This window comes from Cannabis sativa, chromosome 3 (assembly GCF_029168945.1).
Source record: "Cannabis sativa cultivar Pink pepper isolate KNU-18-1 chromosome 3, ASM2916894v1, whole genome shotgun sequence".
In the NCBI taxonomy this organism is placed as follows: Eukaryota; Viridiplantae; Streptophyta; class Magnoliopsida; order Rosales; family Cannabaceae; genus Cannabis; species Cannabis sativa.
In genome coordinates this window covers 934701-998661 of record NC_083603.1, presented here as the reverse complement: position 1 = coordinate 998661, position 63961 = coordinate 934701, and the positions used below count along the sequence as shown (strand labels likewise).

General features: G+C 32.2%; 8 protein-coding genes across 11 annotated transcripts; 5 read left to right on the top strand and 3 right to left on the bottom strand.

Annotated features, from left to right (window-relative positions):
* The first annotated feature begins 3751 nt into the window (after window positions 1-3751).
* Window positions 3752-5822, top strand: LOC115709478 (acyl-CoA--sterol O-acyltransferase 1-like). Its single transcript, XM_030637594.2, has one exon. The coding sequence runs from the start codon at window positions 4108-4110 to the stop codon at window positions 5296-5298; it is 1191 nt and encodes a 396-aa protein (XP_030493454.2). The 5' UTR covers window positions 3752-4107; the 3' UTR covers window positions 5299-5822.
* Window positions 5823-6877: 1055 nt separating this feature from the next.
* Window positions 6878-8000, top strand: LOC133035560 (acyl-CoA--sterol O-acyltransferase 1-like). Its single transcript, XM_061111416.1, has one exon. The coding sequence runs from the start codon at window positions 6979-6981 to the stop codon at window positions 7981-7983; it is 1005 nt and encodes a 334-aa protein (XP_060967399.1). The 5' UTR covers window positions 6878-6978; the 3' UTR covers window positions 7984-8000.
* A 250-nt stretch (window positions 8001-8250) lies between these two features.
* On the top strand, window positions 8251-15580 carry LOC115711263 (probable long-chain-alcohol O-fatty-acyltransferase 5). 3 transcript variants are annotated; one of them, XR_009686707.1, is made up of 3 exons: window positions 8251-10595; window positions 10703-10755; window positions 14390-15580. XR_009686707.1 is itself a non-coding variant. In XM_030639600.2 (2 exons), the coding sequence occupies exon 2, from the start codon at window positions 10726-10728 to the stop codon at window positions 11776-11778; it is 1053 nt and encodes a 350-aa protein (XP_030495460.2). In that variant the 5' UTR covers window positions 10116-10595; window positions 10703-10725; the 3' UTR covers window positions 11779-11896. The 3 variants fall into 3 exon arrangements, 1 of the variants encoding a protein (XP_030495460.2); XR_009686708.1 differs by lacking the exon at window positions 14390-15580 and adding an exon at window positions 11414-11896; XM_030639600.2 differs by lacking the exon at window positions 14390-15580 and having other exon boundaries at window positions 10116-10595; window positions 10703-11896.
* Window positions 15581-18978: 3398 nt separating this feature from the next.
* LOC115710765 (acyl-CoA--sterol O-acyltransferase 1) lies at window positions 18979-20493 on the top strand. Its single transcript, XM_030639117.2, has one exon. The coding sequence runs from the start codon at window positions 19192-19194 to the stop codon at window positions 20278-20280; it is 1089 nt and encodes a 362-aa protein (XP_030494977.2). The 5' UTR covers window positions 18979-19191; the 3' UTR covers window positions 20281-20493.
* Window positions 20494-24345: 3852 nt separating this feature from the next.
* LOC115709499 (receptor-like serine/threonine-protein kinase At4g25390) lies at window positions 24346-26653 on the bottom strand. Its single transcript, XM_030637615.2, has one exon. It carries the CDS (start codon window positions 26459-26461, stop codon window positions 24518-24520), a length of 1944 nt encoding a protein of 647 aa, XP_030493475.2. The 5' UTR covers window positions 26462-26653; the 3' UTR covers window positions 24346-24517.
* Window positions 26654-32830: 6177 nt separating this feature from the next.
* LOC115711251 (structure-specific endonuclease subunit slx1) lies at window positions 32831-37578 on the bottom strand. Its single transcript, XM_061111420.1, has 5 exons — window positions 37284-37578; window positions 36983-37089; window positions 35763-35883; window positions 35065-35098; window positions 32831-34944 (listed from the first exon to the last, which is right to left on the bottom strand). Exons 1-4 carry the CDS (start codon window positions 37469-37471, stop codon window positions 35086-35088), a joined length of 429 nt encoding a protein of 142 aa, XP_060967403.1. The 5' UTR covers window positions 37472-37578; the 3' UTR covers window positions 32831-34944; window positions 35065-35085.
* Window positions 32867-34196, top strand: LOC115711250 (acyl-CoA--sterol O-acyltransferase 1-like). The gene has a single exon (XM_030639586.2). It carries the CDS (start codon window positions 32867-32869, stop codon window positions 33989-33991), a length of 1125 nt encoding a protein of 374 aa, XP_030495446.2. The 3' UTR covers window positions 33992-34196.
* A 1955-nt stretch (window positions 37579-39533) lies between the features above and the next one.
* Window positions 39534-42665, bottom strand: LOC115709778 (pheophytinase, chloroplastic). Of its 2 annotated transcripts, none has more exons than XM_030637985.2 (6): window positions 42461-42665; window positions 41487-42246; window positions 40650-40876; window positions 40355-40546; window positions 40107-40263; window positions 39534-39902 (listed from the first exon to the last, which is right to left on the bottom strand). In XM_030637985.2, the coding sequence occupies exons 2-6, from the start codon at window positions 42228-42230 to the stop codon at window positions 39663-39665; spliced, it is 1560 nt and encodes a 519-aa protein (XP_030493845.2). In that variant the 5' UTR covers window positions 42231-42246; window positions 42461-42665; the 3' UTR covers window positions 39534-39662. The 2 variants fall into 2 exon arrangements, with proteins under 2 accessions (XP_030493845.2, XP_030493846.2); XM_030637986.2 differs by having other exon boundaries at window positions 41487-42280; window positions 42461-42615.
* Window positions 42666-63961: the final 21296 nt, after the last annotated feature.

Here is a 63961-nt window from a genome sequence, read left to right as displayed (position 1 = left end):
AGCAAAGAAAATCTCACCACACAAATCTCTAAACATTAAATTGCAAACCAAATTGAAACAAAGTGGTTATGGTGGGCACACAATAGACTTACCTTACTTTTTTTCTTGATTGAAAAATAGTGCTTTTTATACCATCTTTGAAAGCTTCATTTTAACAAGAGAGAGAGAGAGAGAGAGAGAGAGAGAGAGAGAGAGAGAGAGAGAGAGAGAGAGAGAGTAGCACGTGTGAATTTATGTAATTGTGTCATTGTGACTTATTATTATATTGAGATGATATTATATAATAATGAGTAATAAGGGGCCACATGCATAAGTAAAAATAGTGTAGTGAGATTTAGATACAAGACATTATTATATTGATGTTTGTATATAATAATATATTAGTTATAATTTTAGTTCAGTTGAATGACACCTTACCATGACATCTTGCCTAATTAATAATTGGATTTTAAATTATTCAATAATTAATCTATACTTTTGTTGTTAATTAAAAGATAATTATAATATATCTAATTGCTTTTGTTAACAATATAAATATATATCATATAGCTCATACCTTTTCTTTTTTGCTTTTTTTTTTTTAATATAATAACCAATTTTATTAGGCTAATTAGGATTTTCGCCTCCTGAACTTTGACATGTATCAAATTATACCCCTGAACTTTTAAGGTCGTTAAAAATACTCTGAACTATTGAGATTGTTGGATTTAAGGATTTTTTTCCAATTTTAGTAAGAAAGTCTAAATGGATGAAAATTCAAGTGACATAATTTAGTACATGTCAAAGTTCGAGGGACATGATTTAGTACATAAACAATCAATGCAATAGTAAAATTGAATGAAATTAGAAAAAATCCTTAAATTCAACAATCTCAATAGTTCATGGGGCATTTTTCATGACCTTAAAAGTTCAGGGAGCATGATTTGGTACATGTCAAAGTTTAGGGGGCAAAAATCCTAATTAGCCATTTTATTATTGAGAGTTAACTAATATCAGGCGCATACCCACATGTAGGCGAGGTGGGACAGTCGCATCCCTAAAAAAATCGAAAAAAAAAATATTTATGCAATTTAGTTAGTTAGGACACATATTTATAATAAATAATATTTATAGACATAATATTAACTTTAGTGTAATGGTTAACTAGTTTCAAACAAGGAGAAATTTCTCCTAATACCAAGAAACCTCATTTTTCATCTGTAGTGCATACCATACTCACCATGTGTTACGGTATTACTATTTTGCATTACATGTTGAAGGCATACACCTGAAAAAACAAATAACAAGAACTTAAAAGATCTAACAACAACTCTACTTGGAGACACTCTCAGAAAAATAATAGATAGAAATCACAACAACTTCAAAATCACTCTCTATAAAAGAAACAAAAACCTAACAACGAACAACTTTGGGTAGAAAAAGATCCTCAAAGCAGTATGAAGTTGAGGAGTTTGTGCTCATCAAAAATGAGTGACTCCCTTGAAAAGAAAAGAAAAAAAAAACTGTAAATAAACAAAATATACATTAGTAATCAATGTAATTTGAAAAGTGGAAAGTTTCTCAAAAATAAACAAAATTTCTTTTTGCTTCTTTATATATGGAATTTGGAAAGTTTTTCAAAAATAAATTTAACAAAATGATATTTTCTCTTGAAATTGGATGGTTATATAAATAATTAAGATTATAATATATATTGTAATTAATAAATTAATTACTAATTAAAAGCCAGCCATGCATGTCTAAATTTATATCTTTAATTATTTATAAAGTTTTATTGCTTTAGTTTCCAGGTTTGATGATCAGCATGACTTTTCCAAAGTTTTATATAATAATAATAATAATAATAATAATAATAATAATAATAATAAATTAAGAACTTAAACAAAAAAAAAAATGAGTGATGTACATTTTTTTATGAGTATGGCTAGACTTAGAGAATTGCTAAAAGGTATTATACTATACCTAGTATATTTTTGGTACTATAGTGCTATTGGTGTAATTAAATAACATGTCTCGTATAATTTAAGAAAATAACTTTTAAAAAATATCGCTAACCAATAACTTGGTACCACCTATAAAAGGTGTTGACATCACATGTCCAATAGCAATGCTCCTAGACTTAGATATACACTTAAATTGTAAATATTTATTAGGTACACACAGTGATGTGTAAAGTAAAAGTGTAATAAATATCTTTTTTTTTTATTTATTTAAGCGTTTATATATTACAACATGTTTTATCTGGAACTCGAACCCAGAACCTCCAACACTCACACACCCATCTATGGCCATTTGAGCTAGCCTCAAGTGGTTAAGTGTAATAAATATCTACTCCTTATATTTTTAAGTTGAATCATATCACTTTTAATTATATGATTGAAATTAATTACATATTTTATATGTAAGAAGTACTTATAATTTGAGTGTCTCCCAACTACTTTTCTATTTTTATTTTGCAAATTTATGTTATGAATTACATATATACATAAATATATTTTTTTTAAAATAGTACAATATAATGTTTACATATATGGTCAAATAAAATTGATTATGGTTTTTTAAGAAAAAATGGTTAAACGAATGAATATCAATTAATATTGTTGAAAAATGATAAGATCTAAGATCTTGAATAATAATCTCATGTGTGTGACAACAAACAAAATTATGTCAATTTGAAATAATAAATTAATAAATTTCTTTTGAACACAACAAAGTCCATAATGCAAGCAAAGGTACTTGAATATTTAAGTGCAAAAAAATAAAGTAAAATAATATTTGAATGATCACTATTAAGTTGTCACATGTCATTACAACATTTAATAAAGTCATTCTATTTTTTTTTTAATTTAATTATATATACAAGCAAGACAATCAAACTTGCATTTATATATTAAATAGGTTAATTAACATTTTGACATGTACTAAATTATGCCCCCTGAACTTTTAAGGTCGTTAAAAATACTCCCTGAACTATTGAGATTGTTAAATTTAAGGACTTTTGTCCAATTTTAGTAAAAAAATTCTAACATGGCCAATAAAAGTTCAGGAGACACGATGATTTAGTACATGTCAAAGTTCGAGGGACATGATTTAGTAGATATCAAAGTTTGGGAGCATGATTATTAGTACATAAATAATCACTGAAATAGTAAAATTAAATGAAATTAGACAAAAGTCCTTAAATCAAACAATCTCAATATATTATTTATGAGAAATATTTTAACGGCTAAAAAAATTCAAGGGGCATGATTTAATCGCACCGCAAAGAACTTCAAACTATATATATATTTTTTTTGCGGTGTGGTGCGGTACGGGCGGTTTGAACGGTTTGGGCGATTTGATGAACACTCCTATATATATATATGTGGTACACCAAAACTATTTTTTTGTTTTTTTTAATAAAAAAACAGTTTAGCAACTAATAATTTACAACAACCTTAATTATGTACATACATTAATTATATAAAGGCTTTTCAAAAGTAAATGATGTATAGTATACAATTAACTCATTATATATGTTTAATGTTTAGATATTTTTTTAAAAAATAATATAGAGATTATTCTCCAAGACTATTTCTACAATAATACAAAATTAATTTATGCATATATAAAAAAAGATATCTCATTTCTCCATAAATATAAAAAAATCCTTGCTTAAAACAAGTAAAATAAAATACTCTATTATTCATTTTATTATTTATTATACCATGTTCTAGGCTCATTGATGATGATGATAATAATAATAATAATAATAATAATAATATATGAATAAATATGTTTCTTTCATTCAATTCATATCCCACTTCTCATCACACTCTCCTTTGTAATTTTAAATACATATTTAGGGATATGATTTTGTCCCGTGATGTACTTTCACGGAATGCATTCCGTGGTACATTAGATGGGTCTCAGGGTACATTAAATGAGTGTCAGGGTACGTTTCTACTTTTTAACCCTAATTACCCCTAGATCAATCTCAGCCGTCAGATCAAATAACTCCCTCATCTGACGGCTGCTGTACATCACGGATTACAATCCGTGAAAGTACAATAACGGGACAAAATCATATCCCATATTTATACTTTGTCCACATTTGATTTGGTCAACATGTTGGAGTCTTCTTCTTCTTCTTCATTGAAAAAATATCTAAACAAGATGTTAAGATTAGAGGATTACACTAACCTAATGGAGGGTCATGAAATGAACAAGTTCGTAAAGGTATGCCTTATAATAATTTTATCATTATGTTATTGCTATTTTATTGGTAAAATAGTCTCAAAGGGTACCAAAAGACTCATATTCATTTTCCCAATTATACCCCTTTTTCTCATCTTACCTCTAAATCTCACCTCAATCAATTGTGGGGGTAATACCGCCTTTTTCATTTCATGGCTTGCAAATTTTAAGCTTTTGCTCTTTGCTTTTGGAAAAGGCCCTTTGGTTCAAAACCCGCCAAAGAGTAATTCCCTCGGTCGTTTTATTGCCTATGCTTGTTTTCCTATTGAGATTCAAAATGACCAAAATACCCTTAATTCCGATGACAAAAATAATAAACACAACAACAACAATCCATCTCTCAAAAAACCCAAACAAGGCCAAAAAAATTGGGTTTTTGTGATATATGCAATTAAAGGCTTGATTTTGGCTATTTTGGTATCTAGTGTTTTTGAGTACAAGAAATATATGCACCCAAAGGTCATTTTATTTCTTTACACCCTATACATATACCTCATTCTTGACCTAATCTTAGCCACAACAACGGCTCTTGCTCGAGCCGCGAATGGAGTAGAGCTCGAGCCACATTTCGACGAGCCATACCTCTCTAGCTCACTACAAGATTTTTGGGGTAGAAGGTGGAACCTCATGGTAAGCCGTGTGCTACGTCCTACTATATACAAACCCACATTGGGGTTTTGGGCCCGTATAATTGGGCCTAAATGGGCTTCTATACCAGCAATTATGGCCACGTTCATTGTCTCTGGGCTCATGCATGAACTCATATTCTTCTATTGGTGTCGTGTGAGGCCCACGTGGGAGCCCATGTTGTTTTTTGTCTTACACGGAACTTGTTTGGCGGTTGAGATTGTTTTGAAGAAGCTCGTGGGGACCACAACTAATGACACGTGGCGATTGCCCAGGTGGATATCTGGACCGTTGACCGTTGGGTTCGTTATGGAAAGTTGTTTTAGGCTAATGTTTCCTCATGTTCTTCGTTGTAAAACCGATTTAAGATTGTTTGGAGAATATGATGCTATTCGTGATTTTTTTAAGAGTAAAATAACTTTGTTTAGTCATTAAAGGAAGAAAGAAATATGATGATTTGTTTATATTTTATCCTATTTATGTTCGTGCTCAGAAATTCTGTATATAAATAATATAGGATGATAACTTGTATAACGTTTAGGAAATTTATATAGTACACCACTTAAAAATTTTGGTAGATTTTTTTATTTATTTAGATATTTTGAAAAAAAATATAATCAAATTTATTTTGATGATTGTGTATGTTGTAACTATTTAAGATTATTTGTAAATTTTTAGAAAATTTCGAATAGTTTTCAATGTCAAAAATTATGTATAAATAGTTATTTATCATACGTATAAGGGAAAATAGTCACTTGTGCAACAAAATATGTAAATCTTATTTTCGGTATTGTAAATTACTCAAAAAATTTTAAAAATTCACAAGTGGTTCTAAACAGGACCGGCCCAACTAAGCTAAGGCAGGCTAGATCCGCGCCTAAGACTCACTCATCTTAGGGCCCAAATAAAAAAAAAAAAAACTTTTGATATATATACATATTTTTTTAATAATTTTCAAAACACCATTATTCTTATAAATGGCCAAAAAAATTTCGTTTTGTTAGGACCCAAATTTACTCAGGGCTAGTCCTTGTTCTAAATAACTATAACATACGTGATCATGAAAAAAATTCGACTAAAAAGCTCTTTCGTATACCGAATTAGATAAGGGTCTACCGAAACACTCCTTTAAAAAGGTGCTCTGTAAACTTACCCTAAAGTTAAAATATGTTGTATGTGCCGACTGTTTTTAATACGTGTGATAACTACTAATTAATAAAAAAAAACTACTTAATAAGCTTATACCTCATCTATTTTAATTGAGTCATCCGTATAAAACCTGAGGGTTTCTATTCCATTAAGAATGACATCGCTACAACAAGCTAACCTCCCATAAGTCGAAGCATATATTCCTCCCATGAGGGGCTGTAGTAAAATTGGAACCTTTAACCTAAACAAAAGAGAATCCCAATAAAAATATCTCTACCAATACACCACACAACACCTTAAATATGATCTTATTTTTCTAAGAGTAATTTGCGACATAAACACATAAATTTAACTCCCGATTGTAAATAAATAATTAAGTATAATTTTTGGCAATAATAATGCCTAAGTTATAATTCTAAAACTTCTATAGGTAACTGTTAAGTACATTAAGTAAATTGAATCCTTAATTGGTCCAGGTCATTAAATTTTTATTTAAAAAAAAAAACATTAATTTAAATATATCAATAAGAAAATGACATGTGAACAATGACTTGATATTTAATAGTCAAGTACCTACAGAGTTTTAAAAATATAACTTAATTATTATTACCGCAAAAAATTAAACATTCATATTTACAATTAAAAATTAAACTTATATATTTATCCCATAAATTATTAAAACACTATTATCACACGTGACTAATATCATACTATTATTATCTTCAATCCCAATAGTCAACAATCAAGACACCCCCCTCTACAATTAATGTATATGGTTGAAAAACCTATATGTATTAATGAAATCTTAATTTGTACCTGTATAAAGGTCCACAACAAGGGTCCCACATTCAATGTATCACCATTTCATATCCCCATCTCAAATAATTCTCTTTTTCTTCTTCTTTCATATCCTTTCACCATTTCATTTCTTGTTTCAAACCTTTTCATAATACAAAATACAAAACTATGGAGAATAATGAAATTAACAACTTCATCAAGGTATGGCTTATAATCTTACTCTCTTTATCTTATTGCTACATTATAACTAAACTAATCTCAAAAGGCATAAAAAGACTCTTTCTTTTTCTCCCAATTGTCTCATTATTTCTCTTTCTTCCACTAAATCTCTACTCAATAAATTTATGTGGTGGCACTGCCTTTTTCATTTCTTGGTTAGCTAATTTCAAGCTTTTACTCTTAGCTTTTCAAAAAGGCCCTTTAGCTTTAAAAAACCAATCTTTTGGTCTTTTCATTGCTATTGCTTGTCTACCAATAGAGATCAAAACGACAAAAGAAACCCCAAAACGACAACTAATCAATTTCCCAATAAAAGCACTTCTTTTGGCTATTCTAATTCAATTCCTTGATCATTACAAACAACAAATTCATCAAAATCTCGTTTTGGTTCTTTATTGTTTTTTGATTTATTTACTTCTCGAGATTATTTTAGCCATTACTGCTGGCTTGGCTCGAGCCGTGGTGGGACTCGAGGTCGAGCCACAGTTCAATGAGCCGTACCTTTCTACATCCCTTCAAGATTTTTGGGGACGTAGGTGGAACCTTATGGTAACGCGAATACTGCGTCACACTGTATACCAACCCACTATTGGGCTTATCTCAACTTTAATGGGCCGAAAGTGGGCCTCAATTCCAGCCATTATTGCCACCTTCTTTGTCTCTGGGCTAGTTCACGAACTTATGTACTTTTACCTGTCGCGCGTGCCACCCACATGGGAGGTGACGTGTTTCTTTGTTCTTCATGGAATTTGTTTAACGGTTGAGATCATTCTGAAGAAGGCTTTAGGTGACACGTGGCGGGTTCCTAAAGTGATGTCGAGAATGTTGACTATTGGGTTTGTAATGTTGACTGGTTTTTGGCTTTTTTTCCCTCAATTTCTTCGATGCAAGGCTGATGTTAAACTCGTTCAAGAGTATGCTAATTTTGGTAGTTTTTTGAGAAATTTATTATAATTTAATTTTTTTTATTAATTTTTAAATTTTCATTCTAGGAAGTAATTGTAATTTTTTTGACATAATATTTGTAGTTTGGACAAACTTTTAACTTACTATGACAAAATTTGTGCCATTAATAATGAAATAATTGAATAAATTATTAAATGGGTTCATTTTAAAATAAATAAATTTACTTTACTATAATTCAGGCATGTTAATATTTTTCACATCACTATGATCTTCTAATTATTTAGATAGGATAATCTAATTTTATTATTTTTTTCAAAATTATATTATAAAATGTTTAAAAATACTATATTTAATTTATAGCATATCAAAAATGCAAAAATAATAATAATAACAATGTGGGACACACACAACTTCAAAACTAATGAAACAAGAAGCGGTTGTTGTCTCTGGTGAGACTTTTAATTATGGATTATGCAATCTTCTCTTTTGTTTTCTATTTCAATTAATTTTGTTGAACAGACTGAGAATCAGGTGGCTAACTTTTTAACTCGTTCTTTTAGTTCTATTCCTCGTTATGTTTTCCTCAAGGGTTATGTCTCTGCTAGTTTGAAAGCTATCTTCATAGCTGATTTTATTTAATAAAAGTTAATTTTTTGATTAAAAAAAATTAAGTTGACATTTTTGTTCAATATGATCCAGAGTATACCAAACTACAATAAGTTATATTGAAAAATGACAAAATTTTATTAGGATCAGAATTAATATGTAGGAACAAACATATATGAGTTATTATATCCCTAAATTAAAATGGATGAGTGTTCTTTGTAGACACTTTTGTGACAAGTGAAGTCAGTATCATTATTTTATCACAACCCATTGCCCATTCTTATTAAATATAGTAGATAATTCTATTAAATGTCATATTGTCCCTTTATGATGCAAATTGCAAACTATAAAGTTTTGTCTACTCTATACAGTTACACAACATAATTAAATTCCAAGTTCTTCCCATTATTTGGCTTGGACCACTTTTCTCAAAAATACTCTTTTTTTTTTCTTTCTTTTACTTATTTCATGCTTATTTAACAATTCATGTCATAGTTCTAGTTGTAGAAACAATTCCCTAATAAAAATAAAAAATGGAGGATGAAATGAATAACTTCATCAAGGTATGGCTTTCAATCTTTGTTTCTTTATCTTATTGTTATGTTATTAGTAAAATAGTTTCAAAAGGTATGAAAAGACTCATTTGTTTTCTCCCAATTATGCTCTTATTTCTATTGCTTCCTCTTAAACTCAATTCCATAAACTTAGTAGGCGCCACTGCCTTTTTCATCTCTTGGCTTGCGAACTTCAAACTTTTACTCTTTGCTTTCGAAAAAGGCCCTTTAGCTTCAAACTCAAATTCTCTAGGGTTTTTTGTGGTCATTGCTTGCCTCCCCATTGCCATAAAAGAAAACCCATCTAACAACAAAATGATAAAACAAGCTTCAAAACTACATCTAATCAACTTTCCCACAAAGATTATTTTTTTGGTTGTTTTGTTACGAGTTCTTGACTACAAAAAACAGATGCACCATAATTTCGTTGTGCTTATTTATTGTCCTTTGATATATCTTCTTCTCGAGACCATTTTAGCCTTAGCGGCTACCTTGGCTCGAGCCCTAGTAAGACTTGAGCTCGAGCCACAATTCCACGAGCCATATCTCTCAACCTCACTACATGACTTTTGGGGATGTAGGTGGAATCTCATGATAAGACGTATATTGCGTCCTACAATATACGAGCCCACCTTGAACCTCGTGTCACCACTTGTAGGTCGAAAATGGGCTCCAATCCCTGCTATTTTGGGAACTTTTGTAGTCTCTGGCCTTGTTCACGAGCTCATTTATTACTACATAGCACGTGTGACTCCCACGTGGGAAGTGACATCATTCTTCATACTACATGGATTGTGCTACACAATCGAGATTTGTTTGAAAAAGACTTTGATTGACAAGTGGCAAATTCCTAAGGTGATATCAAGAATGTTGACTGTTGGGTTTGTAACATTGACCGGAATTTGGTTGTTCTTTCCACAATTTTTTAGGTGCAAGGCCGATGTTAAGTTGGTCCAAGAGTATGCATATTTTGGTACCCTTTTGAAAAATATGATAGTGCCATACATATCAAAATGAATAACTCTAAAACAAGATATAAGTTAGAACATTAATATCAAAGATTTGAAAGAAAATCTTTTGTCATGTAACCTAAAAAAAAATTGCATTTTGGTGCTAATCTGGCCAAATTGTAAGATATTGAAATTTATTAATTTTATGCATGTAGACAAATCCCTTTGATTGCTTTGGTGTCATCTTCTATAATTAATTTGAATTTTCCAAAGCACTATGCAAGATCAACCACTTTAACATAATAGAATATTAATATTTCAAAAGAGAGGAATAAAAAAATATATAAGAAGCAAATTAATATATATATTATCATGATCCAAACATAAGATGCCAAAGCACTTAACTTCATATAATTATTCAAACCATATATTTTGTTTAAATACAAAAGTCTGTCTAAAGTGCTGGATCTCATATTAATTATAATTATTCCAAAGTCTTGATCCCTAAAAGCTTTGGTTCTTCCCCACTTTGCAAAAGAGGTGGATCAAGGTAAAATCTCTTCTTTCTTCATCAAATGCTTCATATATATGATTTTGACTCTTTATTATGATCTTTTTAATGATATCAATCTTTGTTTGAACATCAAATAAAATTAGAAAGAAAGAAGGGGAAAGAAAAAATGGAGGGTGAAATGAACAACTTCATAGAGGTATGGTTTTTAGCTTTGGTTTCTTTATCTTATTGCTATGTTATGAGTAAATTAATCTCAAAAGGTATTAAAAGACTCATCTTTTTTCTCCCAATTATATGTCTCTTTCTCTATCTCCCTCTCAAACTAAATTCAGTTAATTTAGTTGGTACAACTAGCTTCTTCCTTTCATGGCTAGCAAATTTCAAACTCTTACTCTTAGCTTTTAACAAAGGCCCTTTAGCTACTTCAAACCTATCACCAATCTCTTTTGGTCGTTTTATTGTTATAGCTTCTTTCCCTATTGAGATCCAAGAAAACAACACAAACCCATCTAAAGAAAAGTCTAACAATAAAATACCAATAATTAGTTTCACAATAAAGACTCTTCTTTTGGCCATTTTAATTCGAGTTTGTGATTACAAAGACCAAATTAACCCCAATGTAGTTTTGGTTCTTTATTGTTTTTTAGTTTATCTTTTACTTGAAACCATTTTGGTCTTTGTGGCCATTATGGTTCGAGTCGTGGCTGGAGTTGGACTCCAGCCACAATTCAACGAGCCATATCTCACGACCTCATTACAAGACTTTTGGGGTAAAAGGTGGAACCTCATGGTAACGCGTATATTGCGTCCTACTGTATTTGAACCCACACTCAAATTCTCATCAACCTTTATAGGGCGCAAGTGGGCCCAACTCCCTGCTATCGTGGCAACTTTTGTAGTGTCCGGTCTGGTTCACGAGCTCATATACTTTTACATGATTCGCACGCCTCCCACGTGGGAGGTGACGTTATTCTTCGTCTTGCACGGATTGTGTTTGACGGTTGAGATTGTTTTGAAGAAGTGTTTGGGTGACACGTGGCGGTTGCCCGGTTTGGTGTCCGGAGCGTTGACTATTGGGTTTGTGATGTTGACCAGTTTTTGGTTGTTTTTTCCTCAACTCCTTCGGTGCAAAGCTGATGTTAGAACACTTGAAGAGTATGCAAATTTGGGGAAGTTTTTGAGAAAGATGGTTACTCAAAGTTACCATTTGTTTTTTTGACCAAGTATGAGTCTCAATTATAGGTATAATGCCTAATTTAATGATTCTTCTATGTAATACTTATTTAATTTTTGTAAACAATGATTGATGTTTAGTCAAAAAAAAATTGGCTCATAAATAATTTTATTATGAATATATTTGTATAATTTGGAAAATGCTTACATATGTTTTCTGACTTTTTCCATCCCTATTTAGAAATTTCATTATAAATATAGCAATTAATTAATTACATTTTTACACAAATTAACCTTATTTTTTAAAACTAACAAAATTGTTGAATTTTAACCATTTTTTTTGTTTCTTGCTTCTAGAAGTAACTGATACTTTTACTTTTGGCTTTCGCATAGTTTGTTGAGTTTTAATTGCATTTTTTAGGTAAAATATGGTGTTATTCCGTAAAAATAATAATTGAATTTTAATATAGTTTGTTGAGTTTTAATTGTATTTTTATACAAAATAATATGCTAGTTTGAAAATATAACTGGTTGTTGAATATTAAACCTTCTTTTTGCTTCTAAAAGCAAAGAAAAAGAAAGTGAATAAAAGGAGAGAATGAAAGCATTTTTTATTAAATCTCAGCTGGAGAAAATTCAGGTCTATTCCATTAAGCAAACTAGTGGAATAATATTCTCAAGTTCTAAAGAGAACTCTTGGTATGCCAATATCATTTGTAAAAGGTATCTCGAAACACATCATTCCTAGCAGCCCAAATTTTCCAACCAACCATGGCCGCTTCACACACCAACGTCTGACTTTGAGTCTCGGCAACCTTGAAAAATCAACTGCTGAAATTGGCTCCCAAACTAGCAACCATATTGACACCCGAAACTCTCCAACATGATTGAGCAAAGCCACACTCTAATAGAACATGATGAATGGATTCACTAGCTAAATTGCAGAATGGACACATCAAATCCACATACACATGTTTAGTGTTAAGTTGTTCTTAGTTGGGAGGCATCCCGATATCGCTCGCCAAAGAAAATGGTGGATTTTTGGAGGAACATCCACCTGCCACAACAGCTTCCACTCCGCCTGGTTTTCAACATTCGCACCAGCAACAGAGTTTTCTTGCAAGAGTTTATAAGTGCTTTTCACAGTGTAAAAACCATAAGGGCTCACGGCTCCAATACCATTCATCTCTAATAGTTGTAGCACTAAGTTGAATAGAAGCAATAAGATTTCTATTTCTAACTTCAAACATATCTTCCACCAATTCCAAGTCCCAAGCCGAAGAATCCAAAAGAAATAGGGTAGAGACCATTTGATTGACTAAACCAGGATTAACCGACGTAACATATGGGTTCTCCAAGTCTAGCAACCATGGGTCATTAAGAATGCTAACATCATGACCACAGCCAATCAGTCTCCTAACCCCAGCCCGAATGAAAGACTGAGCCTCAAAGATATTACGCCAAATAAAGCTCGGATTTTGACCAAGAGTAGCGTTAAGAAAGCTACCCGAGGGATAATATCTAGCTTTATAAATTTTATTGACCAAGGAATCTTCGTTCGTCAAAAGGCGCCACCCTTGTTTTCCAAGAAAAGCAAGGTTATAATCACGGAGATCTCCTTTTCAAAGGTTTTTCCACATCAATGGTAGCACGCACCTGAAGATAATCCTGCCAAATACCATTAAAGTTTTTCAGGTTCGACTTGACATACGATTCTACATAACTTCCAGCACTTTTCACCACTCTATCCATCATAAATTCGATTCTCAAGTCATGTATTTGAATCCACATATCAAGCTTATGCAACTGAACCAATTTTGGATTCTCCCTAGTTTTCAATTGATGAAACACCAATGAAAATTTATTGAAGGTCCAAAGGACTACCATCAATAATACTCTGGATATCGATTTCATGATAGAACTGGAATAGATACAAGTTTGTATCTAACTCTTTAATGAAAACTCCCTTACCTGGCTGCCACAGAGAAGCCAACAAGTGCCTCATTACATTGAAATCAATCGCTCTTCCTTTGAGAAACTTCTCCACCAAGCACCAACGATCATCAAAAACAAGTTCATCCCCCTCCGATTCATCCGCAATCAGGATCCATTCTTCCTCCTCCTCCAAATGTATTTGTGCATGACTCTTTTCTAGTGTACGTGTACTGTGACTACTAGACGCCATGAACAGTCACCTTAGCAACAAACCAACTTCACATACATATACATGTTAAAATACAATACTTTTTTGTACATTATTTTTTTTTATTTAATTAATTATTTAAATTTAAGGTTTCTATTTTTCGATTTTTAATCTTTATTTTTCAAAAAAAAAAGTTAGGATGCAGTGAAGTACTTTATGCAATGAAAGTTTCATGAAAATCAAAAGGTGATGGTGTAGTTATGGGTAAAAATAAACTCATAACCTCTAAAAGTTTTAACAGAACATATTTTATTTATAACAAATCATAAATCCAAAATAATAATAATACAACAATGTGGGATAATAATCCAGCACTACTACACCTTATTTCTTGCGCTATAAGAGGTTGTCAAGTCTTGGACCTATAATTAAATTGGTAGACTCTTACGTCTAAACAAATGGCTCGGATTAATCTTCTCTTTTTTCTTTGTGAACATGAATTTATTCTCAAAAGAGGAGAAATGGAGAGACTCCTAGTTTTTCTTTGCCGAAATTAGTATCGTCAAAATCATTGAATATATGAACATAAACTACTCGATGTCGAAGGGGTGTTGGGTTGGACTTTTTTGTTTGTATGCTCGGAAATATCAAGAAGCCCAAGGGAGATTGGACGGTGTGACCATGTTGGAAGCCAATTGTCAAGCTGGAGGAGCAACCCCCTGAGCATCCATGGTACCTACCGATTGACTGGTGGTACAAGCTCAACGTTGATGCTGGGTTACATCCCTCTGATGGGTGTATGGGGTTTGGAGTGGTGATTCGTAGGGCCATACTGGACGGTGAGTGGCGTCTGCCGTTATTCTCGTCGTCGGTCTCCTTGCTCAATCTGTAGCTGAAGCTATGACTATATTGGTGGGATCACAATTATGCTATCATCTTGGTTATTATAATATCAAGGTGGAGATAAAACACCATTTGTCTATAGATGAGTTTGAAGAGGTAATTAAAATTAGTTGGGCTATTTGGGAGAATAGAAACCGGTTGTGGAACCACTTACCTACTATGAATGGTGAGAGACTAATTGAATGGGTGCTTAATAGCTACCCCAAGCCTACAACCATCACCATTGATCGCTGCAGCGACATCTCACACCAGAAGGACAGGTTGCACGGCTGGCAGGCCCCCCCGAAGGTGTTTACTGTGTATATTGCGATGCAGCGTTGATTCCAGGGGCAGTAGGCGTTGGTTTGGGGTTCATGTGGACAGATTGGAAGGCCAACATTCAGGCAGCAGGTATGTGTTTTCTCCCTCACTGCAGCTCGGTGACCATTGCCGAAGCTGAAGCAATATTGGCTGCCTTGAAGAGCTGCCCGATTGACACCAACAGCCAGTTTGAAGTGCGCACGGACTGTAAGCAGTTAGTGGATGAGTTCAATGGTGGGAGCAACTCCCTCACTATGGACAGATCGGTTATAAATAAGATCAAGCGCCACCAAAGGTTTCCCCGTTGTACAAAGCTCAATTTTGTGTATAGGAAAGATAATGAGATTGCACATAGATTAGCCAAGAGAAGCCTTGAGTACCATTTAACTCAATCTTTTCTCAATTCTTTTCCTGAGTGGTTAGCTAAGCATTGTATAGCTAACCTCTCTCATTCTTTGTAGTTTTGAGCTTTGATTAATAAAGACTACTTTCAAAAAAAAAATAATAATAATAATAATATCAAGGTGGAGAGAGACTGCCAAGTTGTTACAAAAATTTGTGAACAAAAAAGAAGTTTATTTAGCGACTTATAATTTAATTTTACAAGATATTTATTTAGTTTGTGATACGCTTATTGCTCATAATTTTATCAAACTGGCTATTTCTCTTGGTGAGGCAAGAGTTTAGTGGTCGGGATTATCCAAGTTTTTATAAGACTTTGGTTTTATTTTAGCTTTGGACTAATGATAATTCTCTATCATGATTAATTTATCTCAAATCTAATATACCTTTACCAATTTTAATTTCAACTCTTCCATCACTTGGACAAGTACTTCTTTCAACATAATTAAGACTCATTTTTTTTTACTTGTTTCATGTTCTAATTATAGAAACAATACCAAAAATAAAGTAATAAAGATAAAAGAGTACTTATGGCTTCAATTCAATATATATAAGTAAAATAAAGGTATCAAAATTAAAGTCTCCATATTGTTAAATTTTGTCCCAATTTTGCTCATAATATGTAAAAACTTATATAGGAGTTGACATTGCCTTTTTCATTTCTTGGCTGGCCACAAAATCAACTTATTACCTTCAAAATCATATTCACTAGGGTTAATAAGTAGTTAACGGCGAAACAAACTAATAAACGTTCGATATCTAATCAACTTCCCCGCAAAGGCTCTTCTTTAGCTATTCTACTTCGAGTGTTCGCCCTTGCCTTACAAAGAACAAATCCAAGACAACAAAAAAGCGATGAAACAAGTCAATAAGCAACATTTCCACAAGCTCAAAGACTACTCTTGTTTTGGTTATTTTTGTTTGCAAAGAACGAATGTACTATATTATTATTTTATTTGATAGATTTAATTTAATAATATTTATTTAATTATTAAAACTCTATCGTTAAGGTTATACCATATTATTATTATTTACAAGGTAGAATTTGTGGACCTAAAAATTTTTCAATATTTTTTTTTTAAAAAAAAACATATAGATCTTTACTTTCTCTACATCTTCTTCTTCGTATTCTGTTCATGCATGTTGCACGTGCCTCCCACGTGTCATCATTGTGCATAAATTGTGCTAATTACACGGTCCAGATCATTTTCAAGTAGGTCTTGGACCGACACGTGGTGGTTAATAAGGTTTGATATCAAGAGTATACGTTGACTATTGGTTTAGTGACGTTGACCTATTTTTTCACAACACTTTCGGTGTAAAGCTGATAATATAAAAACTAAAAAGTTGGTTTAAAAATATGCAAATTTTGGTGCTGTTTTAAGAAATATGATATATAGTACATGTCTTAAATATTAAAATGAAATTAATAAATACAAACAAAAGATTTATAAATACACCATTAATTGTTATTATAAGAATCAAAATAAAGTATCTTTTTCAATATATAATATGTGTCAATGATATATGAATATGGAACTTGTGCGTTATATATATAAAAAACAATTAATATTAATTATCTTGATGACCTAACTCTTAAATATATGGCTATTTTACTCATAAATATTAAATCTAAAAACTCTTAAATAAGATTTATACAATTATGAAAAAAAAATAGATTAAATATTTTTTTTGAATATTAAAATAAATAAAACATCTACCAAAACATTTTTTTAAGAGATGTATTATAAAATTATCCTAAAATTTTAATATATAATATGTGTCAATGATATGAATATGATGAAACTTATAAGTTATATATGAAAGAAAACAACACTAATATTAATTATATTGATGATTAAATATTAAATTTTAATATATTGTAATCTATTAGTTATATTGGTAGACAAATCCATTATTTGGCTGTTTATCAATAAAACTAATAATATATAACTAATCTATCGAAAGAAAAGAAAAAACTAATACAATTTTATTTTTAAATCTAAATTAATTATATACTCAAATAAATTATTTTTTTAATAAAAATTTTTCAAAAATTTATGTGTATATATTTTTTTATTTTTAAAAAATAAATCAAGCTATTCAAAAAAAATAAAAAATAAATCAAACTAGATTAGTATTAAATTACGGTTAATTTATTAATTATTTTTAGTAAATTTTTAAATTAATCACAACTATCTAATAATAATCCAACAATTAAAAATAAATATAACCATCATAATCATTTAAATCTCTTCTATATATATATAAAATATTTTTGCATAATATATAATATTTAATTTGTTGTAACGTATGAGTGCTTTTTCTTTGTAACGTTTTTCTCTTTTTCTTTTTCTTTTTTGTAAATATTTTCTTAGCTAACGTACGTATATATTAAAGAGGTTAATAATTAGCCTAATTGCAAACAAAAATAATAAATTAACTATCATTATATAGTCAAAGAACGCATGTTTAAAATTATTGTTTAATTATATTTCTACTCTCTTCTATTAAATATTATATGTCAAATATATACCTACATACACTATATACTAATTAAAATAAAATAGACAAGCAAGCAACAATAAATGTTTTAGTTCATTCTCTTACTATAAATTGGCATTAGTGGTAAATCAACCCAAAATTTGGTGACCGAGGCTACTTATAAGGATCTAGTTTTTGATTTTAGGCTATTTATATTTATTTTCTTTCTATAAAGATCATAAAGTTATTTTAAATTCAAACTTCCCCTCCTAATAATAACCAAAAAGGGAAATGTATTATAATCAAATTAACATCTTGATCACATTCTAAATTAGTTGTAAGAGTTAACAATGTTGAGAATTGTAGAGTTATATTTTAAAACTAATATTTAATAATATATAAATGAAGTAACACATGTTCACAATATTCTATTATTTATTTCATGTAGGACAATATAACCACAATAAATAAACTATTACATTTTGTTTGATTACAAAAGAGATAATAAATCAGGGCTAATTAAGATTCTTCTAATTTTTTAGATGGTTAAAAATTTATCTAAATTATTGATAAATTTTTGTTTATTTTTTTTTTAATTTTACTAACGTAACAAATGTTCATGTACTAAATCGTGCTTCCAAATTTTGATATTTATCAAATGTCTTTCGAACTTTAATATGTACCAAATTGAATCCTTTAGATTTTTATCTATGTCAGACTTTTGTTGATAAAATTATACAAAAATCTTTAAATTTAACAATTTTAATAATTTTTTAAAAAAATTAACGAGTTTAAAAAATATGATTTAATAAATGAATGCAAATTTTAGAACAAAAGTTCTAATTAGACACAAATCAAAAGTATTTATGATGAAGCAAAATAAAGCATATATATCCCAACATATGTCAAAAACTCAAAGCCACTAACTTCGTATATACAAATAAATATATATATCTAACAAGCCATGTGAATGAATTTATGTTATAAAATATATATATTTCCTTACAAGTAATAAATGAAATAAAAGTGCTCTCTATATACACTGCCTCTCTCATTACTTCAACCACACTTTCCCTAAAAAAGAAGAAAGAACTTTGGTTCTATCGACTCCTCCACTTTCTCCAATATATATATACCATTTCTACACAACTATTAGGATCCATATCAAGGTAAAAAAATCTCTTCTCTTCATCAAATACATATATATATATCATCAACTCAGAAAATATGGAGGGTGAAATGAACAACTTCATCAAGGTATGGATTTCAGTGTTGGTTTCTTTAACATATTGTTATGTTATAAGTAAACTAATCTCAAAGGGTACTAAAAGACTCATCTTTTACCTACCAATAATATCACTCTTTCTCTTTCTCCCACTCAAACTAAATTCAGTTAATTTAGTTGGTGCAACTAGCTTTTGCTACTCATGGTTAGCTAACTTCAAACTCTTACTCTTAGCTTACAACAAAGGCCCTTTATCATCTTCAAATAATCTCTCATTTGGTCAATTTTTAGTGATTGCTTCTTTCCCAATCGAAATTAAGGAAAAGACCAAAAACCCATCTCAAAAAAACCCTAATAATAATAAACAACCAACAATTAGTTTCACTTTAAAAACTCTTCTTTTGGCCATTCTTATTCAAATATGTAACAATATTAATAATAATAATAAAAATAGCCAAAATTATTACCATAATATTGTGGTTTTGATTCTTTACTTCATTATAACATATCTTGTACTAGAGACCACTTTGGTCATTGTGGCTACCTTGGCTCGAGCCATGGTGGGTCTTGAGCTCGAGCCACATTTCAACGAGCCATACCTTTCAACCTCACTACAAGATTTTTGGGGTAAAAGGTGGAACCTCATAGTAACGCGTATACTGCGTCCCACTGTATTTTTACCCACTTATAGATTCTCATCAACTTTCTTAGGGTACAAGTGGGCCCCACTACCTGCTATAGTGGCAACTTTTGTAGTGTCCGGTTTGGTTCATGAGCTAATGTACTTCTACGTGTCACGTGCGACTCCCACGTGGGAAGTGACGTCATTCTTTGTGTTGCATGGGTTATGTTTAACGGTTGAGATTGTTTTGAAGAAAGGTTTGTGTGACACGTGGAGGTTGCCTGGTGTGGTGTCTGGAGCGTTGACTATGGGGTTTGTTATGTTGACCAGTTTTTGGCTTTATTTTCCTCAACTTATTAGGTGCAAGGCTGATGTTAAGGTTCTTGAAGAGTATGGTGATTTGGGTAAGTTTTTGGGGAAAATTGTTGGCCAAAGTTACCATGTTTTTATTAGGTTTCAATCTCAATAATAATAGTTTTGTAAAATAGTAATAATAATAAAATGAAAGTAAATTAAAGTTTTGTTTGGGGAAGAACAAGTGTCATCTTGATGTGATCACATTATATATTGAAGACATTTGTTGATGTGAGTTGTGTTCACATTGTATATTGAGGACATTTGGTATTTGCATGTAACATTATTAATCATGAGATAATTTAATAATATATATATTTCTGTGTAACTTTATAAATAGGAATAAGGGGAATTTTGAAAAGTAATTTTATTTATATATATATATATATATTTTTTATTTAGGGAGTTCTATTACAAAATAATAAATATAAACTATGGATAATTTTTTTTTTAATAAACTTTTATATAATTTATTTTTTTTTATAATATTTAAAATATAATTTTTTTATTCTTGAAAAATATATTTTTAAGAATATGAATTAAAAGGCGAAAGTTTTAAAAATACAATTAAATAAATATTTTTTATATAAAAAATCATTAAAATAAGGTACATTTATAATTTTTTGGATTTTTTCATTTTTACACTTTAAAATAGTTTTTTTTTTTTGTATTTTTATGGAATTCTACATAGAAACTTCTCTTGCAACTAGTGCTGCAACCTAAATTGTAACAAAAAATCATACAGAAATCCTTATTGCAACTAGCGCTGCAACTACTTTAGAAATCAAAACTATAAATTTGAAAAAAAAAATAAAAAAATAGTATTTAAGGTAATTACCCTAATTTTTTTTTAGGTGCAAGTGCTGCCAATAAAAACATCTTAATGAATTATTTTAGATCAATTTTAAAGTTTCTTTTGGTAGTTCTAACCGTGTTTAAAATTCAGAAAATTGCGGTAAAAGTTTCCAAATTTCATTTGATGTAGAAAAATCTCAAACTAACGAACTTACAAAAATCTTGAATTTAAGGACTATGAAAGTTATTTTTTTGAAGTTAAGAACTTACTTGCATGAACTTTTTTTTTAAAAAAAAAAAAATCCTTTTTTTTGCAATTTTCTCATTAAAATATAAATATATATACATAATTATGGACCATAATTGTTGTTTGTTGCTTAAAAAAACCAAACAGTTAATTAAGGTACTGTTTTGGTGTCCTGTCTTTTTATTCTCTTTATAGGAAATTGTCACCATACAAATTGGTGATAAGATTCCAATGATGATGCCAAAGGACAGTAATCAGAGTCCCAATATGGCAATATTTTAATTATTCATAAACCAAAAGTTAATATTACAATTAGAGTTAAACCATAATGAAATAATTATACAATCAATGACCAAAACCAGTGTTAAAGAGCACAAGAACCCAAAATATCAAAACAATTTCCTTACCTACATAGTATACATTCAATTTGAAAAGTATTAGACCATAAAATTAGAAAGGTCAAAATAAGATCAAACATACGAAATTATTATAGAGTAATTTGCGGCATAAATATTTAAATTTAATTTCTAAGTACAAGTAAATACATAAATTTTAGAACTCTGTAGATACCTAACCGTTAAATTTTAAGACATTATCCACGTATTATTTTCTTATTGGTATATTTAAATTAATTTTTTTAAAAAAAATAAAAATTTAATGACTTGGACCAATTAAAAATTGTCACATAGCAATTTACATAATAGTTAACAGTCAAATACTTACAAAAATTCCAAAATTATATTTAGATATTATTATCGCCAAAAATTGAACTTAGGTATTCATTTGCAACTAAGAGTTAAACTTAAATATTTATGCCGCAAATTACTCAATCACTATAACTAACTCAACCCCATAAAAGTATCGTATTAGGCTCGTTTGGTACACTGTATAAGGATCGTATTATATTAAATAATAAATAATATTATGTTTGAATAAAACAATGTATTGTATTAATTATTACAACTAAATTTTTTAATACAATGTTAGTTGTATTATTTAATACATAACAAACAGTCCATATTAGCTTGTATTATAATACTTATAAAGGATCCGAGTCAACCCCAATCTCTGACCGAGACCCAAACTTAGACCCACCTAGACCAAACCCAGGACCTCGACCTAGACTCGGACCCAGGACTTGGATCCCAACCCAGATCCGAACCCAAGACCCAAACCCAAGACTGGACCTAAGACCCGAATCCAAGACTCGGACTTATACCCTGGACCCAGACCCATAGTCGGTATTGGATCGAATTTATTAAAAATATATTATAACTTTACACGATGTATTAATACAAATCAATACCAAACATAGTATTGTATCAAATAATACTAATATAATACAACCTAACACAATACAATATAATACAATACGATATAATACAATACGACATACCAAACGAGCACTGTATATTAAATCATTACTAAAATTTAATGGCAAAAGTCTTGGAATATAATGACAACCATTAGATTTAGGGAAAGAGAACAGAAGAGATCAACCATGAACTTGAAATGCCTTATATTTGCCCAAGCAAAGCAACAACATGAACAAAGTTGGAGACTAAGAGTTTATGACCTAAGAGTCGTATTGTTTTAAATAAGAAATAATATAATGTTTGGATAAAATATTGTATTGTGTTAATTATTACGATTATAAATTTTAATACAATGTAAATCATAATATTTAATACAAAACAAATAATTTGTATTAATTTGTATTATAATATTTACAAAGGGTCCGGAATTGGCGACCTAGATCCAAATTCGCTCTCGAACCCGAGTCTCGACCTATCCCAGTTCCGATCCCAAATCCCAAACATATTAATACAAAATATAATATTGTATTAAATAATACTAATACAATACAACATAATACAGACAAAAAGTCCTAAACAGTATTGATATGGACAAGTATCAATGTCAATTATTGTCTCATGTAAAAGTTTTGGACAGAACCATAATTACACATCATTACAGGGCACTTGAGCTGTTTGTTGGTGTAAACATAATATATGTTGTGTTGTGTTTTAATATGAATAACTCTTTCTAGTGACCAAGTACAAAAATAAAAATAGCATACAAAAAAAGCTTAGTCAAACCTAAAAAAGTGCACATAACAACAAGACAACCATAATTGGGCATAAAATTCTCTAAAGATAAAAAAGCAAAGTTGCTTCTTTTCTTGGTTTTTCTTTACCTTTATTTCACAAGTCTTGCCAGCCAAAACCACTTGTTCAAGTTTCTAGAAGACTAAAATCACTAAAGCATGGTTCATGTTCAAAAAGCAAAAACACTCATGATTATGCTTCTGAAATCTATGCAAGATAAAGAAATATTGGGTCAAAATCAAATGTTTTAAATTTTGCATTGGATGCAAAAACAGCACAAGTGGAAAGAACTTAAAAGTAAATAAATCAACTAAGCAAAAAAAAGTAAAAACACTCATTACTACGCTCCTGAATTCTATGCAAGATAAAGAAAAGTTAAGTGCAAGCAAACGTAGGATTAAATTTGTGGTGGACTACAATCTTGGCAACTTTATTATGGGGCTGCTTTTGGTTGGAAAGAAATAACAGACTGAAAGTTCAGCAGAAGATTTAGCCATTTGGATTTTTAAGACCAATCATTTTGAGAAATTTTCATTCTTAGACTTGTGTAGACAATAAAAAACTATGATCTAATTTTATATGGAATTTTTTCTCAACTTTTGTTTCTCTTTTGTTACCATGGTTTTCCTCTGCCACGAGTGAGGATGTGGGGGTCAGTACAGGACTAGCTCTGAGAATATTTGGGACTCTCACTCTCAAAAATATATAAAAGTGTTATGAGACTCGAACCCGTACCATTGTATAACGTGTCATACACCCTAATCAATCAAATTGTGAATATTTATTGTTTATCCTACACTTAATTTTACTTAAATAAAAGTTCAATAAAACCTTTCAATTTTTATTTTGGGCACTATGCCTATGCCTAGAGCCGACCCCTGAGTTAGTCTAACACAAGTGATCGGTCCCTTTCTCTTTTTTCGAAAAAGAAAAGTTGGGTTAAAATCAAATGTTTTGAGTTTTGCATTAGATGTTCATAGATGGTATTGCCAATCCCAAAAACACCAAAAATGGAAAGAACTTAAAAGTTAATAAATCAACTCCATTGATATCAATGTAAAATGTAATAAACTATATATATCATATCATAGTTTCTTTTCCTTTGTACACAAACAAATCATCATCATCAGAGTATTGCATTCTACAGTTAACATTAATTATAAAACAAAACATCAAAAAACAAGACATTAGATATAGAAAGCTCACCATACCTTTTTATGAGACTTGTAAGGGAATCTAGACTGAGGAGGAGGTGAAGGTGATAAATCATCAGGTAACTGAGGCAATTCCAATTCACCAGTTAACATTCCCACAACCTCCTTCATCGAAGGCCTGCGAGCCGGTATCTTTTGTAAACATAGTAATGCAACATTAATACAAAGTAGAGCTTGTTCTTTATCCAAACATTGAATAGACTTATCAACAAGATCAATAAGTTTTCCAGCTCGAGCAAGATGTCGAGCCCATGACAATAGATTCGCCCGTTGGTACTCAGACATAGGCGAATCTGTAACCTGAAGAGGACGCCTCCCCGCTATAAGGACTAACAATGTGACCCCGAAACTATAAACATCACACTTCTCAGATGGATTTCCCCCAAAACCTGTTTCGGGGGCAACATAACACACAGTTCCCCTCATACTAGGAGTAGTAGTACTACTATAGCCCCCACTTTTCGGGATTTCACTACTACCCGAATCATGACTACCACTCCTCCAACCGCGCCTGAGTTCACCACTAAGCCCATCTAACCACCAATCTAAACTACCCTTGTTTCTTTTTCTTCTACTTTTGTACAATTCCTCATCATCTAACCACCAATCGTCGCCATTATCGCCATTATCAGTCTTCTCTTTCTGTTGTTGCTTCATTCTTTTCTTCTTTTTCTTAGCTAACTCTTCACAATACTCTTCCTTCCACCATTCCCTCCCAGGCCTTAATCTCTTCTCCTTTTTCTTCTTCAACATTTTCGCACTCTTCTCTTCATCCATAGAAATCCACCAATCCAATTGCTTCCTACTACTCCTCTTCTTCTTCTTCTTCATCTCCTCAGTTGTTTTTTCCACAGGATCAAAGCTAGAAGATCCCGCCATTGTTCCAATCTTAGGCCTCTCATTATTAATCTCACTACCAATCCACTCCATCACATACTCTTTCACATTTAAAGGGCTTAACTTCTGAACCAGCTCAGGCGAAGACTCAGCCTCCACCGCCACCACCGGAGACTCCATCTCCATTACTACAACTGGCTCAGGAGAAAAAGATTCAACCTTTACACAAACATCTGGTGAAAAATCAAAAGGGGTCACATTAGAATCTTCAAATCCAGTAGTTACACTCTCAATTTCACCATAATCATCACTACAATTGGTCTTCTTAACTCCATTAAACCCATCAACAACAACTAACTCAGTTTGGGAATCCAATTTCTTCAACCTAGCTAAACCAAAATCCCCAATCTTAGCATTAAAACCTTTATCTAAAAGTATATTACTAGGCTTAATATCACCATGAATAATCGGTTGATCCAATCCATGGTGAAGAAATTCCAAACCTTTAGCTATATCAATCGAAACCCTAAATCTGTTACTCCACTTCATCAATTCAGGGCATTTCTTATGCAACAGAGCCTCCTGTAAATTCCCATTCTCCATAAAATCATAAACCAATAACATCCTTCTACGTTTCCTATCAGATGAAAACCCTAATACCGAAACGACATGTCGTTTTGAGTCATCGAGCTTCATCATCATCGAAGCAGCGAAAAAGAGCTCGTTTTGAAATTCTCTCTCTCCCTGAAGAGACCCAGAGTCCATAACCTTCACGGCAATCTCTTGATTCGTCTTTGGAAGCTTACCGTGGAAAACTGGGCCAAAGCCACCTTGGCCGAGCCGGCGTGAGGCGGCGAATGAGTCGGTGGCGCGGCGGAGGACGGAATAAGGGAGGCTGTGAGGTGGTGGTTTTGGGGATTCGATTCTCTTCTTACGAAAACAGCATATTATGAGGAAGAAGAAGAGGAAAGAGAAAGCTGTTAGGGGAGGAAGTAGAGGGATATTATGGTTGTGGGGTTTGGCTGAGGTTGACGGTGTCGGCGCCGGCACCGGCGCCGGTGACGGAACTGTTGGGATTATGAATCGAGAGGGCATGTTTTAGTTTAGAATTTTCAGTTTCAGAAAAAAGGGAGAGTCTTTCATTGGTGGTGTCTCTCTTTCTCTGCTCTGTTCTGTAGATGAAGTAGATGAAGTAGAAGAAGATGATGAAGAAGAAAGGTTTGCTTTTTCTATTTTTTCCAAGGAGAGAGAAAGAGTGAGAAAGAGACTCCATTTAATAATTTTTATTAGGCTAATTATGAGTTTTGTTATTGAATTTTAAGAAAAATGCTAAATCGTACTAGTGCGTGTAGCATTTTACTATGTGTTAATATTGCTATTAGTTTAACTAAGTATAGAGTCCAATATAATTTAATATAATAACTTTTAGAAAGTATCGCTAGTTAATCGCAACGCGACATGTCGTAAAAGTGATAGGCACCACTGGTGCCTATATATGTTTGTTTATTTGGTCCTATTAGACCGTATTGACTGTATTGTATAATATTATATTATATTGTATTTTATATAAAATTATATGTGATATTAATTTTTATAAAAACTTAAATATATAATATTTTAGTATAAATTAAAATTTAATATAATATTATATAAAAATATAATATATAATTATCTTCAATAAAATACAAAACGAGTATTTCAAACGAGCCCCTAATAAATTATTCGAAAATTATTGAGATTGTTGAATTAAAGAATATTTATTTACTTTTTAAACTTTAACATGCATTGAAGTGTACATATGAATTTTATATGAAATTTCGAGAACTAAAATTATAATTAACATTTTTATTAATATAAAAAAATTATATCTTTAACTATGCTATTAAAAAATATTAACTTTTAATTTTTTTTCCAAGGAGAGAGAAAGTGAGAAAAAGACTCCATTTAGTAATTTGTTTAATATAAAAAATTATAATTTTAATTGTAAAATAAACTATATTTTAAATAATAATTTAATTTTTTTTTTCCAAAGAGAGATAGAGAGAAAGAGACTCCATTTAATAAAAATATATAGATTTATGAGTGTATTTAGTAGGTTCTTTATGTGTTTTAACATCTATTAGAGTTTTTGAGGTTAACTTTTTTTTATAATTGTATACGTTACAGTTAAATAAATTATGTATAAATTTTTAAAAAAATTCGAGTAATTTACAATGTCAAAAATAAAATTTAAATATTTCATTACACGCACGGTTGTTTTTTCTTAAAAGCGTAGTTACTAAGTAACTGTTTGAACTTTATTTTTGACACTGTAAATTATTTTAAATTTTCTAAAAATTTATGTGTAGTCTTAAGTAGCTATAACATACGCGATTTTAAAAGATTAGACTAAAATTTTTTTAGATGCCAAAATAGACGGTGGTCTACCATAATATTTCCTTTAGGGGTGTATTACAGAAATTTCCAAAATTATATTCTTAAATTTTTGCTATTGTTTAAATTTTTTCTTCTTAAAAATACACATATACAATAAGAGTAATATATATTTTAAATATTAAGACATTTTTTTTAAATAAAGCATTAAATGAAATTTATTAAAAGAAATTATATGAAAAAATTTAAAGTAATTACTAAAATTAACATAAAATAATGTAAAAAAATTAAAAAATATAATGAATTATTTTTTAAAAATAATTTAAGTTTATTAGGTGTATTTATAATTTTGTAGGGTGTAAATAAAATAATATTACAATAAGATAATAAAAAGGGTCCTCCCTATTTTAGCTAAATTCAATTTGAATTATGTGTAAAAATATAAAAAGGATCATTTTTTAATATTTTAATTATTAGAGGGTTCTTTTATGATATTGGGGAAATTTAAATTTCTATGCATGCATTAGGGGATAATTTTTTCCCTAAACTAATACTTTTCTACATTGAAAATATATGATCACTTTTCCAAAACCCCAAAAGTACCCCTCTCAAAAACTCAAACCCTTTCTTTCTCCTTCCCTCAACTCTCTTTGCCTCTTTGCCTCTTCGCTCAAAACCCCATCGCAGGAAACCGCCCCTAACCCTCAACCATCATCACTCACCCACCCACCGACCGCCCCAACCCTCCACGCAACCCCGACCGACTTACCGACCGACCGCCCCAACCATCTCCTCCTCGTCCAACCACCCACGCCGAAAGCCAACCCACGCCCATCCATACCCATCTCAACCGAACCACCATCGGCGATCCACCACGCACGCATGCCGGTCGAACACCACCGGAGATCAAAGGCAAACCCAGTCCGATGGATCTAGGTTGAAGGCGGTGGTGAATCTGTGATTTTTGGGTTGAAAATTACATTTTCTGGGCAGGCCCGATGCATCATGATGAAAAAATTGAATCTGGGTTGAAGACAAAGGCCCGATATAGGGCCCGATGGCCAGCCCGATGGTCAACCCGATGGCCAGCCCGATGGTCAACCCGATGGCCAGCCCGATGGCCAGCCCGATGGTCAGTCAATTTTTTTTGGAAAAAGAGGAAGAGAGAGGGACGGTTGGGAAAAATGGGAGGGGTTTTTTGGGGTTTAGGAAAAAGTTATTCCATTTTACAAATTATACATAGTATTAATTTAAAAAACCAATTTATAAGTTTATTAAGCATGAAAATTCAAATTTCCCTTTTTTAATATAGATGGCCCAAGTCAGAATTTAGCTAATCATTAATTAGCATTTGATAAGCTATTATTATAGAAAAAAAAATAAATAAGGCAAAAATATTATCTTATTTTTTCGTAAATAAATCTAAATTCAATTTTGATCAAAATAGTTTTAAATATTTATATGTTTATGAGTAAAAGTTTTTGTAAATTTATATTTGTGGCGACTATAAATAAAGAGAAGATTTTAATGAGTTAAGAATAATGTTTAGTAACATTGTAATTTTATTGTTTAAATTTTTTAAAAAAAAATACTTACCCCGATTACTATTATCTATATCATAAATTCTTATCACTTTGGTGAAAAAAGATTTAAAAAAGTTGATAAGCAAGAAAATATTTTGATTTAACTTTAATAAAATAGGGAGTTTGTAATATAGTTGAGCTAATCAAAATGATATCTTTTCATAAACAAATAAAGAATCAAAAATTGACAAGTAGAGATTTGGTGAAGTTTGATCCCATTGGTTGGTTTGAGTTGAACCCAAGTTGCCTATGTATAAGTTTATTTAATAAAGGTTTTATTAGAATTTTTCTAATATATATTGGCAATGACATGATTTTCTTTCTTATATTTTTTGTTTAGTTAATTAAAGGAGGTCACTAGTGATTTGTAGAGGATTTGCTTATTACATATATTTCATTTTATTTTTTCATCAAAATAAAGATCACATTTTTTGCATTGTATAAAAGTTTCATACTAGTGAATCCAATTTGAGTCACCCTTAGATTTGATAAGTTCTAGCTTTTTAAATTAATATTATTTAAGAATATTTTGTTTACTAATATACAAATCTTTATATTTATTTAATATTTGATCCTCAAAACTAGCATATTACTTACATTTATTTTATTTTCAGATTTAAAAATCAAGTGGGACGAAATTTGGTTCAATTTAGTTTGGAGAGTTCTTTTAAGTTTTGTTCTTTAGTTTTTTGAGAGATCTATTTTTTATGTTAGTCTTAAACAAAAATTTCTTCATCTTATGATTGTTTTTTTGTAATTTAAATCAATTAGTGTGATCCTAACAAAAAAAGAAAAAAAAATTGAGTCACCAAGATCATTTTTTTTGAACAAGTATCAACATGTGTCATGGAGTCATAAACTAGAGAAGAGTAGATTCATAATATTTTTGTAAATCGCTTAATTTGAATAACTGACGAAAAATACAGCTCGTATAACCCCAACGGAAAACCAAACCGCTCAATCAATATATTGGGCAAGTTAAAAATATTCAAACCTCACCAATACGATTGGAATAAAATGAACAAACTGATTTGCAATTTTTTTTTTTTGAAAAAAATTACATAATATATTACATAAAATATATCAAATGAATAAACATTTTAACTTTATAAAGTTTTATTTGATATTTAGATTTTACAATTATTGATGTTAATTGTATTTGGATATTAAAATTGAACTTTAAAAGTTAGACTATAAGATTAATATTTTTATTTTTTAAAGATGAATGTTGTTTAATATTTTAATATTGATTCAATTTAATATTCTCATTTTTAAGTTTTTGACCATAATTTAGGCTATAATATTTTTAAGCTTGAAGTATAAATATTTTACTCATTAATATTAAATCTAATTATTTTAAACACTAAAAACTAATAATGATAATAAAAAGAAAAAGGTTTTTCTTTGTTGTAAAAGTGCTTCTTGTCTTGATAGTGTGAAAATGTAGTTACAATGGAGAATTTCAGCACAAACAGTAATGGATTAAATGAACCAAAGTCAGCAAGATTAAAAAACAAATGCTTTTATTGACGATGGCTGCTCTAGTATATCATATCTGATTTGGTGTAGTCGAAATGAAACGACTATTATTTGAATAACTCAAAACATTATGTAGAATCAATTGTTCAAGTATAATGTCAAAAATAGACTTACATGGATTACTTCTAAAAGAAAGACTTATATAGATAAAGAATGTATAGATCAATTGTACTTGTTTTTCTATTTTCGCTTAAGGCCAAATTGGTGCTGTTGTTTGTAAAATTTATAATTTTGAGGAATATATAATATCTCAACTGATTCATAAAAAAAAGTTATGACAATGAGTAGATTAACGTGAATAAATTGTTAAAATTATTAGGTGAGTTAAATTTTTTAAATTTTAATTGGGTAGGTTAAAGTTAAATTTTTATAATCCAATATTTATATTGAGTTATTTAAAATATATTATAACCCGACTGAATCAACTGATATCCACTGTTAGTGAATAATATGACAAATCTACCAGAAGGCCTAAAATTCTTTTTCTTCAACTTTATTTTCTAAAACAAATGCTAAGAGAAAAAATAATAAGATTTTTTTATTACTGCATCAAATGTTTGGTTTATTTATGAGCTTTTAAAGTTGGAGACCAGCATATAGTGATCATTGAAACCTAATCTTTCATGGCTTTGTGGTTGTAATGACATCTAATTGGTTGTACTTGTAATTCAACATAAATAAATGAAAAATGCTTTGGGCACCTTAAGGTGCCAAGTATTATAAGAAATGACATACTGTTATTGGTGCAAAAAATAATATAAGAAACTGATAATCATTCACAATGTGTTACATCAATATAGTGTTGGACAATAAATACTCAGGGGTGTACATTTACACTCAAAACTCGAAACCCACCCGACCCGAAATCCAAAAAAATTGGATTACAATTTTAGCAAACTGAGTTCAAGTTATACCCAGTTCATCACCGGTCGGGTTTGAGTTTCACTAATCCAAATTCCGAAAAAACGAGATTACACCCAAATCCACCCGAAACCCAAATAAATTTTTTATTAATTTTTTTGATACATTTTTTGAAAATATAAACATAAACAAAAGAAAAACTAATTCTAAATAATGATATATCATTTTTATTTTCTTCTTCTGATATGACTTTTTCTTTCATTATTCTATTTTGAAATAATTACATAAGACACTATTTTTCTTAAAGTAATTATATTTTTACGTTTAAAGATTTTTTTTTTTTTTACATTTTTACGGTTTTCTAAAAAATAACACGAAAACAACATAAAATCAACAAGAAAACTACATAAAAGTAGCATGAAAATAACATCAAAATAACAACAACAAATAACATACAGATAACAAAAAATCAACAACAAATTAACAAGATTACAACATAAAAAGACCGTATTTTCTGTAAATAAAATCAAAAAATCGTAAAAAAATTTTAAAATTCCGCGAAACCGTATTTTTGTTGTTTTTATGTTTTTGTGAAATAATCCATTCTATTTTTTTTATAAGAAAATGTATAAAAATGATATTTTTCAAAAAAAAAAAGTCAGCCCAACCCGAACCCGGTCAAAACCCACCAGACTCAATTCAAACCGAACCCGACCCACCCGCACCCAAGAACCCGGTCACACAAATGGGTGGGTTCGGGTTACTAATTCTATATACCCGAACTCAAAAACCCGAAACTCGATAAAATCCACCCTATGTGCACCCTTAATACACACCAACCGTTGCTGACTTGGTATTTGGAAAACAAGGGGGGAAAATTCAAATAAAGGGAGACTTTATTAGAGTAATCACAACAGAAATACCGAATAAATATAATTGATTTTATTTTATTTTTTTGCTGAAAAAAAATAGAACCACATCTTGTGTTAGAAAAAGTTAATATACAATTCAAAACATGCTTTCATCTTTTTTGAAAAAAATATCATCTTGGATAGCTGTCAAAAAGAATAAAATTTGATATAAAGGCAAAAGTCAAATCTTGGAAATTAGATCTAAAAATCAAGAAAGAAGAAAGAGAGAGCAAATGGAAGAAGAGCTTAGCAACTTAATCAAAGTATGGCTAACAGTTTTCATATCCTTGTGTTATTGCTACACAACAAGTAAAATTGTATCAAAAGGTCTTCAAAGACTGGTTTTGTTACTCCCAATAGTATGTCTCTTTCTCTATCTTCCTCTCAATCTTTCTTCTGTGACTTTTACTGGTTTGACTGCATTTTTCATTGCTTGGCTTGCCAATTTCAAGCTCTTACTTTTCGCTTTCGATAAGGGCCCTTTGGCATCATCTGATCATCACCATTCTCTTGGGATTTTTGTGGCCCTTGCTTGTCTTCCGATCAAGATTCAACAGAACAAACCTCCATTGAAAAAACCAGAAGAATCCGAATACAGAGAATGCCAAACACCATCGAAATCTTATGTAAATGGCCATAACAAGGAAAACCCTTCTGTCAAAACGCCTGATAAAGGCCGAGTTTCTCTTCTAAATTATGCCATAAAAGCAGTTTTATTGGCTTTGGTTATAAAGGTCTATGACTACATTGACTACATCCATCCAAAGGTCATGTGGATTCTTTACTGCTTTCACATATACTTCTTCCTTGAGCTGGTCTTAGCTGTAATGGCTGCCTTGGCTCGAGTTCTTTTGGGACTTGAGCTCGAGCCACAGTTCAACGAGCCGCTTCTCTCTTCCTCGCTCCAAGACTTTTGGGGTAAAAGATGGAACCTTATGGTCACCAACATCCTACGACCGAGTGTATATGAACCAACCCTTAACTTGTTCAAGAATTTCCTTGGTCGTGAGTGGGCATCAATCCCAGCTGTTATGGCTACCTTCATGGTGTCTGCTCTAATGCACGAGCTAGTGTTTTACTACTTAGGGCGGCTGATGCCCAATTGGAAGATCACCGCCTTCTTTGTTCTCCACGGACTGTGTTTGACAGTTGAGATTGTTTTGAAGAAGGCTGTGGCAGGGAGGTTTCAGCTACCGAGACTGATCTCAAGAGCATTAACAGTTGTATTCGTTTTCAGTACCTGTTTTTGGCTGTTTCTTCCTCAGCTCCTTCGGTTTCATGCTAATGTTAAAATGTTCGAGGAGTGTGCAGCAGTGAGTGCCTTCTTGAGGAATATCATTCAATCATTTACTCACTGAATCTTTCCAATCATTAGTCTTCAGGTAATAAATTAGTAATCAAAAAACAAGAGAGTTTGAGAGGTTATTTATATCTCTACTACTGAGTTTGTTTTTCTGTTATCATCTTTTTCATAATTGGAAGGAGATGTTCTTGAGAAAGCTCTAACTAAATGTAGATCACATTGACCGAACTACTATAACTCGTTGCGTGTTCTTCGTGCAAGCATTTGTGTTTTACTTTCTGTTTTGGATCTTAGCTTACATTGTTTGATCTTGATTTAGCTAAAGCAAATAGGATTAGAGTAAAAGAGACCAGAATTAACAACAACATAAGCAGAACTGCATTAGAAAAATTCATAAAATGACAAAATGGAATAGTAAATATAATCCAATCAGTAGATAAAATTAGCATTCAATTATAGAAATCAATATTAAATGAACACAATCTTTCTTGTGGTCACTGTCAGAGTATAAATAATTCTACAATAAATATCAAACTAACATTGTGGACACTTGAACATACAACAAATTATAATCTTTCTATCCTATTTATATTTTGGAAAACTTTTACAAAAATACTGATACAGATTTTTTTTTAAAAATACTGTGTTTTTATAAAACACCAGTGGAACACAAAGCAGAACAACTAAAAACAACAGTGGAACAACTAAAAAACAACCATAGAACAACAGTAAAAACTTAACACAGTACATAGTATAAAACTTACACAGTATTTTTGAAAAAAAATTCAACCCCACAGTTAAAAGGTAAAAAAATTAGACATTTCAATATGTGGTGCAAATAATTCTATATTTTTCTATCCTATAAAAATAAATTTTTTTGCTACCCCTAACATTTACCGCTGGCTCCGAGTTCATATTATATATTTCCCATTTTCGGTCTGTGAGCATTAACAGTTGTATTTGTTTTCAGTACCTGTTTTTTGCTCTTTCTGCCTCAGCTCCTTCCGTTTCGTGCTGATGTTAGAATTTTCAGAGTGTGCAGCAGTGAGTACCTTCTTGAGGAAAATCATTCAATCTGTTATCAGTTTCTGGTCCTAATTTTTATGATAGAGGCCTAATTTTATCGAGGTTCTTCGTAGAGTTTCTAATTCATTTGCAGTATCTACAAATTATTGTTACATATCACACCATCAATATAAACACCAGGGTGTTCAATCAGCAGTGCTATAATGGAAATACAAGAGAGTTTGAGAGGTTCTCTATAATCATCTTCTTCATAGTAGATCACATTGACCGAACTGTTATAAATCGTTGTGTGTTCTTCGTGCAAGCATTTGTGTTTTACTTTCTGTTTTGGATCTTAGCTACATTGTTCGATCTTGATCTTGCTAAGGTTGGTGTTTAAAGTGTGAGTAGGATTATTGAGTTCTTCATTTATATTTATCATGAAAGATAAGCAGAAAAATTCATAATGACAAAATAAAATAATAAAGATAATCCAAATAATTGCTAATTTATATGTTGAAGCCTAAATAATGCCTTGAAAACATTATTAACTGAAAAGATTCAATTATGAAAATCAATATTAAATGAACACAACCATTCTTGTGGTCACTAACAGAGGAGAAATAATGGCACAATAAATAGCCTTTATTCATTTTAGATTTGAGTATTGTCATATCAAATTGACATTGCTCTTAATAACACAATGTGGACACTTGAACATACAACAATTTATGACAACATATCAGACAAGGTTCAAATGCCAGTTAATTTCTAAGTTACTGCAATCGAAAAAAGTTTCAACTTTATTCAAAGCTGCTTGCCTGTGTTGTAACAAACGAAGTGAACTATCTTCCATTGTTTGCTTTTCCTCTCCTCCATTGTTTTCCTTTTTGCGAGGCAACTTTCGAGAGAAAATTTTCCATTTTGATTCGAACTCCGAAGCTGCAAATCGATAAAAGACATGAGTATCATCAAATCACACACTACAATCCATTGTGAACCTCAACTATTCACACTGCTGATGAATCAAATTACTTGTTTGCTTGCTTAGAATGTTATACAACTTATCTTATTAATCAAGACTGGTTTTTTTACCTCTATTTCCACAGACATGTTCTTGACCCAAGTGGGTTTTAGCTCACATGATCATCAATGTGATTTGTCATAGTTTTCATGTCCCCAAATAATGGGACTGGATTGGTTCAGATTTTCAATTTTTTCAAACCAAATCATTATTACGGTATTTAAAAATTTTAAAATCAAACTAGACTAATTAAATGCTCAAATTGAACCTCACCAATCCACTTAAGAACGAATTGGTTTAGTTTGAAACTACGGTTTGTATTTCGTAATTGTTCTAATCTTTATTTTTAAGTAATTGTTTTTTTTTTACTTTTCAAAGTTTATATACATAGATAACAATATAAGGAAATTCCGGAACAATATTAAATCAATATAAATATTTTGCCTAAGATTGTTCTCAAATATCAAAATATTTAATAAAATAAAAAACATATTAAGTATATAAAAGATTTAGGTGTTTGATTTAATTTGAATGGTTGGCTAGAATTATAAAACCGTGACCGAATCAAAAAATTATAAACGTTGTTAACTATTGACAACAGATTTATTTAGTTTGGTCTAAAATGATTCGGTCCGCATAAGTTAGGATTTTGAACCATAAATTGCGCATTGTATTAATAGCCCTATGTACTAGAGAATTGATAAAAGGTACTATTGGTGCTTAGTACCTTTCTTGATGTCATACCACTATTAGTGTAATTAAGTAGCACGTCTCATATAACTTAATAAAATAACTTTTAGAGAATATAGCTAACTAATCATAACATGATACCTATAGAAGGTGTTGTGCGTGAATGCTCTATGTAGTATTAGACATGTTTTTTTTTCTAGAAATTTGAGCTTGATGTAACTATTATCATGGGTTATGACCAAGAAGATAATAAGACAAAATTAAATTCAATTACCTTTAGAAATTTAACATAAGAAAAAGCTATGGTTGTCTAAATCAATGAATCACCTTCACTTTGGTCTTTGAAACCTTCAATTAAGCAAGCAGAAATCCATGGCCTTCCAGATCTGGTTGCTTTTGCTCCTCCTTTAAGCTCACCATTATGTTGTTTCAATCTATTTCAAAAAAGAGTTTCAATTAAACTAACAATTTTCAGAAAAAAATAGAAACTTTATCAACAAAGATAAGAACTTTCAGCTCAAACCCATCAAATTAAACAAACCCACAAAAAAGAAGAAGAAATTGATAACAATTAATGGTTTAGTAACTAAATCAAAAGAACCCCAATTGAGTATTTGAATGAAATTACCGGCGAGAGAAGCAGGTGGTGACGCCGACGTAGGTCTTGATAGGGGTATTTGTGGAAATGATGAGATAGACAGACCATGGTTTTGGTTCTGATTTGATCGATGATGAAGATGATGGGTTTGTGGAGATGGGTTTGGGTTTTGAAGAAGGCTTGATTGAAGGGAATAAGGTTGAAAGCCTTGTCGTCATGATTGGAGATCGGATTATTGATTTAGATCCATTTTTGGTATCAAAGTACAAAGCTTCATAGTTTTGAATTTCTGGGTTTATATATGACCTTATAAATAAATTATCAAAAAATAATTTATCATAAGAAATTTGTAAATACCATTTGAAAAAAAAGCTAATTTGAAAATTCTTCCATTTAAAATTTTTTATCTAATTTTATTTATTTTTACTAATACAAACAATTGTTTACGTACTAAATAGTGTTTCTTAAACTTTAATATCTATTTTTTTTTAATAAAACTTTAATATCTATTAAAATCTCTCATCTTCATTTTTTATTTAAGTTAGACTTTCATTAATAAAACTAAACGAAAATACTTCAATTCAATAATTTCAATAATTTAAAATTTTTTTGAAAAACTAAAAATTTCAAAACACATAATTTAATACTTGTTAATATTAGGTTAAAAATCCTAATTAACTTTCAAAGTAATTATTTTAAATTTAGTAAATTATTAAAAATATAATAAAATTAATAAATATTTCTTATAATTACAGTATCTACTATCTAATAATAAAAATGAAGGGAAATACCTTATATACGATTTTTTAATTAATTTTTTTTCAAAAAAAAAATTACTGTTTGAAATGCTCTGGTAGTTTCTATGTAGGTTGTTATACAAATTTTAGTTACAATTTAGATTGTTCTATTAGTTACAATAAATATTTTTATGTAAAATTATGTGAAAATAAAAAAAAAATATTTTGAAGTATAAAATTAAAAAAAACTCCTAAAAATTATATATAATTTTTCCACATGAAATTCTCTATAAGGTAGGGGTGAGCATAAAATCCAGATTATTGAAAAAACCGTTCAAACCGACCTACTGAACACTGTTGGAATCGAAATTGACGAACCCGAAAACCAAAAAAACAGCTAACGGTTAAAACCGCCATTGAACGGTTGGTTTTTTTTAAGTAATAAACCGACCGAAAAAACTGAAACTGACCGTTATACATATATATATTAATTTATTAAGTTTTTTTTTTCATGTATTATAGTTACTAATAATATATAAAAATAATATATTACTTTTTATTAATATTTAAGTTAAAAAAAATAAGATAATTAGTTTTTGAACAATTAAATTATTTGTTTGTAGTTGTAAAATGTAAAATAATGTATTTATAGAAAAAAATTGGATCATATTTTTTTTTTTAAAAAAAGTTCGATTTGGGCGGTTTAAACCGACCAAACCGAGGTTCAAAACGGTCGGTTTTAAGATAGGTTTGGATTGGTCGGTTGGTTTTCGGATTGCACAAATCCAAACCGAAAATCGAATTTTGAATTTTTATATAGAAAAAATTGACCAGACCGACCGATACTCAGCCCTACTATAAGTTCAAAATCAAATACTTTTATAGTTCATAAATATAATTGAAGTACAAATTTAAGTTATTCAATTCATTATTAAACTTTTATTTATGTATTTATTTTTTTGTTTACTCTTACACTATATTAGATTAATATTATATTAGTGTTATATTAATAAATTATTTTTAAAAAATAGCAAACTAAAAATGAATATTTACAGCAATTTTTATATTTTAAAAAGAACTTTCAAAACAGAAAAAATTCAAACAAAACTCCAAAAAATCATAATTTAAAATATATTTATGTTCATTTTATCAAACATTCAACAAATTCAATAACTCATGCATTTGCTATTTTGTTTGGTAGCAAAAATTGAGAATTAATAAAGTTGATTACCTATATAATAATAATAATAATAATAATAATAATAATTTTTTCAGCTGTTCAACTACTTCTAGTTTTGGTTTATCCAAAATAAAATAATAATAAAAATCTACATCTAGAAATATTGACCCTTTCTAGTTTTGAAATATTGATAGAACGTTTTTAGTAATCAATTAAATTTTAGCATTTTTTCCAAACAAAGGATTAAAATTAACTTTTTTTGCTTCTGAATGAATTTGCTTTACATTATTATACATACATTAGTCTTTCAGTATGAACTTCCTCTATTTTAGATGTAAGCATGATCCTAATTAGAGCAAATTCTTTGAGAAAATTTAGACATGTTAATTCAAAACTAAACATGTATTACACAACTAAATGATTTATCCAATATAATAATGAATTAGTGAATAGTGTTACATCTAAAAATTTACAGCATCTACTTGGCTACTGCTAAGATTTAAATTTCAAGTCTCCCAAATGTGCTCTGATATAAGAACTTATCCAGTTCCAAAGTGTGATATTGGAACCGAAGAACCGCACGTTTACTTCCTTCTTCGATCCATCTCTCGGGAATTCCAACTCCCGAGCAATGTTAAAGTCCGTACTTTCAAATTCTTCGAGCAAAGGTAGTGTCACCGAGCCTTGTGACTCTACGTTCTTGATCCACCCGCGTAACAATAAATTTACAACCTGTTCGGGCAATGGCAGCTAATAAGTATACCCACATAAGAGTAAGACTGGTTTCGAAAGCTAATAAGCATTAAATTTAAAATTAATTGGCAACAAGAAGAGTAGCCGATACATCTTAAATATGGTATTAAATTTCCACATATTATCGATGTAAGACTCTCTAACAGGCTAAGACAAGTACAAAATCGGTGAGAAGTTGCTTACCTCGGGAACTTCATCGTGAGGGCAGTGACCGGCTGGGCTAATCTCGTAATAAGGAGCTTCGGGTACTTGGCGTTTCACCTCAAGGCCCCAAACTGGCCTAACCCAAGGATCTTCTTTCCCATACATGAGACAGATTGGTATGTTGTTCAATTGACATCTGCAAATAAAAAATGAAAATGTTTCCTTAAATTTCAACATAAAAAAGAGATACAACATCTCGACGTAGACAACAATGGTACTACACTCACTTAGATAAGGCGTCTTGAAACGAGAGTTGTCCCTGAGGAGCAAACATAATCGAGGCCAATGATGCAGCTGCAGCCGGATGCTCTGTCGTTTCAAGTATTCTCGAAAACACTTTGTCTACATTTGTTGAATGATCTGCATACACTTGCTTGAGAATCTCTGCAATGCTATTTGGATCGCTTATTTTCTGCCAACTGAAAATCAATAGAACATAAACTCGAGAACAAAATTTACTCGACGAACATAAACAATAAGAGGAAAGAATTCACGAATGGTTTAACCGAATAGGAAACTTACAGAATTTCTGTGAGCTTTCTAACGCGTGCTGGGATAGGAAATGTTCCGGCCCATGGGAAGAACTTAGCTACTCTAGGAGACCTCATCGGGTTTGGTAAAAAGCCCCAAAAAGGGGTAGCATTGAGTAATGTAACACCCTTAACTAGGTGAGGATAGGTAGCTGCAAAATACAAGGCGACATATCCTCCTAACGAGTTCCCGACAAGATAAACCGGTTCTCCAATGACCTGTAACAGCAGATAATTCAATCAAATTCCTTCTTCATGTAGCTAAATATTCTATAGAAAAACAATGCTACATATTTTTGTTCAATTATAACAAAGAGTTCTTTGCCCCTTAAAACCACTAATTGGTCAGATTTTACAAAAAAATTGATTCTCTAATGATTATAACAAATAATTCAATCAATTAATCTGCGACACATATTTTCTCAAGACTAGCTAAGATTTTTCCACTTAAATTTTGACAAGAACGGAATTGTGCCCTCCGGTTATAGGCTGTTATAAATTCTATCGAACTATTGAGATTGTTGGATTTAAGGATTTCTGTTCAATTTTACTAACAAGCATCTAACATGGACGAAAATTCGAAAGACACAATTTCGAACATGGACAATTACAACATTAAGTATCCCTTGCTAAAATTGAACAAAAATCCTTAAATCCAACAAGCTCAATAGTTTGGAAGAAATTTTTAACGGCTTGAAAAGTTAAGAAAACACGAAAATATCCTAATTATTCTTTCTCCAACTATATCAAAACATGAAAGGAATATAACAGAGTATTTTGATATTAAAAGCCACTAATTAGTCAAACTGAGGAATGTTTTTATACAAACCTGTTCAATGAAACAACGAACTTGATCTCTCCACAAATCAATAGAGTAAACAAGCTCACTTGCCCAAGGCTCAGTTTCATCTCCAAAACCCCAAGGAAAATCTGTCCCAATAAAATCATCTCCTTCCTTAGACAAAGGAGCAGGATCTTCAAATGGCAAGGACATACCTTGACCAAGAAAATCGATTGCCCAAACTCGATAATCGCGTCCCAAATCCTTTAACTGCTTCTCATAATGAAAAGAACCAACACCAAAACCAGGAAGAAACAACACTGGTGGTGAGCTCACATTCTCACTCCCTGCTTTATCATAATGGACATTAAATTTAGGCTTCCATTCCCAAAAACAGCTAGTGATTTCGGCTGCGGTTTCAGCATTGGATTCATCTGGTAATCCAGGGATCAAAACCTTAGTAACTGATTTCCCAGTTCCTGAAAGCTGTCTTGCTTCTTCTTCATCACCAATTACATAACCATCAGAGCCACCACTCAAGACCTTAGTATCAACATGTTTTTTGGGGTTCAATAGGGAGTTTTCTGACCCAAAACTTTCTTTTCTATTAGGGTTTCCCAAGAACTTGTAAAATCCCAAATATCCATTTTCAGAATCAAGTTGGGAACAAAAAATTCTGGGTCTTTTTGAAGATGGAATCTTAGGTTGAAAACTTGAGCTTTTAATAACTAAATTCCAGTTCAAATTCACAACATGACAACATGGTGAAGAACTGTAAGAGAGAATTTCCATCACTAGAATCTTCAATCTGTTAAAATAAAGAAAATTAAAGCTCCAATTTTCTGGGAAACCAAACAAAGCTTAAATCCCAGAAACAAAAATTAGTCTTTAACAATTTTGAGCCAACCCAATCTTAAAATTTACACTCAGAACAAATAAAGATCAAAAGTTATCATTTTGAGAACATCCAAAACTATGAACAAGATTATAAAAATAGAAGATTTGTTTAAAGATATTATTACCTTTAATCTTGGGAGAGAAGTGTCATTAGATTCCAGTTCCTCCGAGTATTAAGGAGAAAGATTCTTAAGAAATCTAGAATGTGAAAGAAAAAGGAAGTTTCAGTTGCTTCAAAGTTTGGTCTTCCTTCCAAAGCCAAGAATTTTCATTATATTTTTTATTAAATAAAGTTTTTTTTTTTCTTTTTGAAGTTTTTATTAATGTAATTATATTTATTAGTAGAGTGTAATTTTAAATCTCTTATTATAATTTTTTTAATTAATTTTTGTGTTTAAAAATATATATCAATTTTTTTTTAATTTCTTTTATAGTAGTGTTAGTTATACTCACAAATGAGTTTTACAATTTTTTTAAAACAATTAAATAATTTATAATAGTAAGAATAAGTTTTTAATTTTTTGAAGGCACTTAAATTTATCAAGTAACTGTTATGAAAAAAAAAAGAAATTAATTTCAAATGTAATGATTAATTCATAGATTGTAATAGAAAATTATAATTTCTAGTTCTTTTGCTTTGAGTACTTGTACATTATCCTCTAAAAGCTTGTACTTTGGGGCCAAAAAAATATTAGGGAAATTCTACAATGCATCCTCTTAAAATAGATACATTGATGCATCTTTATCTGTTTTAGCACCCGAAATAATTTTTTAGTCAAATTTTTTCTCATGGTCATGTACGTTCTAGTTATTTAAGACATCCTGCAAAATTTTAAGAAATTTGGAAAAGTTTAACATGCCGAAAACTACGTTCAAACAGTGTATTACACGCGTGACTGTTTTATTTTATATGCGTGCAAAATAGACTGTTTGAACATTGTTTTCTATATTATAAATTATTCGGAATATTTCAAAATTTTGTAGGTTATCTTAAATAACTATAACTATAAACACTATTATGAAAAAAAAAATATTAAAGTATGTAATTTCAAACCTTAAAGATTAATTTATAGATTGCAATAGAAAATTATGATTTCTAGTTCTTTTACTTTGAGTACTTCTACATTATGCTCTAAAAGCTTGTACTTTGGGACCAAAAAACATTATAATAAGTTAGATTTTTCAAGTTAATAGCTTGTTGAGAAGTACAGGTGTAGAGCAATGATTGGTGAGTATGAATCCAAAGAAGGCATTAATTCTATCCTATCCCACGTGCTGCAACAATAATTGAACATGTGGCAGGTTGTAGAGTGTTTAATTAAGATGGTTAAATTGAACACGTTTTATAGATGTGAAAGGAAAATGAGAGAAAATATTGAAAATGTTTTTGTTTGTTTGTTTGTTATTATTAAGTTTGAGTTGAGTTTTGTTGTTGTTAGACAAAATTATTAGTGATTGTCTTTGGTTACTCTCTACACACGCTAACTCTAGTTGTTCGTTGAAAATTGGAACTGATATTTTGGCATAATCACTCAGATTAAAATATAATTTTTTTTTAAAAAAATTATTTTATAAGAAAAATAATATAAGGTACGTGATTATCACATTATAGTAACTAGTTACCCTTTTAATTGCCATAAAGATACATGGTTACTTTTATTTAGTTTTTCTATATTTTTTAACTTTTTATTTAATTGTCTCATAAAGTAACCTTATTTAAAAAAACTATATTTTATATAAAAAGTATAAAAATCCTTAAAAATAATTTCTTCTATAAAATTTGCTATTATTTTAAATTTTATATGTAATATGGTAATCTTGAAAACAAAAGTTGAAAGCTTGTACTTAAAAGAAATGACATTTTTAAAACTTGGGAGCCTTAGGATCTTGTACACATTTGCTTCTCAGCAACATATTATTTGATAAATTGTAGACATGGTAGACCTTTTCAACAAAAAGGACCTTGAATCAGGATTAATTGCGATGTTAAAGTGGGGAATAGGTGGATGAGTGTTGTAGCTTTGGCTCAAGACCATGCGAGAATTGTTTTGTGGGTTGCTTCAAAGAGTTTTGCCTATTTTGTTCCCTTGATTGGAGAAGTTGAAGCTTGTCTGTTAGGGCTTCATAAGGCAACAGCGTGGAAACACTGTTTTACTATTATCGAGAGCAATTCAGAGATTGTTATCAAAATTTTGATAAGAACTACCTTCAACTGGCATATTGATAACTATGTTTTAATTTGTAATAGACTCTCCCGTAGTTTTTTGGGTTGTAATTTTGTTTTTTTCCCTTTAGATAAAGTGAAGCGCGCAAAGAGCGTCACCTTCTACCCAACTAGTGGAAGTATCCACCATTTTTGTCTGTTAAGTTTATTTTGAGATTTTGTAATTTTACTGCTCACAATATTACTAGGTTGGTTATTACCAAAAACCTTACAGGTATAGTTGATGTGCCAACTATCCCTGCAAATATTACCTGTAATAGTTAGGAGGTCTAATTTTGATTTCAATAAACACTTCCTTTCAAGAAAAAAAAAGTTGCAACTTCATTACTAGTGATCATCAGAAGAGAAATAAGCTTTTGAAACTAGAGTTGTTAAGTGTGTCTTTGTTTCCTATTTTATACTTTTGAAAATGGCAAACAAAAAATTATTGTATGCAAAAAATGCTAAAATAAGATGTTATATTGTTATTGGTTCAATATATTATTAAATTCACTAATTACTATAAAGAAATATTACTAACTTTTCGTAAGAGGCCTTCTGGTGATGATGCTATAAATAGACATGCATAAATCAACTTTGGAATAGATTGAAAAGTACCATTCCAACATTTTGTTTGCAATTTAAGCATGGTAAAACTAGTTAGCACCACAAAATCTTGAACCAAAAAATACTATAATTAATTAGTAGTGAATCCATGACAATATATTTACAGGACAAAGCTTAGAATTATTGAATCCTAGCTCAATAGAAGCCACTGACTAATACAGAGTTGTTGTGGTACCAAAACCCTGTCCATTAGAATACATAATAATGATTACAATCAATATAGAAATATATCATTGATATTATAATCATATTTGTACCTATTAACTGTAACTGCAGCAAGCATTGTATGATTCCAAACTTTGAATTGAAAGAGTTACAATACAAAAGGGAATAAAACTTGAATTGCAACAGTCATCTTTGGCCTTGGTCTTCATCTAAGTATGGATGTGATTGAATATTTAGATTTTCAATGCCAGAAACTATGGACTGGTCCTCCTCAATTTCCCTATGGAGTCGCGGTGTTAGCCAAGGACAATAGTTGATTATTAGAGAAAGAAGAGAGGTAGGTGGTCTTGGAAAGAAAACTAGGTTGACACAGAACAAAATTTCCAACTTCTTGAGGTTTTGAATAGCTTTTGAGTCTAAGGCCTTAAGGTTTTCACAACTGTAAATGACGATTTTCTTTAGACTTGTAGAAATGTCTCCTGTCCTTCACATTTAGATATTGTTATATTTCCATCTGTTGTTGCTCCTTGGAAGTAAAGGCAGTAGTTGGTCACAGATCACGAGCTTTCTCAACGACGGGAGGGAATCAGGCAACAAAACTTTGAGCTTTGGACAATCTCTCATTAATAAACAACCACTCGCGGAGCTCCGGCATCAATTCCAAATGCAAACTCTCCAAACAACTAAATGGTATTAATGATGTATCAGAATTATTTGAATAGAACTCTGTACCTATTCTCAACAGGCTTGGAAAATCTTAAACTTTTATGTATTTATTTCATTATTTTAAAAATAAATTTTAAGTTGTTAATTAATATACTTGATAGTAAGGTAAATTAGATGTAAAATAAGTTCCACTAGTAATTACACTCAAGTGTTCTACTACACTAGAAATGATCGATGTTACATGTATTCATAATACCACAAACCCTTGAAAATGGTTCATCGAACCAATAACAGACCTAAAACGATTAAGTAATTGGTGTGTGAAGGAGAGTAATGAGGGGCAGCGAGACCATGGTGAACATGGTGTCGAAGCTTACCACCATCTTTAACTAGATATGTCGGATTCTATTATCAAGTTAAGTTTAACAAATTGTAAGAAAATTTCAGTACTCTGATTTACAATATTTTGAGATTGATAGGTGTAATAGCTTGACCAAATATTCTTTTTATCATAACTTGTAGCGAGTGAAGGCTCCTTCATACCCGATGTGGTAGAGAAAAATTTGCAAGAATTGGTTCAACTTTGGATTAAAAACTTTGAGACTTGTTTTAAGACATGAATAACATGCTATATATTGTTTTTAAATATATATAATTTTATTTTTTTCTAATTTTAAATTATACACGTTGCGCTAAAATAACAACTGACTAATCGATCATATCATCATTTTATTTGTCACGTGTGATAAAACTTAACAAAATGATCAATTTACAATACAATTAATAGTTAGCTGAAAAATTAAAGAGCACAATAATACATATGTATAATTTAGGATAAAAATCTTAAATAACTAATTATATATGTAATTTTTTTTCTAAATTAATTAATCTGTAAAAAAGTTATGAAATCTGATGTATATATCAATGACATTCAACAAAGGTAAGTAAATTAATGGCAAGAACAAAGGTAAATAGTTAAAAAAAAAAACATAGCTCAATCTCAACATCTCATGGGCCAAAATGCAACAAAGTTGTAAAAGAACTAAGGTGACTTTTGGTTGGAGGTAATGAAATAGAATGGGATGGAAAGGAAACAATTTTCATTCAATTTCTTTGTTTGGTTGCATTTTAAAGTATTGGAATGCTCTTTCCACCATTTTGGTGGAATGACTATTCCATTTTAAAAAGAAAGGAATGACCATTCCAATGTAACAAGAAAAAAAAAAATTAATAATTTTTTTATCAATTTTTTTTTATGCATTTTAAATTTTATTCCATTCCATTCCTATTCTAATTCCCATTCCTATTCCTATATTTCCATTCCTCCAAACCAAACGCCTCCTAACAGTATATTTGTTTGTCTAAAACACTGTCCATTAGAATATATGTAAGAGTGGTAAAAACTAGGATCCAGTGGAACGGAAAGTGAATTAAGTTCACCAGTGTAAATTTTAAGACATTAATTAGTCACTCACTCACAAGCCAAATAAATTAATTAAAACAAAAATATTTGTCTAAAACATTAATTGAAACACAATCTGAAGTCATAAACCAAAACAATAATAGCAACACCAAAGATTGTCAACTGGAATGAATTACATTCAAACAAATAAATAAAACCAAAATGGTCAACTGGGAAGACATTTGTTGTTGAGGATGATGATGATGATGATGAATCGTCAATGTATTCTAGATTGGTAAGATCGTCCAGTATCAATACCTTGAGAGTAGATATCTGATTAAGTTGCTTTAAAGTTTTGCAATTTGGGCATCTGATCAGTGTAAGTTGCACCAGCTTGCCTGGAAAAAGAACAGAAACACCTTTGAATCCGATTATAGACAATTCTTCAAGATTTGGAGGAAATAATAGGTTACTGGACAATTCTTCATCGAGATGATCCTTCTTATCATCTTTCCATTCTATTGATCCTTTTCCTTTGGTAATAATACCTTCAAAGAGTTAACAACTGCTTCTTCATGCCTCAAATTTTTAAGTCTCAATTTTCTAATCTTGAAATTTCTTACGAGTTTGATCGGAATTTCTAGTGCCTTTTTTATGCCATTTTGATCAGAGGAATCTACACTTACTACAAAGCTGTGGTAAGTGTTTGAGAAAACGTCTTTTGATTCCTAATGGAAGATTAACCAAACTGTTGCATCCATCCATCTCAAAGAATTGAAGATTCTTCAGTTTGCTCAAGTCTTTCGGCATCCTTTCAAGCTTAAAACAGTTAGAAACTATCAATGTTTGCAAATTGATAAGCTCTATAATGCAATCAGGCAAATTGATAAGCTCTGTAATGCAATCAGGCATTCTCCGAAAGATCCAAATACTTCAAAAGTTTCAACTTGCTAATCGACTTCGGCACTTCTTCAAGCCCAGAAGCTTGCATATCCAAAAGCAATAAAAATCTATATCGGGAAGTTATTTTATCAAAAATTGTATCAACTGCTATCCCTCTATATATTCTCCTTGATTGACCCGACAAAACAATCGACCTCAACTTCTTTGCATCAAACATCGTAACATCTTCAACTGAAGATGGATCAAAGTTGAAACACGCATGAAAAGTCTTACAAATTGTCTGACTCTGAGCAGTGTCTGCTGCTGCTGAATCCAACACTCTGTACCGATCCCCTCTTACACATATTGCGAGATCAAACATCGAATGTGTGAACATAACAGCAGAAACGAAAGAGAAGAAGAAGGAGAGCAAAACAATTCTGTATATTATTGGTTCAATCAATTCAGTACAAGGTTCTTATATACAACAACAACAACCATAACAGCGGGCAAGAAAGGAAAGTAACAGACTCCTAACCGACTAACCAATAACAGAAAATAACAGAACAATTGACAGGTCAGCATGTTTTGTTGACAGCCCCCTTCAAACTTAAGGTGGTGGCACACACCACATTAAGTTTGTCTCGAAGAACAGAAAACTTGGAGCTTGAGATTGGTTTGGTTAGACAATCTGCTAACTGATGCTCAGCAGGAATGTGATGCACCAGAATTTCCTTTCGAAGAACCTTGTCTCGCACATAATAGAGATCGATCTCAATGTGTTTAGTACGAGCGTGAAGAACTGGATTCAAAGTGAGATGCACAGCACTGAGATTATCACACCAAATCAGAGGAGGTGGCAAGGGAGAGAGCTGCAACTCAGACAGTAAGGACTGAATCCAACTGAGTTCAGTGACAACAACAGCTAGACTTCTGTATTCGGCTTCAGTGGAAGACCGTGAAATCGTGGTTTGCTTCTTGGACTGCCAGCAAATGAGATTACCTCCTAGCATGATACAGAAACCTGTGGTGGATCGGCGGTCATCAGGATCAGCAGCCCAATCCGCATCACAAAAGGCTTCAAGATGCAAAGATTTGGCTGGTTTAAGATGTAGCCCGTAGTCCAAAGTCCCAGCGAGATATCGCAGTATCCGTTTGACAGCAATAAGGTGAGATTGTAGGGGATTGTGCATGAATTGGCACACCTTGTTGACACTGAACGAGATATCTGGCCGAGTTAAAGTAGCATACTGAAGAGCACCAACGATCGACCTGTAGGCAGTAGGATCAGCTACTGGATCACTTCCATAATTGGACAACCTTAAGCCACTATTCATTGGTGTGCTTTGTGTCTTAACACCCTGCATTTCAGCCTTGCAAATAATGTCTTGAATGTATTTCTTCTGTGATAAAATGATGCCATCCGTGGTTGGAACAACTTTCAAGCCTAGAAAGTAATCCATAGTGCCAAGGTCTTTGAGTGAGAACTTGGAATGCAAGGTAGTGATCAAGGTGGAGACCTGTTGAGAGTTGCTGCCAGTGATGAGGATATCATCAACATATATGAGTACATAAATGCAGCTTGTGGAAGTGATGTTGATGAACAATGAATGATCTGTTTTGGCCGAGGTAAAACCGAGATCAAGTAAGGCAGTGGATAGCTTTTCAAACCAGGCACGAGGGGCTTGTTTTAGTCCATAGATCGCCTTGTGTAACTTGCAGACTTTAGTGGGGTGTTCAGGATCCTCAAACCCCGGGGGTTGAATCATATAGATATCTTCTTGAAGATCTCCATTTAAGAATGCGTTATCAACATCCAACTGTCTAACAGACCATCCTTTTGTTAATGCCAGAGTAAGAATGATTCTTATGGTAACCGGTTTGACAACGGGACTAAAGGTCTCATTAAAGTCAAAACCAGCTTGTTGATGGAAGCCCTTGGCCACCAACCGAGCCTTGAACCTACTTACTGACCCATCCTCATTTTCCTTGACCCGATAAACCCATTTGCACCCTATTGGTTCCCTACCAGGTGGCAGAGGCACAAGAGTGTATGTGTTATTCTTCTTTAATGCAGCATTTTCATTGGACATGGCAGCAAACCAACGTTTGTCTTGAAGAGCACCTTTAAGCGACTTTGGCTCAAGAGAGGTAATAAACACTTGAGGCTTTTTAATACCAGACTTCCCTCTTGTTGTCATAGGGTGCATGTTGAGAACAACAGTTAGGAGACTTGGTGCAGGGGTAGGATGGTGGATTGTGGCCTCAGATTGGACAACAGCAGCTTGAGACACCTGACTAGCAGCAGCAGCAGGTGTAGAGACAGGGATAGTCAATGCTGGTGGCATCATGGAACAAGTAGCAGGTGTAGGTAGAGGCTGCTCAGTAGCAGCTGATATAGCTGAAGGAGTAGCAGTATGTAACGAGTCTTTGGAGCAGTCAATATGGAACCTGCAGTGGCAAAATTAGGAGAAACAGATATAGGCAAGACATTATTCTCAACATTGGTGGTTCGAACAACAGGTGGCTGACCAGGAGTAGAAGAAGTTGAGTGATTTGAAGTAACACTGGGAGTTTGAGTAGCTTCAGCCGAGAAAGGAAATACTAGCTCATCAAATAATACATCTCGAGAGATGTAGATTCTCCCATCTTGAGCAAGACACTTATAGCCTTTATGAGCAAGGCTATAGCCAAGAAATGTACACGGCTGAGATCTGTACTGAAGTTTGACATTGTTATAAGGTCTCAGGTTTGGGTAACACAAACAACCAAAGACCTTTAACATGGCATAGTCGGGTTTTATTTTGAACAGTATCTCTAAAGGAGAAGTGTAGTGAAGTTGAGGTGTTGGCATCCTATTGATGAGAAAAACAGCCGACCTATAGGCTTCATCCCAGTATTTTAAAGGCATTTTAGCTTGAGCTAAGAGAGTGAGACCACTTTCTACAATATGCCTATGCTTCCTTTCGACTACCCCATTTTGTTCGTGAGTGTGTGGACAAGATAACTTGTGAACAATACCAGATGCTTGTAAAAATTTAGTGAAAGCTTGAAACTCACCCCCCCAGTCAGATTGTAATTGTTTTATTTTGAAACCGAGTTGTAACTCAACTTGACATTTAAAGGTAATGAATGTTGATAAAGCTTCATTTTTGGTTCGTAGCATATAAATCCATGTGTGCCTTGAAAAGGCATCCACAAAGCTAATATAATACCTATAACCACATGAGGATGTAATTGGGGCAGGACCCCACAAATCAGAATGTAAGAGTTGAAGAGGTTCAGTGTACACTGTTGTGGATATAGGGAAAGGAAGCTTATGAAGCTTTCCAAGACAACAAGCAGAGCAAAGTTGAGAAACAGAATCAACATTTTTATTACTGGTTTGTATATTACAAGAAGCTAAGACAGATTGAACAACTCTAGCATGAGGATGTCCTAATCTCTTATGCCAAAGAGAGAAGGTGTTATTATCTCTAGACAAGGTACTTGAATTACAAACTGGTGGACTTATAGATGTAGAACCCGAGACATCACTTGGAAAAGTGGAAGAGTCCTTGGGGGTGGGAGTAATGTGGAGTTGTGTGTTGTCAAACTTGTAAAGCCCTTTGTCAAGTTTCCCAACCAGCAAAGTCTTCAAAGTGTCCTGGGTCTTGACAAGACAATGAAAAGGGTGAAATTCAAAAAAGACATTATTATCTTGAGCAAATTGAGAGACACTTAAAAGATTTTTGGTTATGTGGGGAACATGCAACAAGTTGTTTAAAACAAGTTTATGAGATTGAAAGGGTGAATGAAAAGAGGATTGACCAATGTTGTGAATTTGCAAACCTGTTCCATTTCCCATATGAATTTGTTGATCACCACTGTAAGGAGTGCTGCTGTTCAGATTTTGCTCATTGGGAGTGAGGTGATTGGTTGCCCCAGAGTCAGGGTACCAATTAGGATCGGTGAGGACTTCAGGAGTGGCATAATATGCTTGCATTTCAGCCACATTTGCACTGCCAGAGAAGTTCTGAAGAGATTCTGGTCCAAGAAAGGACTTATCAAACCTGTAATAACATTGTTGTACAAGATGTCCAATTTTGTGACAAAGCTGACATTGTGGTTTTTGTCCCCACACTGTAAAGATGCCACGACCACGTGAGGGACCACCTTTGAAGTTGCCAAACTGACCACGGCCAGAAGGAGGACCTCGACTATTGGGCATAGAAAACCCAGGGGGACCATTTTGTGCAGAAAAGGATGAATTAGACATAGGATAAGGTGTAGGATTACCTCTTGACACATTGCCAGATCCATACCCATAGGATGGGAACGAGGAGGATGAAGATCCACGACCTGCAGGGGGTCTGGTGTGAGCAAGATTAGCCTCATTCTTTGTAATATCCAGATCTTTGGCAGCCTTGTCAAGTTGAACCTCCTGTGCCATCAACAAAGCCTCAATTTCAGCCACAATGTAAGCATCTGTTCTTGTATTGACAGATGTAATGAATACGTTGTATTCATTGGGTAAGCCATTGAAAATAGCTTCAATATGATCTTGAACTGTGGTGGAGTGTCCAATCGAAGCTAGAGTATCAATGATACTCTTGATCTTGAGTAGATAATCTCCAAGAGAGGATTCCATCTTCGTATTCCTGAGAAGAGTCCTGTATTGACCAATCTTGGCTCGGTTGTGCGCTGTGTAGTAGTCACGAAGTGCATTCCAGATCTGAGAAGCTGAATCGCATCCCACCATGCGAGTAAGAACCTTCTCTGTCATTGAGGATAAAAGCCATGAGACCAGAATGTTATCCTGCTGCTCCCAGTCTTCGAACGCAGGACTGATTCGATTTGCACGACGATCTGCATCAGTATCAAACTGAGGTGGAGTTTGTTGCGGATCTAAGAATTTCTGTAATCGACTTCCTTTAATGGCAGCTAAAACTTGGTATTTCCAAGGGAGATAGTTGTTCTCATCAAGACGAACCGAGAGAGAGTGAGAAAAAGAGACAAGATTTGTTTTTGGTAGTGACATTTGAGACGAGTTTGCTGGTGTAGACAATCCTCCATTATTGAGCCCAGACGAATTCGCCATTGATGCAACGACTACGGCTCTGATACCATGTGAACATAACAGCAGAAACGAAAGAGAAGAAGAAGGAGAGCAAAACAATTCTGTATATTATTGGTTCAATCAATTCAGTACAAGGTTCTTATATACAACAACAACAACCATAACAACTGGCAAGAAAGGAAAGTAACAGACTCCTAACCGACTAACCAATAACAGAAAATAACAGAACAATTGATAGGTCAGCATGTTCTGTTGACAGAATGATCCATTTTGCATTTCGTCACTTGCTTTGCTGCATCTCTTTGCACCACTTCCAAGAAGCATCTGTCGATTAAATTAAGAACATGTTTATATCCAACCACTGATTCATCAATGAAGCCTTGCGCCATCCACTTGCTGATTACCCTCTGAACATCAATCACATGACCTTTTGGATAAAAAAAAGGTACAATAAGCAAAACAATGCTTTAGAGGAGAAGGAAGATCATTATAACACAGCTTCAATATTCTCAGAATCCCATCAGCATTATCATTTAAGCAACTTGTGAAAGGAAATGGATTATTATTATTATTATACAACAAGTTGCAGTCCTCTGTAACCCGCTGCTCTTGATCGCGCCATTCTTTCAACCGATTTTGATCGTAACATGCTTGCCATTGCCATTACAGCTACACGATGTCCGCCACACCTCTCCACAATCCTCTTCCCGATCCGATCTTTGATACAGGATTCTTGCTTTTCGTCGAAAGCTAACTCTTCAAATAAATCCCAGCAGGAGTACTGCTTTGGATTCTCAACAATCTTCATGTTACTGTCTGTCAATGGCCTTAACTGTGAATCATGGCCAACTTTCAAATCAAAATCATTTTTCCGAATTGAGATTTGTTTAAGTCTTTCCTCAAATTGTTTCAAGTCCTCATAGTGATAATAAGTAGGACTACGAGTTTTCATATTGCGCAAAGATGGTAAAGAGAAAATATTTTTTTGGACTTTCTTCTTCATAGAGATTTCGGAGAAGAGGTTCTCAACTTCATAGCAGGCATCTTCAAGCTCCATCAACCAATCTCTGATACTGGGGTCCTGCTCACTTTTCTTCTCCGCATCAATAACCACAAAATCGAGATCTTTAATGGTATTTTGAAGTGTATGCAGCAGATCAGACTTGTTGTTTATATTTTGTTCATCAGGATCCAACAAATCGAGTTTGATGATCCGTTTTGAAACAAGGGAGAGAGCTCCTGCTGCCATGGATTCAAACAAAACAAACAAAACAGTTAATGGGTGATCAATTAATTAAAAGTAATTAAGTACGAATGAAATAGAATTCATAGAAACTGAGGGAAAATAAATCATATTAAAACCATAAAACAATGTCAACAATCCCCATCTATACCCTAATTAAGTCTTTAGCTACTCATGTTCATAGAAGGAAAATTACATATATTAACTTAAGAAAAGAGAAGAAAATAGAGATGAAGATAATGCAAAAAATCCTCTGACGAATGCCTCTAGTATTGAACTCGGAGTCTAAAATTCGTACTCCTTTTTTTGCCCTTAATTCCCCTCTTAATTGCTTCCTAATTAAGAGTTTCTGAGTTTTTTCAGTTCTGAAAACGTACTAAAAACACTAATAATAATGTATTTATATAGGCTAACAAGATTACCTAAAAGATACTAAAAATATTTAAAATTTAAACTTAAACAAGATAAAAATCGCAACTCTATCCTTTATTCTCACAATCTTTTTATCTTTTTTTTTTTTCAGAAATTTCCTACTGCGATGACTGATAGTATTTTGGCCATAACTCTCTCGATATTGCTCGGAATTGGACGATTCAAGATGCTCCGGAAAGATAAAGAGACATCTAAAACTTTTATGTTTTGATTTTTTTCAAAATCTGATCAGAACATAGTCAAATTTAGGCTTGAAGTTTCAGCTTTATTTTTTTTTGCACAATTTTTTCAATTTTATAGTTCATCTTTTTGTGAGATCTTTTTATCTTTTTTCCATCTTATTCTTTTGATATTTTCTAATCTTTTTCTATTTTAAATCTGCAAAAATAAAAGATAAAAAGCATAAAATTATTCTAAACAAGAGTAGAACTAAATTAAAAATACACTAAAAATTAACCTAAAAATAATACTAAAAATAACCTAACATACTCAACTCATTCTGAGCATTTCCTCAAGTTCAAGTCGTATAGAAGATGTAAGGTTTTGGTCTTTTGAGAGCTCTAGGCATTTTTCAGTTAAGAGTGTTTATAGACATTTGCAACAGGGAAAGGAAGGTGATATGCAGCTGCCGGGGTCTGATTTTTGGAGTAAAATGTGGCATCTTAGAGTGCCTCTAAAGGTGAAGGATTTGCTGTGGAGGACTATCTTGAATTGTCTCCCCACTAAGGTTCAACTTTGGCTTAAACATGTCAATGTTGATTCTAACTGTCCTTTTTGTCAAAGTGATCGTGAGACAATTCTGCATCAGCTGGTATCATTACAGATGTTGTAGGGTCCTTTTCGGGTTGGTTGGAGTCTGCTTTTAGATTATTTGATGGGGACCAAAGAAAATTAATTTTCATGACTTGTTGGGCAATTTAGAAAGTGAGAAACGACTGTGTATGGAAAGAGAGAAGTGTCAATCTGGGTTCTGTGACTCTCTTGGCTAAAGGCACTCTAGAGCAATGAACTAAGAGTCAAGATAAATTTCATGTGTCGATTGCTGCATTTTTGATAACAGAAGATGGGGTCGAGATTTGGAGGAAACCAGCAGAAGGGGAGATCAAAATAAATGTAGACGCGACTCTTTTCTCAAGTGCTAATACATATAGCTTTGTGTGTGTTGCAAGAGATGCTTCATGTCATGTTTTGGAGGCTATTACTTGCCGCAAACAAGGTAAAGTGGCATCAGAAATGGCAGAGGCTATGGGTGTGAGGGAGGCTTTGAGCTGGCTAAAAAGAAAAGCATGGAATCATGTGACTATTAGAACTGATTGTCCTACTGTGGTTCAAGCTCTTCGTAGTCCATTTTCAATGGTTTCTTATTTTGGAAGTGTGATTTCTGATTGTAGGACTTTGTGGAATGATGTCAAAGGTGTGTCTATTTTATTTATTAAACAGTCTGCAAACAGTTTTGCTCATGTTTTTGCTTGAGCTTCATGTTTGGTCGCTAATTGTGTCATCAGGAGTGATGAGTTCTCTCCTGAAATATGTCTAAATAATTTTTTTTAAAAAGAACTACATTAGTCACAATCCAATTTATTAGATTTAGTTTAATCGAAATAGTGAAAATCTCACATTTCTGATAGTGGTACCCCTTTGTGAAATGTGGCCCGGACAAATCTCGGAATATTTGTTGCCACTAATCACAATGAATTTGTAATATTAAGAAATGAATATGAAGATTGGTTTTGGGTTAAAATTTGTTGAAATGGCCCCCTAATTGAAAATATTCTTCTTTTCAGGGGAAATTTTAACAAGTTTTTCCCTTACTCTTACACTCGTTAGTTATCTGTTAAAATCTCGACCTACACATCTCCAAAGATCATGAAATTTCACGGGGGCCTAGCCAAGACCGTTGTGCATCACTTTTCTCTTGGACACTTTGAGAGAAAAATTAGTTTTCTTGCACTAACGATCGTTTTAATCGAAATAGTGAAAATCTCACATTTCTGATAGTGGTACCCCTTTGTGAAATGTGGCCCGGACCAATCTCGGAATATTTTTTGCCACTAGTCACAACGAATTTGTACTACTATGAAATGAATATGAAGATTGGTTTTGGGTTAAAATTTGTTGAAATGGCCCCCTAATTGAAAATATTCTTCTTTTCAGGGGAAATTTTAACAAGTTTTTCCCTTACTCTTACACTCGTTAGTTATCTGTTAAAATCTTAACCTACACATCTCCAAAGATCATGAAATTTCATGGGGGCCTAGCCAAGACCGTTGTGCATCACTTTTCTCTTGGACACTTTGAGAGAAAAATTAGTTTTCTTGCACTAACGATCGTTTTAATCGAAATAGTGAAAATCTCACATTTCTGATAGTGGTACCCCTTTGCGAAATGTGTCCCATACCAATCTCGGAATATTTTTTGCCACTTGTCACAATCAATTTGTACTACTAAGAAATGAATATGAAAATTGGTTTTGGGTTAAAATTTGTTGAAATGGCCCCCTAATTGAAACTATTCTTCTTTTCAGGGGAAATTTTAACAAGTTTTTTCCTTACTATTACACTCGTTAGTTATCTGTTAAAATCTCAACCTACACATCTCCAAAGATCATGAAATTTCACGGGGGCCTATCCTAGACCGTTGTGCATCACTTTTCTATTTGACACGTTGAGAGAAAAATTAGTTTTCTTGCACTAACAATCATTTTAATCGAAATAGTGAAAATCTCACATTTCTGATAGTGGTACCCCTTTGTGAAATGTGGCCCAGACCAATCTCGGAATATTTGTTGCCACTAGTCACAATGAATTTGTAATACTAAGAAATGAATATGAAGATTGGTTTTGGGTTAAAATTTGTTGAAATGGCCCCCTAATTGAAAATATTCTTCTTTTCACGGGAAATTTTAACTAGTTTTTTCCTTACTCTTACACTCGTTAGTTATCTGTTAAAATCTCTACCTACACATCTCCAAAGATCATGAAATTTCACGGGGCCCTAGCCAAGACTGTTGTGCATCACTTTTCTCTTGGACACGTTGAGAGAAAAATTAGTTTTCTTGCACTAACAATCATTTTAATCGAAATAGTGAAAATCTCACATTTCTGATAGTGGTACCCCTTTGTGAAATGTGGCCCGAACCAATCTCGGAATATTTTTTGCCACTAGTCACACTGAATTTGTACTACTATGAAATGAATATGAAGATTGGTTTTGGGTTAAAATTTGTTGAAATGGCCCCCTAATTGAAAATATTTTTTTTTTCAGGGGAAATTTTAACAAGTTTTTTCCTTACTATTACACTCGTTAGTTATTTGTTAAAATCTCAACCTACACATCTCCAAAGATCATGAAATTTCATGGGGGCCTAGCCAAGACCGTTGTGCTTCACTTTTCTCTTGGACACCTTGAGAGAAAAATTAGTTTTCTTGCACTAACGATCGTTTTAATCGAAATAGTGAAAATCTCACATTTATGATAGTGGTACCCCTTTGTGAAATGTGTCCCGGACAAATCTCGGAATATTTTCTGCCACTAGTCACAATCAATTTGTACTACTAAGAAATGAATATGAAAATTGGTTTTGGGTTAAAATTTGTTGAAATTGCCCCCTAATTGAAAATATTCTTCTTTTCAGGGGAAATTTTAACAAGTTTTTTCCTTACTATTACACTCGTTAGTTATCTGTTAAAATCTCAACCTACACATCTCCAAAGATCATAAAATTTCACGGGGGCCTATCCTAGACCGTTGTGCATCACTTTTCTATTTGACACATTGAGAGAAAAATTAGTTTTCTTGCACTAACAATCATTTTAATCGAAATAGTGAAAATCTCACATTTCTGATAGTGGTACAACTTTGGGAAATGTGGCCCGGACCAATCTCGGAATATTTTTTGCCACTAGTCACAACGAATTTGTACTACTAAGAAATGAATATGAAGATTGGTTTTGGGTTAAAATTTGTTGAAATGGCCCCCTAATTGAAAATATTCTTCTTTTCAGGGGAAATTTTAACAAGTTTTTTCCTTACTATTACACTCGTTAGTTATCTGTTAAAATCTCAACCTACACATCTCCAAAGATCATGAAATTTCACGGGGGCCTATCCTAGACCGTTGTGCATCACTTTTCTATTTGACACGTTGAGAGAAAAATTAGTTTTCTTGCACTAACAATCATTTTAATCGAAATAGTGAAAATCTCACATTTCTGATAGTGGTACCCCTTTGTGAAATGTGGCCCGGACCAATCTCGGAATATTTGTTGCCACTAGTCACAATGAATTTGTAATACTAAGAAATGAATATGAAGATTGGTTTTGGGTTAAAATTTGTTGAAATGGCCCCCTAATTGAAAATATTCTTCTTTTCACGGGAAATTTTAACTAGTTTTTTCCTTACTCTTACACTCGTTAGTTATCTGTTAAAATCTCTACCTACACATCTCCAAAGATCATGAAATTTCACGGGGCCCTAGCCAAGACTGTTGTGCATCACTTTTCTCTTGGACACGTTGAGAGAAAAATTAGTTTTCTTGCACTAACAATCATTTTAATCGAAATAGTGAAAATCTCACATTTCTGATAGTGGTACCCCTTTGTGAAATGTGGCCCGAACCAATCTCGGAATATTTTTTGCCACTAGTCACACTGAATTTGTACTACTATGAAATGAATATGAAGATTGGTTTTGGGTTAAAATTTGTTGAAATGGCCCCCTAATTGAAAATATTTTTTTTTCAGGGGAAATTTTAACAAGTTTTTTCCTTACTATTACACTCGTTAGTTATTTGTTAAAATCTCAACCTACACATCTCCAAAGATCATGAAATTTCATGGGGGCCTAGCCAAGACCGTTGTGCTTCACTTTTCTCTTGGACACCTTGAGAGAAAAATTAGTTTTCTTGCACTAACGATCGTTTTAATCGAAATAGTGAAAATCTCACATTTATGATAGTGGTACCCCTTTGTGAAATGTGTCCCGGACAAATCTCGGAATATTTTCTGCCACTAGTCACAATCAATTTGTACTACTAAGAAATGAATATGAAAATTGGTTTTGGGTTAAAATTTGTTGAAATTGCCCCCTAATTGAAAATATTCTTCTTTTCAGGGGAAATTTTAACAAGTTTTTTCCTTACTATTACACTCGTTAGTTATCTGTTAAAATCTCAACCTACACATCTCCAAAGATCATGAAATTTCACGGGGGCCTATCCTAGACCGTTGTGCATCACTTTTCTATTTGACACATTGAGAGAAAAATTAGTTTTCTTGCACTAACAATCATTTTAATCGAAATAGTGAAAATCTCACATTTCTGATAGTGGTACCACTTTGGGAAATGTGGCCCGGACCAATCTCGGAATATTTTTTGCCACTAGTCACAACGAATTTGTACTACTAAGAAATGAATATGAAGATTGGTTTTGGGTTAAAATTTGTTGAAATGGCCCCCTAATTGAAAATATTCTTCTTTTCAGGGGAAATTTTAACAAGTTTTTTCCTTACTCTTACACTCGTTAGTTATCTGTTAAAATCTCTACCTACACATCTCCAAAGATCATGAAATTTCACGGGGCCCTAGCCAAGTCTGTTGTGCATCACTTTTCTCTTGGACACGTTGAGAGAAAAATTAGTTTTCTTGCACTAACAATCATTTTAATCGAAATAGTGAAAATCTCACATTTCTGATAGTGGTACCCCTTTGTGAAATGTGGCCCGAACCAATCTCGGAATATTTTTTGCCACTAGTCACAATGAATTTGTACTACTATGAAATGAATATGAAGATTGGTTTTGGGTTAAAATTTGTTGAAATGGCCCCCTAATTGAAAATATTTTTCTTTTCAGGGGAAATTTTAACAAGTTTTTTCCTTACTATTACACTCGTTAGTTATCTGTTAAAATCTCAACCTACACATCTCCAAAGATCATGAAATTTAACGGGGGCCTATCCTAGACCGTTGTGCATCACTTTTCTATTTGACACGTTGAGAGAAAAATTAGTTTTCTTGCACTAACAATCATTTTAATCGAAATAGTGAAAATCTCACATTTCTGATAGTGGTACCCCTATGTGAAATGTGGCCCGGACCAATCTCGGAATATTTGTTGCCACTAGTCACAATGAATTTGTAATACTAAGAAATGAATATGAAGATTGGTTTTGGGTTAAAATTTGTTGAAATGGCCCCCTAATTGAAAATATTCTTCTTTTCACGGGAAATTTTAACTAGTTTTTTCCTTACTCTTACACTCGTTAGTTATCTGTTAAAATCTCTACCTACACATCTCCAAAGATAAAGAAATTTCACGAGGCCCTAGCCAAGACTGTTGTGCATCACTTTTCTCTTGGACACATTGAGAGAAAAATTAGTTTTCTTGCACTAACAATCATTTTAATCGAAATAGTGAAAATCTCATTTCTGATAGTGGTACCCCTTTGTGAAATGTGGCCCGAACCAATCTCGGAATATTTTTTGCCACTAGTCACAACGAATTTGTACTACTATGAAATGAATATGAAGATTGGTTTTGGGTTAAAATTTGTTGAAATGGCCCCCTAATTGAAAATATTCTTCTTTTCACGGGAAATTTTAACAAGTTTTTTCCTTACTCTTACACTCGTTAGTTATCTGTTAAAATGTCGACCTACACATCTCCAAAGATCATGAAATTTCACGGGGGCCTAGCCAAGACCGTTGTGCATCACTTTTCTCTTGGACACGTTGAGAGAAAAATTAGTTTTCTTGCACTAACGATCGTTTTAATCGAAATAGTGAAAATCTCACATTTCTGATAGTGGTACCCCTTTGTGAAATGTGTCCCGGACCAATCTCGGAATATATTTTGCCACTAGTCACAATCAATTTGTACTACTAAGAAATGAATTTGAAGATTGGTTTTGGGTTAAAATTTGTTAAAATGGCCCCCTAATTGAAAATATTCTTCTTTTCAGGGGAAATTTTAACAAGTTTTTTCCTTACTCTTACACTCGTTAGTAATCTGTTAAAATCTCAACCTACAGATCTCCAAAGATCATGAAATTTCACGGGGGCCTAGCCAAGACCGTTGTGCATCACTTTTCTCTTGGACACTTTGAGAGAAAAATTAGTTTTCTTGCACTAACGATCGTTTTAATCGAAATAGTGAAAATCTCACATTTCTGATAGTGGTACCCCTTTGTGAAATGTGGCCCGGACCAATCTCGGAATATTTGTTGCCACTAATCACAATGAATTTGTAATACTAAGAAACGAATATGAAGATTGGTTTTGGGTTAAAATTTGTTGAAATGGCCCCCTAATTGAAAATATTCTTCTTTTCAGGGGAAATTTTAACAAGTTTTTTCCTTACTCTTACACTCGTTAGTTATCTGTTAAAATCTCGACCTACACATCTCCAAAGATCATGAAATTTCACGGGGGCCTAGCCAAGACCATTGTGCATCACTTTTCTCTTGGACACTTTGAGAGAAAAATTAGTTTTCTTGCACTAACGATCGTTTTAATCGAAATAGTGAAAATCTCACATTTCTGATAGTGGTACCCCTTTGTGAAATGTGGCCCGGACCAATCTCGGAATATTTGTTGCCACTAGTCACAATGAATTTGTAATACTAAGAAATGAATATGAAGATTGGTTTTGGGTTAAAATTTGTTGAAATGGCCCCCTAATTGAAAATATTCTTCTTTTCAGGGGAAATTTTAACAAGTTTTTCCCTTACTCTTACACTCGTTAGTTATCTGTTAAAATCTTAACCTACACATCTCCAAAGATCATGAAATTTCATGGGGGCCTAGCCAAGACCGTTGTGCATCACTTTTCTCTTGGACACTTTGAGAGAAAAATTAGTTTTCTTGCACTAACGATCGTTTTAATCGAAATAGTGAAAATCTCACATTTCTGATAGTGGTACCCCTTTGTGAAATGTGTCCCATACCAATCTCGGAATATTTTTTGCCACTTGTCACAATCAATTTGTACTACTAAGAAATGAATATGAAAATTGGTTTTGGGTTAAAATTTGTTGAAATGGCCCCCTAATTGAAAATATTCTTCTTTTCAGGGGAAATTTTAACAAGTTTTTTCCTTACTATTACACTCGTTAGTTATCTGTTAAAATCTCAACCTACACATCTCCAAAGATCATGAAATTTCACGGGGGCCTATCCTAGACCGTTGTGCATCACTTTTCTATTTGACACGTTGAGAGAAAAATTAGTTTTCTTGCACTAACAATCATTTTAATCGAAATAGTGAAAATCTCACATTTCTGATAGTGGTACCCCTTTGTGAAATGTGGCCCAGACCAATCTCGGAATATTTGTTGCCACTAGTCACAATGAATTTGTAATACTAAGAAATGAATATGAAGATTGGTTTTGGGTTAAAATTTGTTGAAATGGCCCCCTAATTGAAAATATTCTTCTTTTCACGGGAAATTTTAACTAGTTTTTTCCTTACTCTTACACTCGTTAGTTATCTGTTAAAATCTCTACCTACACATCTCCAAAGATCATGAAATTTCACGGGGCCCTAGCCAAGACCGTTGTGCATCACTTTTCTCTTGGACACGTTGAGAGAAAAATTAGTTTTCTTGCACTAACAATCATTTTAATCGAAATAGTGAAAATCTCACATTTCTGATAGTGGTACCCCTTTGTGAAATGTGGCCCGAACCAATCTCGGAATATTTTTTGCCACTAGTCACAATCAATTTGTACTACTATGAAATGAATATGAAGATTGGTTTTGGGTTAAAATTTGTTGAAATGGCCCCCTAATTGAAAATATTTTTTTTTTCAGGGGAAATTTTAACAAGTTTTTTCCTTACTATTACACTCGTTAGTTATTTGTTAAAATCTCAACCTACACATCTCCAAAGATCATGAAATTTCATGGGGGCCTAGCCAAGACCGTTGTGCATCACTTTTCTCTTGGA

Bases quoted from the DNA above. Each gene is read 5' to 3' on its own strand.
- LOC115709478 (XM_030637594.2), top strand. From the start codon at position 4,108: ATGTTGGAGTCTTCTTCTTCTTCTTCATTGAAAAAATATCTAAACAAG.
- LOC133035560 (XM_061111416.1), top strand. From the start codon at position 6,979: ATGGAGAATAATGAAATTAACAACTTCATCAAGGTATGGCTTATAATC.
- LOC115711263 (XM_030639600.2), top strand. From the start codon at position 10,726: ATGGAGGGTGAAATGAACAACTTCATAGAGGTATGGTTTTTAGCTTTG.
- LOC115710765 (XM_030639117.2), top strand. From the start codon at position 19,192: ATGGAGGGTGAAATGAACAACTTCATCAAGGTATGGATTTCAGTGTTG.
- LOC115709499 (XM_030637615.2), bottom strand. From the start codon at position 26,461: ATGCCCTCTCGATTCATAATCCCAACAGTTCCGTCACCGGCGCCGGTG.
- LOC115711250 (XM_030639586.2), top strand. From the start codon at position 32,867: ATGGAAGAAGAGCTTAGCAACTTAATCAAAGTATGGCTAACAGTTTTC.
- LOC115711251 (XM_061111420.1), bottom strand. From the start codon at position 37,471: ATGACGACAAGGCTTTCAACCTTATTCCCTTCAATCAAGCCTTCTTCA. The intron at 37,090-37,283 runs GTAATTTCATTC...TTTTTGAAATAG, and splicing joins ACCACCTGCTTCTCTCGCCG to ATTGAAACAACATAATGGTG. The intron at 35,884-36,982 runs GTGATTCATTGA...ATCGATTTGCAG, and splicing joins TTTCAAAGACCAAAGTGAAG to CTTCGGAGTTCGAATCAAAA.
- LOC115709778 (XM_030637985.2), bottom strand. From the start codon at position 42,230: ATGGAAATTCTCTCTTACAGTTCTTCACCATGTTGTCATGTTGTGAAT. The intron at 40,877-41,486 runs GTTTGTATAAAA...CTGCTGTTACAG, and splicing joins TTCGTTGTTTCATTGAACAG to GTCATTGGAGAACCGGTTTA. The intron at 40,264-40,354 runs GTGAGTGTAGTA...TTTTATTTGCAG, and splicing joins TTTCAAGACGCCTTATCTAA to ATGTCAATTGAACAACATAC.